Genomic DNA, 72,089 nt, shown 5'->3' with positions numbered 1-72,089 from the left:
ACCATTAGGCTTGTACCCTGAATTGATGTGTCCGCTGCTGTAAACGCGCGTCGCAGTCTGTCTCCGCCGCTGTAGACGCGCGTCGCAGTCCGTCTCCGCCTTGGTAGAAATGTTGTGCTCTTGTCGAACGCAATTTGGAGGGAATGCTGCCCGTTTTATTAAAGTCAATTCGCTCGTTTACATGCAGATGACATGTAGTAATGTTAATCCTTAAGAGTTTATTGAGTTTAGTGCGTCAATCTCAGTAACACAATACAAAAATCACCATTAAAACGTGTCAGTTTATGATAGAGATGTGTTTTTGTTGTTGTTGCTCAATGCACCGCATCCTCCTGGCGGCATTCCGCATCCACGGTGGAAGGTGACGGAGCTACCGCAGTGTCTGACAGAACATGAGACGTCCCGACAATCAGAGAACCGTTTGGGCTTCTCCGTTTAGCTCTACGACCCACAAGTGTCATAGGACTCCTATGAAGGTCACCCGGTGCCGGTAAACAAATTAATAAATGGAAGTATGGAGGTAGTTATGTTAAATATGTCCAAAAAAACGACAATATTTCCTGATCTTTCTAAAGTCTGGACACACACCTATTCATTCAATTATGTTTGTTTTACTATTTTCTACATTGTAGAATAATAGCGAAGACGTCAACTATGAAACAACACATGGAATCATGTAGTAACCAAGAAAGTGTTAAACAAATTAAAATATATTTTATATTTGAGATTCTTCAAAGTAGCCTTGATGACAGCTTTGCACACGCTTGGCATTCTCTCAACCAGCTTCACCTGGAATGCTTTTCCAACAGTCTTGAAGGAGTTCCCACATATGCTGACGACTTGTTGGCTGCTTTTCCGTCATTCTGCGATCCAACTCATCCCAAACCATCTGAATTGGGTTGAGGTCAGGGGATTGTGGAGCCCAGGTTATCTGATGCAGCACTCCATCACTCTCCTTCTTGGTCAAATAGCTCTTACACAGCCTGTAAGTGTGTTGGGTCATTGTCCTGTTGAAAAAGAAATGATAGTCCCACTAAAAGCAAACCAGATGGGATGGCGTATCGCTGCAGAATGCTGGTTAAGTGTGCCTTGAATTCTAAATAAATCACAGTGTCACCAGCATTTCAGTTGAATACATTCAGTTGTATCCCCCTTTCCCAAAGCACCCCCACACCTCCTCCTCCATGCTTCACGGTGGGAACCACACATGCAGAGATCATCCTTTCACCTACTCTGCGTCTCACAAAGACACGGAGGTTGGAACCAAAGATCTCAAATCTGGACTCATCAGACCAAAGGACAGATCTCCACCGGTCTAATGTCCATTACTCTTCTTTCTTGGCCCAAGCAAGTCAATTCTTCTTATCGGTGTCCTTTAGTAGTGGTTTCTTTGCAGGCAATTCAACCATGAAGGCCTGATTCACTCAGTCTCCTCTGAACAGTTGATGTTGAGATGTGTCTGTTACTTGAACTCTGTGAAGCATTTATTTGGGCTGCAATCTGAGGTGCAGTTAACTCTAGTGAACTTATCCTCTGCAGCAGAGGTAACTCTGGGTCTTCCTTTCCTGTGGCGGTCCTCATGAGAGCCAGTTTCATCATGATGGTTTTCGCGACTGCACTTGAAACTTTCTTGAAAATTCTTGCCATTTTCCTGATTGACTGACCTTCATGTCTTAAAGTAATGATGGACTGTCGTTTCTCTTTGCTTATTTGAGCTATTCTTGCCATAATATGGACTTGGTATTTTGCCAAACAGGGCTATCTTCTGTATACCACCCCTACCTTGTCACAACACTACTGATTGGCTCAAACATATTAAGAAGGAAAGAAATTCCACAAATGAATTTTTAACAAGACACACCTGTTAATTGAAATGCATTCCAGGTGACTACCTCATGAAGATGGTTGAGAGAATGCCAAGAGTGTGCAAAACTACCATCAAGGCAAAGGGTGGCTACTTTGAAGAATCTGAAATATAAAATATATTCTGATTTGTTTAACACATTTTTGGTTACTACTTGATTCCATATGTGTTATTTCATAGTGTTGATGTCTTCACTATTATTCTACAATGTAGAAAATAGTAAAAAATAAAGAAAAATCTTTGAATGAGTAGGTGTGTCCAAACTTTTGACTGGTACTGTAGGACAGACACTTCAAAAACCTTGTTTCTCATCATTTATTTTTTTAGTCTTGTTTTTCCATTGATGAATGTGTTATTCAATGTTTCTATGGGCGGTAGTTGTAAAGGCCAAATTCAATATGGCTCCATACGGAACACAGTTACTTACTCTACACATCACAGCAGTGTGTCTGTTCTATTTCATATAATTCTATGTTGATGTTCTCAGTACTCCAGTCTGAGTGATGGAGGGGTCTGGAGACGGGGAGGAGGGGTCAGGAGACGGGGAGGAGGGGTCAGGAGACGGGGAGGAGGGGTCAGGAGACGGGGAGGAGGGGTCAGGAGACGGGGAGGAGGGGTCAGGAGACGGGGAGGAGGGGTCAGGAGACGGGGAGGAGGGGTCAGGAGACGGGGAGGAGGGGTCAGGAGACGGGGAGGAGGGGTCTGGAGACAGGGAGGAGGGGTCTGGAGACAGGGAGGAGGGGTCTGGAGACAGGGAGGAGGGGTCTGGAGACAGGGAGGAGGGGTCAGGAGACGGGGAGGAGGGGTCTGGAGACAGGGAGGAGGGGTCAGGAGACGGGGAGGAGGGGCCAGGAGACGGGGAGGAGGGGTCTGGAGACAGGGAGGAGGGGTCTGGAGACAGGGAGGAGGGGTCAGGAGACGGGGAGGAGGGGCCAGGAGACAGGGAGGAGGGGTCAGGAGACGGGGAGGAGGGGTCTGGAGACAGGGCGGAGGGGTCTGGAGACAGGGAGGAGGGGTCAGGAGACAGGGAGGAGGGGTCTGGTCAGTAGAATAAGGAATCATTTCAGATCAACTCATTACTGTCCTGTTCATCCTCCTAAACACACTCTGTGTGTGTGTGTCCAGTCCAGTGCTGTTGGTTGTATCTCAGTGTGTATTATAGAAGTGGTCGTAATGTCGTCTGTAGTGTATTATAGTAACTCTGTTGGAATTGGACCAATCACATGTGATCCTGGTTGTTGTTTTAACGGCTCCTCGATGTGCCCGTTACGTACAGAGGTCCTTCCAGTGATCCGTTGTTCTCTGAACGTCTGACTGCTGTCAGATCACCTGAAATAAAGAACATTTTTGATGACTGGTCTCTGTTGTGTTACGTCTATAAAAGGTCCCCCTTCTGTTGTGTTACGTCCATAAAAGGTCCCCCTTCTGTTGTGTTACGTCCATAAAAGGTCCCCCTTCTGTTGTTACGTCCAATCACACACTACACAGTAATCTACCTTGCAGACACACGCCAGATATACAGTGTATCTCGTTAAGTATTCAGACCCCTTGACTTTTCCCCCCAACAAAATTACATTACAGCCTTATTCTAAAATAGATTAAATACATTTTTTCCCCCTCAATCGACACACAATAACCCACAAAGAGAACACAGGTTTTAAGAACACATAAAATGTATTAAAAATGTACTTAAATATCCAGACCCTTCTGCTATGAAAATCAACATTGAGCTCAGGTGCTTCCTGTTTCCATTGGTCATCCTTGAGATGTTTCTACAACTTAATTGGAGTCCACCTGTGGTAAGTTCAATTGATTGGACATGATTTAGAAAGGCACACACCTGTCGATATAAGGTCCCACAGCTGACAGTTCATGTCAGAGCAAAAAACCAAGCCATGAGGTCGAAGGAATTGTCCGTAGAGCTCCGAGACAGGATTGTGTCGAGGCACAGATCTGGGGAAGGGTACCAAAAAATGTCTGCAGCATTGAAGGTCCCCAAGAACACAGTGGTCTCCATCATTCTTAAATGGAAGAAGTTTGGAACCTCCAAGACTCTTCCTAGAGCTGGCCACCCGGCCAAACTGAGCAATCGGGGGAGAAGGGCCTTGGTCAGGGAGGTGACCAAGAACCCGATGGTCACTCTGACAGAGCTCCAAAGTTCCTCTGTGGAGATGGGAGAACCTTCCAGAAGGACATCTCTGCAGCACTCCACCAATCAGGCCTTTATGGTGGAGTGTCCAGACGGAAGCCACTCCTCAGTAAAAAGGCACAACAGCCCACTTGGAGTTTGCCAAAAGGCACCTAAAGGACCCTGAGACCATGAGAAACAAGATTCTCTAGTCCAAGATTGAACTCTTTGGCCTGAATGCCAAGCGTCACGTCTGGAGGAAACCTGGCACCATCCCTACGGTGAAGCATGGTGGTGGCAGCATCATGTTGTGGGGATGTTTTTCAGCGGCAGGGACTGGGAGACTAGTCATGATCGAGGGAATGATGAGCAGAGCAAAGTACAGAGAGATCCTTGATGAAAACCTGCTTCAGAGCGCTCAGGACCTCAGACTGGGGTGAAGGTTCACCTTCCAACAGGCTAACGACCGTAAGCACACAGCCAAGAGAACGCAGGAGTGGCTTCGGGACAAGTCTCTGAATGTCCTTGAGTGGCCCAGCCAGAGCCCGGACTTGAACCCGATCGAACACCTCTGGAGAGACCTGAAAATAGCTGTGCAGCGACACTCCCCATCCAACCTGACAGAGCTTGAGAGGATCTCCAGAGAAGAATGGGAGAAACTCCCCAAATACAGGTGTGCCAAGCTGGTAGCATCGTACCCAAGAAGACTCGAGGCTGTAATCGCTGCCAAAGGTGCTTCAACAAAGTACTGAGTAAAGGGTCTGAATAATTATGTAAATGTGATATCCTTTTATTATTTTTAATGAATTTGCAAAAATGTCTTAACCTGTTTTTGCTAGTTCATTACGGGGTATTGTGTGTAGATTGAGGGGGGAAAACGATTTAATCAATTTTAGAATAAGTCTGTAACGTAACAAAATGTGGGAAAAGGGGTCTGAATACTTTCTGAATGCCCTGTATGTGATGGGATGTAGAGACATTATGGACATGGGGAAGTCGGGACCCTTTGGTGTCACCAATACCCTCCTCTGGGGCGTTCCGGCTCCTTGATATCCCTGCTGTGGCCCTGGGGACGGAGACTCCAGGACAGCCCACACCTTCACCAGAGAGGTAGGTCCCGGCCTTCATCCCTTGTTTCCTTATCCTTTACCCCCATGTCCCAGCCTTCATCTCCTGTTCCCTTATCCTTTCCCCCCCATGTCCCATCCTTCATCTCCTGTTCCCTTATCCTTTCCCCCCCATGTCCCATCCTTCATCCCTTGTTTCCTTATCCTTTCCCCCCCCATGTCCCAGCCTTCATCCCTGTTCCCTTATCCCCCCATGTCCCAGCCTTCATCCCCTGTTCCCTTATCCTTTCCCCCCCATGTCCCAGCCTTCATCCCCTGTTCCCTTATCCTCCCCCCTATGTCCCAGCCTTCATCCCCTGTTCGCTTATCCTCCCCCCATGTCCCAGCCTTCATCCCCTGTTCCCTTATCCTTTACCCCCCCATGTCCCAGCCTTCATCCCCTGTTCCCTTATCCTCCCCCCCATGTCCCAGCCTTCATCTCCTGTTCCCTTATCCTCCCCCCCATGTCCCAGCCTTCATCCCCTGTTCCCTTATCCTCCCCCCCATGTCCCAGCCTTCATCCCCTGTTCCCTTATCCTCCCCCCCATGTCCCAGCCTTCATCCCCTGTTCCCTTATCCTTTCCCCCCCATGTCCCAGCCTTCATCCCCTGTACCTTATCCTTCCCCCCATGTCCCAGCCTTCATTTACTGTTTCCTTATCCTCCCCCCCCATGTCCCAGCCTTCATCCCCTGTCCCTTATCCTCCCCCCCATGTTCATCTCCTGTTCCCTTATCCCCCCCATTATACCAATCATGACTAGGTCGCTTGGCAGAAAGAAAAGAACAGGCTTTTTCACCAGCAATACCTTTCAGATATAAAGTACGGGGGGGAGAGACAGCAGTACGGGGGGGGGAGAGCAGTACGGTGGAGACAGACTAGGACCTCCTCTCAGCTGCAACAATACTTGGACAAGGACAAATGGAATGGACCAAAGCAAGAAGGCTGTTTAATCAAATTGGGGCAAACAGAAATATTCTGGTTGTATATGTTGTGGGTTTACAGACTGGTTGTGGGTTTACAGACTGGTTGTGGGTTTACAGACTGGTTGTGGGTTTACAGACTGGTTGTGGGTTTACAGACTGGTTGTGGGTTAGAAGAGACAGAAGAGAAACATGAGAACCTGAAGAGCGCCCCTCCCCCACAGCTACATACCGTCCTAAACAGTCAGACTCCCTCCAGACTACCGTCCTAAACAGTCCGACTCCCTCCAGACTACCGTCCTAAACAGTCCGACTCCCTCCAGACTACCGTCCTAAACAGTCCGACTCCCTCCAGACTACCGTCCTAAACAGTCCGACTCCCTCCAGACTACCGTCCTAAACAGTCCGACTCCCTCCAGACTACCGTCCTAAACAGTCCGACTCCCTCCAGACTACCGTCCTAAACAGTCCGACTCCCTCCAGACTACCGTCCTAAACAGTCCGACTCCCTCCAGACTACCGTCCTAAACAGTCCGACTCCCTCCAGACTACCGTCCTAAACAGTCCGACTCCCTCCAGACTACCGTCCTAAACAGTCCGACTCCCTCCAGACTACCGTCCTAAACAGTCCGACTCCCTCCAGACTACCGTCCTAAACAGTCCGACTCCCTCCAGACTACCGTCCTAAACAGTCCGACTCCCTCCAGACTACCGTCCTAAACAGTCCGACTCCCTCCAGACTACCGTCCTAAACAGTCCGACTCCCTCCAGACTACCGTCCTAAACAGTCCGACTCCCTCCAGACTACCGTCCTAAACAGTCAGACTCCCTCCAGACTACCGTCCTAAACAGTCCGACTCCCTCCAGACTACCGTCCTAAACAGTCCGACTCCCTCCAGACTACCGTCCTAAACAGTCCGACTCCCTCCAGACTACCGTCCTAAACAGTCCGACTCCCTCCAGACTACCGTCCTAAACAGTCCGACTCCCTCCAGACTACCGTCCTAAACAGTCCGACTCCCTCCAGACTACCGTCCTAAACAGTCAGACTCCCTCCAGACTACCGTCCTAAACAGTCCGACTCCCTCCAGACTACCGTCCTAAACAGTCCGACTCCCTCCAGACTACCGTCCTAAACAGTCCGACTCCCTCCAGACTACCGTCCTAAACAGTCCGACTCCCTCCAGACTACCGTCCTAAACAGTCCGACTCCCTCCAGACTACCGTCCTAAACAGTCCGACTCCCTCCAGACTACCGTCCTAAACAGTCCGACTCCCTCCAGACTACCGTCCTAAACAGTCCGACTCCCTCCAGACTACCGTCCTAAACAGTCCGACTCCCTCCAGACTACCGTCCTAAACAGTCCGACTCCCTCCAGACTACCGTCCTAAACAGTCCGACTCCCTCCAGACTACCGTCCTAAACAGTCAGACTCCCTCCAGACTACCGTCCTAAACAGTCAGACTCCCTCCAGACTACCGTCCTAAACAGTCAGACTCCCTCCAGACTACCGTCCTAAACAGTCCGAATCCCTCCAGACTACCGTCCTAAACAGTCCGACTCCCTCCAGACTACCGTCCTAAACAGTCAGACTCCCTCCAGACTACCGTCCTAAACAGTCAGACTCCCTCCAGACTACCGTCCTAAACAGTCCGACTCCCTCCAGACTACCGTCCTAAACAGTCCGACTCCCTCCAGACTACCGTCCTAAACAGTCCGACTCCCTCCAGACTACCGTCCTAAACAGTCCGACTCCCTCCAGACTACCGTCCTAAACAGTCCGACTCCCTCCAGACTACCGTCCTAAACAGTCCGACTCCCTCCAGACTACCGTCCTAAACAGTCAGACTCCCTCCAGACTACCGTCCTAAACAGTCCGAATCCCTCCAGACTACCGTCCTAAACAGTCCGACTCCCTTCAGACTACCGTCCTAAACAGTCAGACTCCCTCCAGACTACCGTCCTAAACAGTCAGACTCCCTCCAGACTACCGTCCTAAACAGTCCGACTCCCTCCAGACTACCGTCCTAAACAGTCAGACTCCCTTCAGACAACAGTCCGACTCCCTCCAGACTACCGTCCTAAACAGTCAGACTCCCTTCAGACAACAGTCAGACTCCCTCCAGACTACCGTCCTAAACAGTCAGACTCCCTCCAGACTACCGTCCTAAACAGTCAGACTCCCTCCAGACTACCGTCCTAAACAGTCAGACTCCCTCCAGACTACCGTCCTAAACAGTCAGACTCCCTCCAGACTACCGTCCTAAACAGTCAGACTCCCTCCAGACTACCGTCCTAAACAGTCCGACTCCCTCCAGACTACCGTCCTAAACAGTCAGACTCCCTCCAGACTTCAACTATCTGATTACCTTCCACAGCCCTGAGAGAACCTCTACATTTTAACCAGGTTCATTTACCACCCTGAGAGAGCTGAGTAGTAGAGGGCCTGACTGTCTCCGAGGGAGTAGTAGAGGGCCTGACTGTCTCCGAGGGAGTAGTAGAGGGCCTGACTGTCTCCGAGGGAGTAGTAGAGGGCCTGACTGTCTCCGAGGGAGTAGTAGAGGGCCTGACTGTCTCCGAGGGAGTAGTAGAGGGCCTGACTGTCTCCGAGGGAGTAGTAGAGGGCCTGACTGTCTCCGAGGGAGTAGTAGAGGGCCTGACTGTCTCCGAGGGAGTAGTAGAGGGCCTGACTGTCTCCGAGGGAGTAGTAGAGGGCCTGACTGTCTCCGAGGGAGTAGTAGAGGGCCTGACTGTCTCCGCTCTGAGGGAGTAGTAGAGGGTCTGACTGTCTCCGCTCTGAGGGAGTAGTAGAGGGTCTGACTGTCTCCGCTCTGAGGGAGTAGTAGAGGGTCTGACTGTCTCCGAAGGAGTAGTAGAGGGTCTGACTGTCTCCGAGGGAGTAGTAGAGGGCCTGACTGTCTCCGCTCTGAGGGAGTAGTAGAGGGTCTGACTGTCTCCGCTCTGAGGGAGTAGTAGAGGGTCTGACTGTCTCCGAAGGAGTAGTAGAGGGTCTGACTGTCTCCGAGGGAGTAGTAGAGGGCCTGACTGTCTCCGCTCTGAGGGAGTAGTAGAGGGTCTGACTGTCTCCGCTCTGAGGGAGTAGTAGAGGGCCTGACTGTCTCCGCTCTGAGGGAGTAGTAGAGGGTCTGACTGTCTCCGAAGGAGTAGTAGAGGGTCTGACTGTCTCCGAAGGAGTAGTAGAGGGCCTGACTGTCTCCGCTCTGAGGGAGTAGTAGAGGGTCTGACTGTCTCCGCTCTGAGGGAGTAGTAGAGGGCCTGACGGTCTCTAAGGGAGTAGTAGAGGGCCTGACGGTCTCTGAGGGAGTAGTAGAGGGCCTGACTGTCTCCGCTCTGAGGGAGTAGTAGAGGGCCTGACTGTCTCCGCTCTGAGGGAGTAGTAGAGGGCCTGACTGTCTCCGAAGGAGTAGTAGAGGGCCTGACTGTCTCCGAGGGAGTAGTAGAGGGCCTGACTGTCTCCGAGGGAGTAGTAGAGGGCCTGACTGTCTCCGAGGGAGTAGTAGAGGGCCTGACTGTCTCCGAGGGAGTAGTAGAGGGCCTGACTGTCTCCGCTCTGAGGGAGTAGTAGAGGGCCTGACTGTCTCCGCTCTGAGGGAGTAGTAGAGGGCCTGACTGTCTCCGAGGGAGTAGTAGAGGGCCTGACTGTCTCCGAGGGAGTAGTAGAGGGTCTGACTGTCTCCGAGGGAGTAGTAGAGGGCCTGACTGTCTCCGAGGGAGTAGTAGAGGGCCTGACTGTCTCCGAGGGAGTAGTAGAGGGCCTGACTGTCTCCGAGGGAGTAGTAGAGGGCCTGACTGTCTCCGAGGGAGTAGTAGAGGGCCTGACTGTCTCCGAGGGAGTAGTAGAGGGCCTGACTGTCTCCGAGGGAGTAGTAGAGGGCCTGACTGTCTCCGCTCTGAGGGAGTAGTAGAGGGCCTGACTGTCTCCGCTCTGAGGGAGTAGTAGAGGGTCTGACTGTCTCCGAGGGAGTAGTAGAGGGCCTGACTGTCTCCGAGGGAGTAGTAGAGGGCCTGACTGTCTCTGAGGGAGTAGTAGAGGGTCTGACTGTCTCCGCTCTGAGGGAGTAGTAGAGGGTCTGACTGTCTCCGAAGGAGTAGTAGAGGGTCTGACTGTCTCCGAAGGAGTAGTAGAGGGTCTGATTGCCTCCGAGGGAGTAGTAGAGGGCCTGACTGTCTCCGAGGGAGTAGTAGAGGGCCTGACTGTCTCCGCTCTGAGGGAGTAGTAGAGGGCCTGACTGTCTCCGAAGGAGTAGTAGAGGGTCTGACTGTCTCCGCTCTGAGGGAGTAGTAGAGGGTCTGACTGTCTCCGAAGGAGTAGTAGAGGGTCTGACTGTCTCCGAAGGAGTAGTAGAGGGTCTGATTGCCTCCGAGGGAGTAGTAGAGGGCCTGACTGTCTCCGAGGGAGTAGTAGAGGGCCTGACTGTCTCCGCTCTGAGGGAGTAGTAGAGGGCCTGACTGTCTCCGAAGGAGTAGTAGAGGGTCTGACTGTCTCCGAAGGAGTAGTAGAGGGTCTGACTGTCTCCGAAGGAGTAGTAGAGGGTCTGATTGCCTCCGAGGGAGTAGTAGAGGGCCTGACTGCCTCCGAGGGAGTAGTAGAGGGCCTGACTGTCTCCGCTCTGAGGGAGTAGTAGAGGGCCTGACTGTCTCCGAGGGAGTAGTAGAGGGCCTGACTGTCTCCGAGGGAGTAGTAGAGGGTCTGACTGTCTCCGAGGGAGTAGTAGAGGGTCTGACTGTCTCCGAGGGAGTAGTAGAGGGCCTGACTGTCTCCGAGGGAGTAGTAGAGGGCCTGACTGTCTCCGAGGGAGTAGTAGAGGGCCTGACTGTCTCCGAGGGAGTAGTAGAGGGCCTGACTGTCTCCGAGGGAGTAGTAGAGGGCCTGACTGTCTCCGAGGGAGTAGTAGAGGGCCTGACTGTCTCCGAGGGAGTAGTAGAGGGCCTGACTGTCTCCGAGGGAGTAGTAGAGGGCCTGACTGTCTCCGAGGGAGTAGTAGAGGGCCTGACTGTCTCCGAGGGAGTAGTAGAGGGCCTGACTGTCTCCGAGGGAGTAGTAGAGGGCCTGACTGTCTCCGAGGGAGTAGTAGAGGGCCTGACTGTCTCCGAGGGAGTAGTAGAGGGCCTGACTGTCTCCGAGGGAGTAGTAGAGGGCCTGACTGTCTCCGAGGGAGTAGTAGAGGGCCTGACTGTCTCCGAGGGAGTAGTAGAGGGCCTGACTGTCTCCGAGGGAGTAGTAGAGGGCCTGACTGTCTCCGAGGGAGTAGTAGAGGGCCTGACTGTCTCCGAGGGAGTAGTAGAGGGCCTGACTGTCTCCGAGGGAGTAGTAGAGGGCCTGACTGTCTCCGAGGGAGTAGTAGAGGGCCTGACTGTCTCCGAGGGAGTAGTAGAGGGCCTGACTGTCTCCGAGGGAGTAGTAGAGGGTCTGATTGCCTCCGAGGGAGTAGTAGAGGGCCTGACTGTCTCCGAGGGAGTAGTAGAGGGCCTGACTGTCTCCGCTCTGAGGGAGTAGTAGAGGGCCTGACTGTCTCCGAAGGAGTAGTAGAGGGTCTGACTGTCTCCGAGGGAGTAGTAGAGGGCCTGACTGTCTCCGAGGGAGTAGTAGAGGGTCTGACTGTCTCCGAGGGAGTAGTAGAGGGTCTGACTGTCTCCGAGGGAGTAGTAGAGGGCCTGACTGTCTCCGAGGGAGTAGTAGAGGGCCTGACTGTCTCCGAGGGAGTAGTAGAGGGCCTGACTGTCTCCGAGGGAGTAGTAGAGGGCCTGACTGTCTCCGAGGGAGTAGTAGAGGGCCTGACTGTCTCCGAGGGAGTAGTAGAGGGCCTGACTGTCTCCGAGGGAGTAGTAGAGGGCCTGACTGTCTCCGAGGGAGTAGTAGAGGGCCTGACTGTCTCCGAGGGAGTAGTAGAGGGCCTGACTGTCTCCGAGGGAGTAGTAGAGGGCCTGACTGTCTCCGAGGGAGTAGTAGAGGGTCTGACTGTCTCCGCTCTGAGGGAGTAGTAGAGGGTCTGACTGTCTCCGCTCTGAGGGAGTAGTAGAGGGTCTGACTGTCTCCGCTCTGAGGGAGTAGTAGAGGGCCTGACTGTCTCCGAGGGAGTAGTAGAGGGCCTGACTGTCTCCGAGGGAGTAGTAGAGGGCCTGACTGTCTCCGAGGGAGTAGTAGAGGGCCTGACTGTCTCCGAGGGAGTAGTAGAGGGTCTTGATAAACACTTTCCTCAGTCATCAAACCTGATAAAAGAACCAACACGTCACTCCTTCAACACTTTATCAACCTCGTGGAAATGTGATCAGAAGAGAGGGGGGGGGGGGAAATAAAATATATAGAATCATTCTTCTTATTAATTCACAACATGTGGTACTTGTAGGGCCCTCCAGGGTCGGGTCACCAGGCTGGGTCCAGGTTCCAGCCGGAATCACACCGGGAGTCAGGGGTCAATATCTGGCAACCAGAATTCAGTTCAACCTCCTGCTGGCCCCAGCCTCGCCATCAAATACACTACCCAACGTCCTCTCTGGCCTTGGTCACCGCGGCAACAGGCTCCCCCCCTGAATGGCAACAGGCATGGCTGTGATTGGGCAGTGCGCACGTCTGTCCCAGGCCAGGGCTAGCTGATGATGCGGCTGACGGCCTGCAGGGAGGGGAAGTCCTCGTTGTCCCCCAGGTGCAAGGTCTTATGGGAGTTGAAGTCTTTCGGGTCCAGCACCTGGCAGCAGGTGGGGCATACCTGGCAGTCCAGCGCAGCTGCATTAGAGATAGCGCTGGAGGGGGTCTGCCAGACCTTCTTGTTCTTCCTGCCGCCGCCGCCCCCTCCCCGTCTTTCCACGGCCTGGTCGTCTGCGTGGGCCGTCAGCAGCTCCTGCTGTTTCCCCGTGTCAGGAAGTAGCACCAGCAGCTCGTTGAAGATGCCACCGAAGTTGACCCCTAACAGGGTCTTACAGCTCCGATGGTAGAGCACGGCTGACATCAGACCCTGAGAGAGAGAGATGTTACTGTCCCCATGGCGACATGTTGCTGCTGTGTCATCTACACGTTTAAATAAAAACCAAATACAACTTTTATAAAGAGTTTCATACCAATAAAAAGAGATGCTGGTCTTACTGGGTGGATTAGGAACATTAGCCCCCTTGGGGAGGGTCCTATACCTGCACCCAGAGGAGAGTAGGTCAAAGTCCAGGGACAGGAGGTGGCTTGGGGAGGGCCCTGACCTTAATAAACTACCAGAGGAGAGTAGGTCAAAGTCCAGGGACAGGAGGTGGCTTGGGGAGGGCCCTGACCTTAATAAACTACCAGAGGAGAGTAGGTCAAAGTCCAGGGACAGGGGGTGGCTTGGGGAGGGCCCTGACCTTAATAAACTACCAGAGGAGAGTAGGTCAAAGTCCAGGGACAGGAGGTGGCTTGGGGAGGGCCCTGACCTTAATAAACTACCAGAGGAGAGTAGGTCAAAGTCCAGGGACAGGAGGTGGCTTGGGGAGGGCCCTGACCTTAATAAACTACCAGAGGAGAGCAGGTCAAAGTCCAGGGACAGGAGGTGGCTTGGGGAGGGCCCTGACCTTAATAAACTACCAGAGGAGAGTAGGTCAAAGTCCAGGGACAGGAGGTGGCTTGGGGAGGGCCCTGACCTTAATAAACTACCAGAGGAGAGTAGGTCAAAGTCCAGGGACAGGAGGTGGCTTGGGGAGGGCCCTGACCTTAATAAACTACCAGAGGAGAGTAGGTCAAAGTCCAGGGACAGGAGGTGGCTTGGGGAGGGTCCTGACCTTAATAAACTACCAGAGGAGAGTAGGTCAAAGTCCAGGGACAGGAGGTGGCTTGGGGAGGGCCCTGACCTTAATAAACTACCAGAGGAGAGTAGGTCAAAGTCCAGGGACAGGAGGTGGCTTGGGGAGGGCCCTGACCTTAATAAACTACCAGAGGAGAGCAGGTCAAAGTCCAGGGACAGGAGGTGGCTTGGGGAGGGCCCTGACCTTAATAAACTACCAGAGGAGAGTAGGTCAAAGTCCAGGGACAGGAGGTGGCTTGGGGAGGGCCCTGACCTTAATAAACTACCAGAGGAGAGTAGGTCAAAGTCCAGGGACAGGGGGTGGCTTGGGGAGGGCCCTGACCTTAATAAACTACCAGAGGAGAGTAGGTCAAAGTCCAGGGACAGGAGGTGGCTTGGGGAGGGTCCTGACCTTAATAAACTACCAGAGGAGAGTAGGTCAAAGTCCAGGGACAGGAGGTGGCTTGGGGAGGGTCCTGACCTTAATAAACTACCAGAGGAGAGTAGGTCAAAGTCCAGGGACAGGGGGTGGCTTGGGGAGGGCCCTGACCTTAATAAACTACCAGAGGAGAGTAGGTCAAAGTCCAGGGACAGGGGGTGGCTTGGGGAGGGCCCTGACCTTAATAAACTACCAGAGGAGAGCAGGTCAAAGTCCAGGGACAGGAGGTGGCTTGGGGAGGGCCCTGACCTTAATAAACTACCAGAGGAGAGTAGGTCAAAGTCCAGGGACAGGAGGTGGCTTGGGGAGGGCCCTGACCTTAATAAACTACCAGAGGAGAGTAGGTCAAAGTCCAGGGACAGGAGGTGGCTTGGGGAGGGCCCTGACCTTAATAAACTACCAGAGGAGAGTAGGTCAAAGTCCAGGGACAGGAGGTGGCTTGGGGAGGGCCCTGACCTTAATAAACTACCAGAGGAGAGTAGGTCAAAGTCCAGGGACAGGAGGTGGCTTGGGGAGGGCCCTGACCTTAATAAACTACCAGAGGAGAGTAGGTCAAAGTCCAGGGACAGGAGGTGGCTTGGGGAGGGTCCTGACCTTAATAAACTACCAGAGGAGAGTAGGTCAAAGTCCAGGGACAGGAGGTGGCTTGGGGAGGGCCCTGACCTTAATAAACTACCAGAGGAGAGTAGGTCAAAGTCCAGGGACAGGAGGTGGCTTGGGGAGGGCCCTGACCTTAATAAACTACCAGAGGAGAGTAGGTCAAAGTCCAGGGACAGGAGGTGGCTTGGGGAGGGCCCTGACCTTAATAAACTACCAGAGGAGAGTAGGTCAAAGTCCAGGGACAGGAGGTGGCTTGGGGAGGGTCCTGACCTTAATAAACTACCAGAGGAGAGTAGGTCAAAGTCCAGGGACAGGAGGTGGCTTGGGGAGGGTCCTGACCTTAATAAACTACCAGAGGAGAGTAGGTCAAAGTCCAGGGACAGGGGGTGGCTTGGGGAGGGCCCTGACCTTAATAAACTACCAGAGGAGAGTAGGTCAAAGTCCAGGGACAGGGGGTGGCTTGGGGAGGGCCCTGACCTTAATAAACTACCAGAGGAGAGTAGGTCAAAGTCCAGGGACAGGGGGTGGCTTGGGGAGGGCCCTGACCTTAATAAACTACCAGAGGAGAGTAGGTCAAAGTCCAGGGACAGGGGGTGGCTTGGGGAGGGCCCTATACCTGCGCCCAGAGGGAAGTAGGTCCAAGTCCAGGGACAGGAGGTGGCTTGGGGAGAGCCCTGACCTTAATAAACTACCAGAGGAGAGTAGGTCAAAGTCCAGGGACAGGAGGTGGCTTGGGGAGGGCCCTGACCTTAATAAACTACCAGAGGAAAGTAGGTCAAAGTCCAGGGACAGGAGGTGGCTTGCTGAGGAACCTGACCTTAAATGTCTCATCCAGGCCTGTCTGTTTGACTCCAAGTACCTTAGGAGTCAGGGCTTACCTGTCTGAACTGTCCAGAGTAGTCCTTGAACTGGTTGAATCGTGACTGGTCGTTCTGCAGGAGGTTCTTAATGGACTGTATCAGTTCCATGTTCCTCTGCTGGAAGTTCTCTGGAGCCAGGTACACCCCCGGGGACTGGGGAGAGCTACACACACGCCCATATGGAGTCAGATGGCACACTGAGTTTGAATCAAATATGGTCTGTAAAGGTGGAGGTCGGTCTGGTCTGTAAAGGTGGAGGTCGGTCTGGTCTGTAAAGGTGGTGGTCTGTCTGGTCTGTAAAGGTGGTGGTCTGTCTGGTCTGTAAAGGTGGTGGTCTGTCTGGTCTGTAAAGGTGGTGGTCTGTCTGGTCTGTAAAGGTGATGTGATGTCTAGTCTGTAAAGGTGATGTGATGTCTAGTCTGTAAAGGTGATGTGATGTCTAGTCTGTAAAGGTGATGTGATGGTTGGTCTGTAAAGGTGATGTGATGGTTGGTCTGTAAAGGTGATGTGATGGTTGGTCTGTAAAGGTGATGTGATGGTTGGTCTGTAAAGGTGATGTGATGGTTGGTCTGTAAAGGTGATGTGATGGTTGGTCTGTAAAGGTGATGTGATGGTTGGTCTGTAAAGGTGATGTGATGGTTGGTCTGTAAAGGTGATGTGGTGGTTGGTCTGTAAAGGTGATGTGATGGTTGGTCTGTAAAGGTGATGTGATGGTTGGTCTGTAAAGGTGATGTGATGGTTGGTCTGTAAAGGTGATGTAGTGGTCTGTAAAGGTGATGTGATGTGATGTAGTGGTCTGTAAAGGTGATGTGATGGTTGGTCTGTAAAGGTGATGTGGTGGTTGGTCTGTAAAGGTGATGTGGTGGTTGGTCTGTAAAGGTGATGTGATGGTTGGTCTGTAAAGGTGATGTGATGGTTGGTCTGTAAAGGTGATGTGATGGTTGGTCTGTAAAGGTGATGTGATGGTTGGTCTGTAAAGGTGATGTGATGGTTGGTCTGTAAAGGTGATGTGATGGTTGGTCTGTAAAGGTGATGGTTGATCTGTAAAGGTGATGGTTGATCTGTAAAGGTGATGGTTGATCTGTAAAGGTGATGGTTGATCTGTAAAGGTGATGGTTGGTCTGTAAAGGTGATGTGGTGGTTGGTCTGTAAAGGTGATGTGATGGTTGGTCTGTAAAGGTGATGTGATGGTTGGTCTGTAAAGGTGATGTGATGGTTGGTCTGTAAAGGTGATGTGATGGTTGGTCTGTAAAGGTGATGGTTGGTCTGTAAAGGTGATGGTTGATCTGTAAAGGTGATGGTTGATCTGTAAAGGTGATGGTTGATCTGTAAAGGTGATGGTTGATCTGTAAAGGTGATGGTTGATCTGTAAAGGTGATGTAGTGGTCTGTAAAGGTGATGTGATGTGATGTAGTGGTCTGTAAAGGTGATGTGATGGTTGGTCTGTAAAGGTGATGTGGTGGTTGGTCTGTAAAGGTGATGTGATGGTTGGTCTGTAAAGGTGATGTGATGGTTGGTCTGTAAAGGTGATGTGATGGTTGGTCTGTAAAGGTGATGTGATGGTTGGTCTGTAAAGGTGATGTGATGGTTGGTCTGTAAAGGTGATGGTTGATCTGTAAAGGTGATGGTTGATCTGTAAAGGTGATGGTTGATCTGTAAAGGTGATGGTTGATCTGTAAAGGTGATGGTTGATCTGTAAAGGTGATGGTTGGTCTGTATAGGTGATGTAATGGTTGGTCTGTAAAGGTGATGTAATGGTTGGTCTGTAAAGGTGATGTCTAGTCTGTAAAGGTGATGTGATGGTCTGTCTGTCTCACCGGGGGCTGGATGCAGGGGGGGCTGGCTCCACCACGTTGCTGTTGAGGGGGATGCCGGTAAACCCTGGGGGGGGCTTACTGGGCGGGGGGGCGTTGCCCTGGCCGGGGGGAGGGGGGGGCAGGATGCTGGGGGGGGCAGAACTCTTCAGGACGAAGGAACTCTTAAAGCCTGGAGGAGACAGCATGGTCAACATCACTACATTATCACTGCTACTATCATCCATAACCCCAACTTAAAGCCTGGAGGAGACAGCATGGTCAACATCACTACATTATCACTGCTACTATCATCCATAACCCCAACTTAAAGCCTAGAGACAGCATGGTCAACATCAATACATTATCACTGTTACTATCATCCATAACCCCAACTTAAAGCCTGGAGGAGACAGCATGGTCAATATCACTACATTATCACTGTTACTATCATCCATAACCCCAACTTAAAGCCTAGAGGAGACAGCATGGTCAACATCACTATATTATCACTGTTACTATCATCCATAACCCCAACTTAGCCTGGAGGAGACAGCATGGTCAACATCACTACATTATCACTGTTACTATCATCCATAACCCCAACTTAAAGCCTGGAGGAGACAGCACGGTCAATATCACTACATTATCACTGTTACTATCATCCATAACCCCAACTTAAAGCCTGGAGGAGACAGCATGGTCAACATCACTACATTATCACTGTTACTATCATCCATAACCCCAACTTAAAGCCCAGGGGAGACAGCATGGTCAACATCACTACATTATCACTGTTACTATCATCCATAACCCCAACTTAAAGCCTAGAGGAGACAGCATGGTCAACATCACTAGACCAATGTACCTCAACGACTAATGTACCTCAACGACTAATGTACCTCAACGACTAATGTACCTCAACGACTAATGTACCTCAACGACTAATGTACCTCAACGACTAATGTACCTCAACGACTAATGTACCTCAACGACTAATGTACCTCAACGACTAATGTACCTCAGACCAATACATCCTCAAGCTGATGGGACGTTACGCCCTCATAGACCAACACATCCTCAAGCTGATGGGACGTTACGCCCTCATAGACCAACACATCCTCAAGCTGATGGGACGTTACGCCCTCATAGACCACTACATCCTCAAGCTGATGGGACGTTACGCCCTCATAGACCAATACATCCTCAAGCTGATGGGACGTTACGCCCTCATAGACCAATACATCCTCAAGCTGATGGGACGTTACGCCCTCATAGACCAATACATCCTCAAGCTGATGGGACGTTACGCCCTCATAGACCAATACATCCTCAAGCTGATGGGACGTTACGCCCTCATAGACCAACACATCCTCAAGCTGATGGGACGTTACGCCCTCATAGACCAACACATCCTCAAGCTGATGGGACGTTACGCCCTCATAGACCAACACATCCTCAAGCTGATGGGACGTTACGCCCTCATAGACCACTACATCCTCAAGCTGATGGGACGTTACGCCCTCATAGACCACTACATCCTCAAGCTGATGGGACGTTACGCCCTCATAGACCAATACATCCTCAAGCTGATGGGACGTTACGCCCTCATAGACCAATACATCCTCAAGCTGCCGGGACGTTACGCCCTCATAGACCAATACATCCTCAAGCTGATGGGACGTTACGCCCTCATAGACCAATACATCCTCAAGCTGATGGGACGTTACGCCCTCATAGACCAATACATCCTCAAGCTGATGGGACGTTACGCCCTCATAGACCAATACATCCTCAAGCTGATGGGACGTTACGCCCTCATAGACCAATACATCCTCAAGCTGATGGGACGTTACGCCCTCATAGACCACTACATCGTCAAGCTGATGGGACGTTACGCCCTCATAGACCAATACATCCTCAAGCTGATGGGACGTTACGCCCTCATAGACCAATACATCCTCAAGCTGATGGGACGTTACGCCCTCATAGACCAATACATCCTCAAGCTGATGGGACGTTACGCCCTCATAGACCAATACATCCTCAAGCTGATGGGACGTTACGCCCTCATAGACCAATACATCCTCAAGCTGATGGGACGTTACGCCCTCATAGACCAATGCATCCTCAAGCTGATGGGACGTTACGCCCTCATAGACCAATGCATCCTCAAGCTGCCGGGACGTTACGCCCTCATAGACCAATACATCCTCAAGCTGATGGGACGTTACGCCCTCATAGACCAATACATCCTCAAGCTGATGGGACGTTACGCCCTCATAGACCAATACATCCTCAAGCTGATGGGACGTTACGCCCTCATAGACCAACACATCCTCAAGCTGATGGGACGTTACGCCCTCATAGACCAATACATCCTCAAGCTGATGGGACGTTACGCCCTCATAGACCACTACATCCTCAAGCTGATGGGACGTTACGCCCTCATAGACCAACACATCCTCAAGCTGATGGGACGTTACGCCCTCATAGACCAACACATCCTCAAGCTGATGGGACGTTACGCCCTCATAGACCAATACATCCTCAAGCTGCCGGGACGTTACGCCCTCATAGACCAATACATCCTCAAGCTGATGGGACGTTACGCCCTCATAGACCAATACATCCTCAAGCTGCCGGGACGTTACGCCCTCATAGACCAATACATCCTCAAGCTGATGGGACGTTACGCCCTCATAGACCAATACATCCTCAAGCTGCCGGGCCGTTACGCCCTCATAGCCCAACACATCCTCAAGCTGCCGGGACGTTACGCCCTCATAGACCAATACATCCTCAAGCTGATGGGACGTTACGCCCTCATAGACCAATACATCCTCAAGCTGATGGGACGTTACGCCCTCATAGACCAATACATCCTCAAGCTGATGGGACGTTACGCCCTCATAGACCAATACATCCTCAAGCTGATGGGACGTTACGCCCTCATAGACCAACACATCCTCAAGCTGATGGGACGTTACGCCCTCATAGACCAACACATCCTCAAGCTGATGGGACGTTACGCCCTCATAGACCAACACATCCTCAAGCTGATGGGACGTTACGCCCTCATAGACCAACACATCCTCAAGCTGATGGGACGTTACGCCTTCATAGACCAATACATCCTCAAGCTGATGGGACGTTACGCCCTCATAGACCAACACATCCTCAAGCTGATGGGACGTTACGCCCTCATAGACCAATACGTCCTCAAGCTGATGGGACGTTACGCCCTCATAGACCAATACATCCTCAAGCTGATGGGACGTTACGCCCTCATAGACCAATACGTCCTCAAGCTGCCGGGGGACGTTACGCCCTCATAGACCAATACATCCTCAAGCTGATGGGACGTTACGCCCTCATAGACCAATACATCCTCAAGCTGATGGGACGTTACGCCCTCATAGACCAATACATCCTCAAGCTGATGGGACGTTACGCCCTCATAGACCAATACATCCTCAAGCTGATGGGACGTTACGCCCTCATAGACCAATACATCCTCAAGCTGATGGGACGTTACGCCCTCATAGACCAATACATCCTCAAGCTGATGGGACGTTACGCCCTCATAGACCAATACATCCTCAAGCTGATGGGACGTTACGCCCTCATAGACCAATACATCCTCAAGCTGATGGGACGTTACGCCCTCATAGACCAATACATCCTCAAGCTGATGGGACGTTACGCCCTCATAGACCACTACATCGTCAAGCTGCCGGGACGTTACGCCCTCATAGACCAACACATCCTCAAGCTGCCGGGACGTTACGCCCTCATAGACCAACACATCCTCAAGCTGATGGGACGTTACGCCCTCATAGACCACTACATCGTCAAGCTGCCGGGACGTTACGCCCTCATAGACCACTACATCCTCAAGCTGATGGGACGTTACGCCCTCATAGACCAATACATCCTCAAGCTGATGGGACGTTACGCCCTCATAGACCAATACATCCTCAAGCTGCCGGGACGTTACGCCCTCAAAGACCAATACATCCTCAAGCTGATGGGACGTTACGCCCTCATAGACTAATACATCCTCAAGCTGATGGGACGTTACGCCCTCATAGACCAATACATCCTCAAGCTGATGGGACGTTACGCCCTCATAGACCAATACATCCTCAAGCTGCCGGGACGTTACGCCCTCATTGCCCAACACATCCTCAAGCTGCCGGGACGTTACGCCCTCATAGACCAATACATCCTCAAGCTGATGGGACGTTACGCCCTCATAGACCAACACGTCCTCAAGCTGATGGGACGTTACGCCCTCATAGACCAATACGTCCTCAAGCTGATGGGACGTTACGCCCTCATAGACCAATACGTCCTCAAGCTGATGGGACGTTACGCCCTCATAGACCAATACGTCCTCAAGCTGCCGGGGGACGTTACGCCCTCATAGACCAACACGTCCTCAAGCTGATGGGACGTTACGCCCTCATAGACCAATACATCCTCAAGCTGATGGGACGTTACGCCCTCATAGACCAATACATCCTCAAGCTGATGGGACGTTACGCCCTCATAGACCAATACATCCTCAAGCTGATGGGACGTTACGCCCTCATAGACCAATACATCCTCAAGCTGATGGGACGTTACGCCCTCATAGACCAATACATCCTCAAGCTGATGGGACGTTACGCCCTCATAGACCAATACATCCTCAAGCTGATGGGACGTTACGCCCTCATAGACCAATACATCCTCAAGCTGATGGGACGTTACGCCCTCATAGACCAATACATCCTCAAGCTGATGGGACGTTACGCCCTCATAGACCAATACATCCTCAAGCTGATGGGACGTTACGCCCTCATAGACCAATACATCCTCAAGCTGATGGGACGTTACGCCCTCATAGACCAACACATCCTCAAGCTGCCGGGACGTTACGCCCTCATAGACCAACACATCGTCAAGCTGATGGGACGTTACGCCCTCATAGACCACTACATCGTCAAGCTGCCGGGACGTTACGCCCTCATAGACCAACACATCCTCAAGCTGCCGGGACGTTACGCCCTCATAGACCACTACATCCTCAAGCTGATGGGACGTTACGCCCTCATAGACCAATACATCCTCAAGCTGATGGGACGTTACGCCCTCATAGACCAATACATCCTCAAGCTGATGGGACGTTACGCCCTCATAGACCAATACATCCTCAAGCTGATGGGACGTTACGCCCTCATAGACCAACACATCCTCAAGCTGATGGGACGTTACGCCCTCATAGACCAACACATCCTCAAGCTGATGGGACGTTACGCCCTCATAGACCAATACATCCTCAAGCTGCCGGGACGTTACGCCCTCATAGACCACTACATCCTCAAGCTGCCGGGACGTTACGCCCTCATAGACCAATACATCCTCAAGCTGAAGGGACGTTACGCCCTCATAGACCAATACATCCTCAAGCTGATGGGACGTTACGCCCTCATAGACCAACACATCCTCAAGCTGATGGGACGTTACGCCCTCATAGACCAATACATCCTCAAGCTGATGGGACGTTACGCCCTCATAGACCACTACATCCTCAAGCTGATGGGACGTTACGCCCTCATAGACCAATACATCCTCAAGCTGATGGGACGTTACGCCCTCATAGACCACTACATCCTCAAGCTGATGGGACGTTACGCCCTCATAGACCAATACATCCTCAAGCTGATGGGACGTTACGCCCTCATAGACCACTACATCCTCAAGCTGATGGGACGTTACGCCCTCATAGACCAACACATCCTCAAGCTGATGGGACGTTACGCCCTCATAGACCAATACATCCTCAAGCTGATGGGACGTTACGCCCTCATAGACCAATACGTCCTCAAGCTGCCGGGGGACGTTACGCCCTCATAGACCAATACATCCTCAAGCTGATGGGACGTTACGCCCTCATAGACCAATACATCCTCAAGCTGATGGGACGTTACGCCCTCATAGACCAATACATCCTCAAGCTGATGGGACGTTACGCCCTCATAGACCAATACATCCTCAAGCTGATGGGACGTTACGCCCTCATAGACCAACACATCCTCAAGCTGATGGGACGTTACGCCCTCATAGACCAATACGTCCTCAAGCTGATGGGACGTTACGCCCTCATAGACCAATACATCCTCAAGCTGATGGGACGTTACGCCCTCATAGACCAATACGTCCTCAAGCTGCCGGGGGACGTTACGCCCTCATAGACCAACACATCCTCAAGCTGATGGGACGTTACGCCCTCATAGACCAATACATCCTCAAGCTGATGGGACGTTACGCCCTCATAGACCAATACATCCTCAAGCTGATGGGACGTTACGCCCTCATAGACCAATACATCCTCAAGCTGATGGGACGTTACGCCCTCATAGACCAATACATCCTCAAGCTGATGGGACGTTACGCCCTCATAGACCAATACATCCTCAAGCTGATGGGACGTTACGCCCTCATAGACCAATACATCCTCAAGCTGATGGGACGTTACGCCCTCATAGACCACTACATCGTCAAGCTGCCGGGACGTTACTCCCTCATAGACCAACACATCCTCAAGCTGCCGGGACGTTACGCCCTCATAGACCAACACATCCTCAAGCTGATGGGACGTTACGCCCTCATAGACCACTACATCGTCAAGCTGCCGGGACGTTACGCCCTCATAGACCAACACATCCTCAAGCTGCCGGGACGTTACGCCCTCATAGACCAATACATCCTCAAGCTGATGGGACGTTACGCCCTCATAGACCAATACATCCTCAAGCTGATGGGACGTTACGCCCTCATAGACCAATACATCCTCAAGCTGATGGGACGTTACGCCCTCATAGACCACTACATCGTCAAGCTGATGGGACGTTACGCCCTCATAGACCACTACATCGTCAAGCTGCCGGGACGTTACGCCCTCATAGACCAACACATCCTCAAGCTGATGGGACGTTACGCCCTCATAGACCAATACGTCCTCAAGCTGATGGGACGTTACGCCCTCATAGACCAATACATCCTCAAGCTGATGGGACGTTACGCCCTCATAGACCAATACGTCCTCAAGCTGCCGGGGGACGTTACGCCCTCATAGACCAACACATCCTCAAGCTGATGGGACGTTACGCCCTCATAGACCAATACATCCTCAAGCTGATGGGACGTTACGCCCTCATAGACCACTACATCCTCAAGCTGATGGGACGTTACGCCCTCATAGACCAATACATCCTCAAGCTGATGGGACGTTACGCCCTCATAGACCACTACATCCTCAAGCTGATGGGACGTTACGCCCTCATAGACCAACACATCCTCAAGCTGATGGGACGTTACGCCCTCATAGACCAATACATCCTCAAGCTGATGGGACGTTACGCCCTCATAGACCAATACATCCTCAAGCTGCCGGGACGTTACGCCCTCATAGACCAATACATCCTCAAGCTGATGGGACGTTACGCCCTCATAGACCAATACATCCTCAAGCTGATGGGACGTTACGCCCTCATAGCCCAACACATCCTCAAGCTGCCGGGACGTTACGCCCTCATAGACCAATACATCCTCAAGCTGATGGGACGTTACGCCCTCATAGACCAACACATCCTCAAGCTGATGGGACGTTACGCCCTCATAGACCAATACGTCCTCAAGCTGATGGGACGTTACGCCCTCATAGACCAATACATCCTCAAGCTGATGGGACGTTACGCCCTCATAGACCAATACGTCCTCAAGCTGCCGGGGGACGTTACGCCCTCATAGACCAACACATCCTCAAGCTGATGGGACGTTACGCCCTCATAGACCAATACATCCTCAAGCTGATGGGACGTTACGCCCTCATAGACCAATACATCCTCAAGCTGATGGGACGTTACGCCCTCATAGACCAATACATCCTCAAGCTGATGGGACGTTACGCCCTCATAGACCAATACATCCTCAAGCTGATGGGACGTTACGCCCTCATAGACCAATACATCCTCAAGCTGATGGGACGTTACGCCCTCATAGACCAATACATCCTCAAGCTGATGGGACGTTACGCCCTCATAGACCACTACATCGTCAAGCTGCCGGGACGCTACTCCCTCATAGACCAACACATCCTCAAGCTGCCGGGACGTTACGCCCTCATAGACCAACACATCCTCAAGCTGATGGGACGTTACGCCCTCATAGACCACTACATCGTCAAGCTGCCGGGACGTTACGCCCTCATAGTCCAACACATCCTCAAGCTGCCGGGACGTTACGCCCTCATAGACCACTACATCCTCAAGCTGATGGGACGTTACGCCCTCATAGACCAATACATCCTCAAGCTGATGGGACGTTACGCCCTCATAGACCAATACATCCTCAAGCTGCCGGGACGTTACGCCCTCAAAGACCAATACATCCTCAAGCTGATGGGACGTTACGCCCTCATAGACTAATACATCCTCAAGCTGATGGGACGTTACGCCCTCATAGACCAATACATCCTCAAGCTGATGGGACGTTACGCCCTCATAGACCAACACATCCTCAAGCTGATGGGACGTTACGCCCTCATAGACCAACACATCCTCAAGCTGATGGGACGTTACGCCCTCATAGACCAATACATCCTCAAGCTGCCGGGACGTTACGCCCTCATAGACCACTACATCCTCAAGCTGCCGGGAAGTTACGCCCTCATAGACCAATACATCCTCAAGCTGATGGGACGTTAAGCCCTCATAGACCAATACATCCTCAAGCTGATGGGGCGTTACGCCCTCATAGACCAATACATCCTCAAGCTGATGGGACGTTACGCCCTCATAGACCAATACATCCTCAAGCTGCCGGGACGTTACGCCCTCATAGACCAACACATCCTCAAGCTGATGGGACGTTACGCCCTCATAGACCAATACATCCTCAAGCTGATGGGACGTTACGCCCTCATAGACCAATACATCCTCAAGCTGATGGGACGTTACGCCCTCATAGACCAATACATCCTCAAGCTGATGGGACGTTACGCCCTCATAGACCACTACATCGTCAAGCTGCCGGGACGTTACGCCCTCATAGACCAACACATCCTCAAGCTGCCGGGACGTTACGCCCTCATAGACCAATACATCCTCAAGCTGATGGGACGTTACGCCCTCATAGACCACTACATCGTCAAGCTGCCGGGACGTTACGCCCTCATAGACCAACACATCCTCAAGCTGCCGGGACGTTACGCCCTCATAGACCACTACATCCTCAAGCTGATGGGACGTTACGCCCTCATAGACCAATACATCTTCAAGCTGATGGGACGTTACGCCCTCATAGACCAATACATCCTCAAGCTGATGGGACGTTACGCCCTCATAGACCAATACATCCTCAAGCTGATGGGACGTTACGCCCTCATAGACCAACACATCCTCAAGCTGCCGGGACGTTACGCCCTCATAGACCAATACATCCTCAAGCTGATGGGACGTTACGCCCTCATAGACCAATACATCCTCAAGCTGATGGGACGTTACGCCCTCATAGACCAATACATCCTCAAGCTGATGGGACGTTACGCCCTCATAGACCAATACATCCTCAAGCTGATGGGACGTTACGCCCTCATAGACCAATACATCCTCAAGCTGATGGGACGTTACGCCCTCATAGACCACTACATCCTCAAGCTGATGGGACGTTACGCCCTCATAGACCACTACATCGTCAAGCTGCCGGGACGTTACGCCCTCATAGACCAACACATCCTCAAGCTGCCGGGACGTTACGCCCTCATAGACCAACACATCCTCAAGCTGATGGGACGTTACGCCCTCATAGACCACTACATCGTCAAGCTGCCGGGACGTTACGCCCTCATAGACCAACACATCCTCAAGCTGATGGGACGTTACGCCCTCATAGACCAATACATCCTCAAGCTGATGGGACGTTACGCCCTCATAGACCAATACATCCTCAAGCTGCCGGGACGTTACGCCCTCAAAGACCAATACATCCTCAAGCTGATGGGACGTTACGCCCTCATAGACTAATACATCCTCAAGCTGATGGGACGTTACGCCCTCATAGACCAATACATCCTCAAGCTGATGGGACGTTACGCCCTCATAGACCAACACATCCTCAAGCTGATGGGACGTTACACCCTCATAGACCAACACATCCTCAAGCTGATGGGACGTTACGCCCTCATAGACCAATACATCCTCAAGCTGATGGGACGTTACGCCCTCATAGACCAATACATCCTCAAGCTGATGGGACGTTACGCCCTCATAGACCACTACATCCTCAAGCTGATGGGACGTTACGCCCTCATAGACCAACACATCCTCAAGCTGATGGGACGTTACGCCCTCATAGACCACTACATCCTCAAGCTGATGGGACGTTACGCCCTCATAGACCACTACATCCTCAAGCTGATGGGACGTTACGCCCTCATAGACCAATACATCCTCAAGCTGATGGGGCGTTACGCCCTCATAGACCACTACATCCTCAAGCTGATGGGACGTTACGCCCTCATAGACCAACACATCCTCAAGCTGATGGGACGTTACGCCCTCATAGACCAATACATCCTCAAGCTGATGGGGCGTTACGCCCTCATAGACCAATACATCCTCAAGCTGATGGGACGTTACTGTCAAGTGTGTTGTTACTCACTGCTGGGACGTGACCCTCCCAGGGGTAATACTGCACAAAACCCCCCCCCAGGGGTAATACTGCACAAAACCCCCCCCAGGGGTAATACTGCACAAAACCCCCCCCAGGGGTAAACTGCACAAAACCCCCCCCTAACCCTCCCAGGGGTAATACTGCACAAAACCCCTCCTAACCCTCCCAGGGGTAATACTGCACAAAACCCCTCCCAGGGGTAACACTGCACAAACCCCCCCCAGGGGTAATACTGCACAACCCCCCCCCCCTAACCCTCCCAGGGGTAATACTGCACAAAACCCCTCCTACCCCCCCCAGGGGTAATACTGCACAAAACCCCTCCTACCCCTCCCAGGGGTAATACTGCACAAAACCCCTCCTAACCCTCCCAGGGGTAATACTGTACAAAACCCCTCCTAACCCTCCCAGGGGTAATACTGCACAAAACCCCTACTAACCCTCCCAGGGGTAATACTGTACAAAACCCCTCCCAGGGGTAATACTGCACAAAACCCCTCCTACCCCCCCCAGGGGTAATACTGCACAAAACCCCTCCTACCCCTCCCAGGGGTAATACTGCACAAAACCCCTCCTAACCCTCCCAGGGGTAATACTGTACAAAACCCCTCCTAACCCTCCCAGGGGTAATACTGCACAAAACCCCTCCTAACCCTCCCAGGGGTAATACTGCACAAAACCCCTACTAACCCTCCCAGGGGTAATACTGTACAAAACCCCTCCCAGGGGTAATACTGCACAAAACCCCTCCTAACCCTCCCAGGGGTAATACTGCACAAAACCCCTCCTAACCCTCCCAGGGGTAATACTGTACAAAACCCCTCCTAACCCTCCCAGGGGTAATACTGCACAAAACCCCTCCTAACCCTCCCAGGGGTAATACTGTACAAAACCACTCCTAACCCTCCCAGGGGTAATACTGCACAAAACCCCTCCTAACCCTCCCAGGGGTAATACTGCACAAAACCCCTACTAACCCTCCCAGGGGTAATACTGTACAAAACCCCTCCCAGGGGTAATACTGCACAAAACCCCTCCTAACCCTCCCAGGGGTAATACTGCACAAAACCCCTCCTAACCCTCCCAGGGGTAATACTACACAAAACCCCTCCTAACCCTCCCAGGGGTAATACTACACAAAACCCCTACTAACCCTCCCAGGGGTAATACTGTACAAAACCCCTCCCAGGGGTAATACTGCACAAAACCCCTCCTAACCCTCCCAGGGGTAATACTGCACAAAACCCCTCCTAACCCTCCCAGGGGTAATACTGCACAAAACCCCTCCTAACCCTCCCAGGGGTAATACTGTACAAAACCACTCCTAACCCTCCCAGGGGTAATACTGCACAAAACCACTCCTAACCCTCCCAGGGGTAATACTGCACAAAACCACTCCTAACCCTCCCAGGTGTAATACTGCACAAAACCCCTCCTAACCCTCCCAGGGGTAATACTGCACAAAACCCCTACTAACCCTCCCAGGGGTAATACTGTACAAAACCCCTCCCAGGGGTAATACTGCACAAAACCCATCCTAACCCTCCCAGGGGTAATACTGCACAAAACCCCTCCTAACCCTCCCAGGGGTAATACTGCACAAAACCCCTCCCAGGGGTAATACTGCACAAAACCCATCCTAACCCTCCCAGGGGTAATACTGCACAAAACCCCTCCTAACCCTCCCAGGGGTAATACTGCACAAAACCCCTCCCAGGGGTAATACTGCACAAAACCCCTCCTAACCCTCCCAGGGGTAATACTGCACAAAACCCCTACTAACCCTCCCAGGGGTAATACTGTACAAAACCCCTCCCAGGGGTAATACTGCACAAAACCCCTCCTAACCCTCCCAGGGGTAATACTGCACAAAACCCCTCCTAACCCTCCCAGGGGTAATACTGCACAAAACCCCTCCTAACCCTCCCAGGGGTAATACTGTACAAAACCACTCCTAACCCTCCCAGGGGTAATACTGCACAAAACCACTCCTAACCCTCCCAGGGGTAATACTGCACAAAACCACTCCTAACCCTCCCAGGTGTAATACTGCACAAAACCCCTCCTAACCCTCCCAGGGGTAATACTGCACAAAACCCCTACTAACCCTCCCAGGGGTAATACTGTACAAAACCCCTCCCAGGGGTAATACTGCACAAAACCCCTCCTAACCCTCCCAGGGGTAATACTGCACAAAACCCCTTCTAACCCTCCCAGGGGTAATACTGCACAAAACCCCTCCCAGGGGTAATACTGCACAAAACCACTCCTAACCCTCCCAGGGGTAATACTGCACAAAACCCCTCCTAACCCTCCCAGGGGTAATACTGCACAAAACCCCTACTAACCCTCCCAGGGGTAATACTGTACAAAACCCCTCCCAGGGGTAATACTGTACAAAACCCCTCCCAGGGGTAATACTGTACAAAACCCCTCCCAGGGGTAATACTGTACAATACCACTCCTAACCCTCCCAGGGGTAATACTGCACAAAACCACTCCTAACCCTCCCAGGGGTAAAACTGCACAAAACCCCTCCTAACCCTCCCAGGGGTAATACTGCACAAAACCCCTACTAACCCTCCCAGGGGTAATACTGTACAAAACCCCTCCCAGGGGTAATACTGCACAAAACCCCTCCTAACCCTCCCAGGGGTAATACTGCACAAAACCCCTCCTAACCCTCCCAGGGGTAATACTGCACAAAACCCCTCCCAGGGGTAATACTGCACAAAACCCCTCCTAACCCTCCCAGGGGTAATACTGCACAAAACCCCTCCCAGGGGTAATACTGCACAAAACCCCTCCCAGGGGTAATACTGCACAAAACCCCTCCCAGGGGTAATACTGCACAAAACCCCTCCCAGGGGTAATACTGCACAAAACCCCTCCCAGGGGTAATACTGCACAAAACCCCTCCCAGGGGTAATACTGCACAAAACCCCTCCTAACCCTCCCAGGGGTAATACTGCACAAAACCCCTCCTAACCCTCCCAGGGGTAATACTACACAAAACCCCTCCTAACCCTCCCAGGGGTAATACTGCACAAAACCCCTCCTAACCCTCCCAGGGGTAATACTGCACAAAACCCCTCCTAACCCTCCCAGGGGTAATACTGCACAAAACCCCTCCTAACCCTCCCAGGGGTAATACTGCACAAAACCCCTCCTAACCCTCCCAGGGGTAATACTACACAAAACCCCTCCTAACCCTCCCAGGGGTAATACTGCACAAAACCCCTCCTAACCCTCCCAGGGGTAATACTGCACAAAACCCCTCCCAGGGGTAATACTGCACAAAACCCCTCCCAGGGGTAATACTGCACAAAACCCCTCCTAACCCTCCCAGGGGTAATACTGCACAAAACCCCTCCTAACCCTCCCAGGGGTAATACTACACAAAACCCCTCCTAACCCTCCCAGGGGTAATACTACACAAAACCCCTCCTAACCCTCCCAGGGGTAATACTGCACAAAACCCCTCCTAACCCTCCCAGGGGTAATACTACACAAAACCCCTCCTAACCCTCCCAGGGGTAATACTACACAAAACCCCTCCTAACCCTCCCAGGGGTAATACTACACAAAACCCCTCCTAACCCTCCCAGGGGTAATACTGCACAAAACCCCTCCTAACCCTCCCAGGGGTAATACTACACAAAACCCCTCCTAACCCTCCCAGGGGTAATACTACACAAAACCCCTCCTAACCCTCCCAGGGGTAATACTACACAAAACCCCTCCTAACCCTCCCAGGGGTAATACTGCACAAAACCCCTCCTAACCCTCCCAGGGGTAATACTACACAAAACCCCTACTAACCCTCCCAGGGGTAATACTGCACAAAACCCCTCCCAGGGGTAATACTGCACAAAACCCCTCCTAACCCTCCCAGGGGTAATACTACACAAAACCCCTCCTAACCCTCCCAGGGGTAATACTGCACAAAACCCCTCCTAACCCTCCCAGGGGTAATACTACACAAAACCCCTCCTAACCCTCCCAGGGGTAATACTACACAAAACCCCTCCTAACCCTCCCAGGGGTAATACTGCACAAAACCCCTCCTAACCCTCCCAGGGGTAATACTACACAAAACCCCTCCTAACCCTCCCAGGGGTAATACTACACAAAACCCCTCCTAACCCTCCCAGGGGTAATACTACACAAAACCCCTCCTAACCCTCCCAGGGGTAATACTGCACAAAACCCCTCCTAACCCTCCCAGGGGTAATACTGCACAAAACCCCTCCTAACCCTCCCAGGGGTAATACTACACAAAACCCCTCCTAACCCTCCCAGGGGTAATACTACACAAAACCCCTCCTAACCCTCCCAGGGGTAATACTACACAAAACCCCTCCTAACCCTCCCAGGGGTAATACTGCACAAAACCCCTACTAACCCTCCCAGGGGTAATACTGTACAAAACCCCTCCCAGGGGTAATACTGCACAAAACCCCTCCTAACCCTCCCAGGGGTAATACTGTACAAAACCCCTCCCAGGGGTAATACTGCACAAAACCCCTCCTAACCCTCCCAGGGGTAATACTGCACAAAACCCCTCCCAGGGGTAATACTGCACAAAACCACTCCTAACCCTCCCAGGGGTAATACTGCACAAAACCACTCCTAACCCTCCCAGGTGTAATACTGCACAAAACCCCTCCTAACCCTCCCAGGGGTAATACTGCACAAAACCCCTACTAACCCTCCCAGGGGTAATACTGTACAAAACCCCTCCCAGGGGTAATACTGCACAAAACCCATCCTAACCCTCCCAGGGGTAATACTGCACAAAACCCCTCCTAACCCTCCCAGGGGTAATACTGCACAAAACCCCTCCCAGGGGTAATACTGCACAAAACCCATCCTAACCCTCCCAGGGGTAATACTGCACAAAACCCCTCCTAACCCTCCCAGGGGTAATACTGCACAAAACCCCTCCCAGGGGTAATACTGCACAAAACCCCTCCTAACCCTCCCAGGGGTAATACTGCACAAAACCCCTACTAACCCTCCCAGGGGTAATACTGTACAAAACCCCTCCCAGGGGTAATACTGCACAAAACCCCTCCTAACCCTCCCAGGGGTAATACTGCACAAAACCCCTCCTAACCCTCCCAGGGGTAATACTGCACAAAACCCCTCCTAACCCTCCCAGGGGTAATACTGTACAAAACCACTCCTAACCCTCCCAGGGGTAATACTGCACAAAACCACTCCTAACCCTCCCAGGGGTAATACTGCACAAAACCACTCCTAACCCTCCCAGGTGTAATACTGCACAAAACCCCTCCTAACCCTCCCAGGGGTAATACTGCACAAAACCCCTACTAACCCTCCCAGGGGTAATACTGTACAAAACCCCTCCCAGGGGTAATACTGCACAAAACCCCTCCTAACCCTCCCAGGGGTAATACTGCACAAAACCCCTTCTAACCCTCCCAGGGGTAATACTGCACAAAACCCCTCCCAGGGGTAATACTGCACAAAACCACTCCTAACCCTCCCAGGGGTAATACTGCACAAAACCCCTCCTAACCCTCCCAGGGGTAATACTGCACAAAACCCCTACTAACCCTCCCAGGGGTAATACTGTACAAAACCCCTCCCAGGGGTAATACTGTACAAAACCCCTCCCAGGGGTAATACTGTACAAAACCCCTCCCAGGGGTAATACTGTACAATACCACTCCTAACCCTCCCAGGGGTAATACTGCACAAAACCACTCCTAACCCTCCCAGGGGTAAAACTGCACAAAACCCCTCCTAACCCTCCCAGGGGTAATACTGCACAAAACCCCTACTAACCCTCCCAGGGGTAATACTGTACAAAACCCCTCCCAGGGGTAATACTGCACAAAACCCCTCCTAACCCTCCCAGGGGTAATACTGCACAAAACCCCTCCTAACCCTCCCAGGGGTAATACTGCACAAAACCCCTCCCAGGGGTAATACTGCACAAAACCCCTCCCAGGGGTAATACTGCACAAAACCCCTCCCAGGGGTAATACTGCACAAAACCCCTCCCAGGGGTAATACTGCACAAAACCCCTCCCAGGGGTAATACTGCACAAAACCCCTCCCAGGGGTAATACTGCACAAAACCCCTCCTAACCCTCCCAGGGGTAATACTGCACAAAACCCCTCCTAACCCTCCCAGGGGTAATACTACACAAAACCCCTCCTAACCCTCCCAGGGGTAATACTGCACAAAACCCCTCCTAACCCTCCCAGGGGTAATACTGCACAAAACCCCTCCTAACCCTCCCAGGGGTAATACTGCACAAAACCCCTCCTAACCCTCCCAGGGGTAATACTGCACAAAACCCCTCCTAACCCTCCCAGGGGTAATACTACACAAAACCCCTCCTAACCCTCCCAGGGGTAATACTGCACAAAACCCCTCCTAACCCTCCCAGGGGTAATACTGCACAAAACCCCTCCCAGGGGTAATACTGCACAAAACCCCTCCCAGGGGTAATACTGCACAAAACCCCTCCTAACCCTCCCAGGGGTAATACTGCACAAAACCCCTCCTAACCCTCCCAGGGGTAATACTACACAAAACCCCTCCTAACCCTCCCAGGGGTAATACTACACAAAACCCCTCCTAACCCTCCCAGGGGTAATACTGCACAAAACCCCTCCTAACCCTCCCAGGGGTAATACTACACAAAACCCCTCCTAACCCTCCCAGGGGTAATACTACACAAAACCCCTCCTAACCCTCCCAGGGGTAATACTACACAAAACCCCTCCTAACCCTCCCAGGGGTAATACTGCACAAAACCCCTCCTAACCCTCCCAGGGGTAATACTACACAAAACCCCTCCTAACCCTCCCAGGGGTAATACTACACAAAACCCCTCCTAACCCTCCCAGGGGTAATACTACACAAAACCCCTCCTAACCCTCCCAGGGGTAATACTACACAAAACCCCTCCTAACCCTCCCAGGGGTAATACTGCACAAAACCCCTCCTAACCCTCCCAGGGGTAATACTACACAAAACCCCTACTAACCCTCCCAGGGGTAATACTGCACAAAACCCCTCCCAGGGGTAATACTGCACAAAACCCCTCCTAACCCTCCCAGGGGTAATACTACACAAAACCCCTCCTAACCCTCCCAGGGGTAATACTGCACAAAACCCCTCCTAACCCTCCCAGGGGTAATACTACACAAAACCCCTCCTAACCCTCCCAGGGGTAATACTACACAAAACCCCTCCTAACCCTCCCAGGGGTAATACTGCACAAAACCCCTCCTAACCCTCCCAGGGGTAATACTACACAAAACCCCTCCTAACCCTCCCAGGGGTAATACTACACAAAACCCCTCCTAACCCTCCCAGGGGTAATACTACACAAAACCCCTCCTAACCCTCCCAGGGGTAATACTGCACAAAACCCCTCCTAACCCTCCCAGGGGTAATACTGCACAAAACCCCTCCTAACCCTCCCAGGGGTAATACTACACAAAACCCCTCCTAACCCTCCCAGGGGTAATACTACACAAAACCCCTCCTAACCCTCCCAGGGGTAATACTACACAAAACCCCTCCTAACCCTCCCAGGGGTAATACTGCACAAAACCCCTACTAACCCTCCCAGGGGTAATACTGTACAAAACCCCTCCCAGGGGTAATACTGCACAAAACCCCTCCTAACCCTCCCAGGGGTAATACTGCACAAAACCCCTCCCAGGGGTAATACTGCACAAAACCCCTCCTAACCCTCCCAGGGGTAATACTACACAAAACCCCCCATATAAATGTATTGTGTTGAGTAAATATGAATAGTTTTGTACCTGGGGGCGGTTTCCTGGAGATGAGGGCAGGGAACTCCTCTTCTACCTCCAGGGGGGGTTCAGGCTGGGCTTTGGGGAGGGGGGCCACTGTGACTGGTTTATCCAGGTGGCCGTTAGCCAATCCACTTGCTTTGACCGTTGCTTTTACAGCGGTTTTAACTGCTGCCGTCGTCATAGCAACCGGTGGTTTGGAGGCGTGGCTCTCCGGAACGTTCTCCTTCTGTACCTTGGAGACCGTTTCCATGAGGACGGGAACTTGGTTCCCAAATGATGATGATGGAGGGGGCGTGGCCTGTTTCTTCTTCTTGGCTGTCTTGGATGTGGGGCTTGGGGCGGGAATAGGAGTGGGGTTAGAGGTCACGGGGGAGGGCTTAGAGGTTGGTGGGAGGGGCTTAGCTGTCAGTGGGGGAGGCTTGGAGGTTGGTGGGAGGAGCTTAGCTGTTAGTGGGAGGGGCTTAGAGGCAGTAGGGGCAGACTTAGAGGGTCCTTTGACGATGAGAAGAGAGGAGATATCCAACATGGTTGGAACTGCTCGGTGCTCCTGCATCGTCTTGGCAACGCAATTGTCATCATCAGATGGGGGGGAGGCGCGTCGGACGGGGAGCTTCTTCCTCCGAGAGGAAGAGGAGGAGGAGAGGAGCTGGGGGCCGGCGGGGAGAGGGAGAGGAGGGTTGTTAGAGGGAGGTCTAGAGGAAGAGGAGGGAAGGATGACCGTCTTGGAGGAGCTGCTGCTACTGGCTTGGCTCCAGGCTGAGGTGGCTCCGCCCGCTGGTCTGGGAGGGCGGATCTTACAGACCAGGGCGGGGAAGTCTTCTTCTTGGAAGGAGGAGTGCTTCCTGGGTTGGGCGGAGTAGGCGGGGGTCATGGGGGTCGTAACCTTGGCAGCAGATAGACTGGGGAAGTCATCCTCCTTCAGAGGGACCTGGGCCGGAGTCTTCAGGGCTGGTGGGGGCTTTACACTGTAACACACACAATATATATACATCACTACAGAGAGACCTGGGGGGGGACAGGAGGGCTGGGGGGGGGGGCTTTACAGTGTAATATACACATTAATATATATACCTATAATATACATCACTACAGAGAGACCTGGGGGGGGGACAGGAGGGCTGGGGGGGGGGGCTTTACAGTGTAATATACACATTAATATATATACCTATAATATACATCACTACAGAGAGACCTGGGGGGGGACAGGAGGGCTGGGGGGGGGGGGCTTTACAGTGTAATATACACATTAATATATATACCTATAACATACATCACTACAGAGAGACCTGGGGGGGGGGACAGGAGGGCTGGGGGGGGCTTTACAGTGTAATATACACATTAATATATATACCTATAATATACATCACTACAGAGAGACCTGGGGGGGGACAGGAGGGCTGGGGGGGGGGGCTTTACAGTGTAATATACACATTAATATATATACCTATAACATACATCACTACAGAGAGACCTGGGGGGGGGGGGGCAGGAGGGCTGGGGGGGGCTTTACAGTGTAATATACACATTAATATATATACCTATAACATACATCACTACAGAGAGACCTGGGGGGGGGACAGGAGGGCTGGGGGGGGCTTTACAGTGTAATATACACATTAATATATATACCTATAATATACATCACTACAGAGAGACCTGGGGGGGGCAGGAGGGCTGGGGGGGTGGGCTTTACAGTGTAATATACACATTAATATATATACCTATAACATACATCACTACAGAGAGACCTGGGGGGGGGACAGAAGGGCTGGTGGGGGGGCATTACAGTGTAATATACACATTAATATATATACCTATAATATACATCACTACAGAGAGACCTGGGGGGGGACAGGAAGGCTGGGGGGGGGCTTTACAGTGTAATATACACATTAATATATACACCTATAATATACATCACTACAGAGAGACCTTGGGGGGGGGGGGCATTACAGTGTAATATACACATTAATATATATACCTATAATATACATCACTACAGAGAGACCTGGGGGGGGACAGGAAGGCTGGGGGGGGGCTTTACAGTGTAATATACACATTAATATATACACCTATAATATACATCACTACAGAGAGACCTTGGGGGGGGGGGGGGCATTACAGTGTAATATACACATTAATATATACACCTATAATATACATCACTACAGAGAGACCTGGGGGGGGGGGGGGGGGGGGGGGGGGGGAGGGCTGGGGGGGGGGCCTTTACAGTGTAATATACACATTAATATATATACCTATAATATACATCACTACAGAGAGACCTGGGGGGGGGGGGGGGACAGGAGGACTGGGGGGGGGGGGGGGACAGGAGGACTGGGGGGGGGGCTTTACAGTGTAATATACACATTAATATATACACCTATAATATACATCACTACAGAGAGACCTGGGGGGGGGGGGGACAGGAGGGCTGGGGGGGGGCTTTACAGTGTAATATACACATTAATATATATACCTATAACATACATCACTACAGAGAGACCTGGGGGGGGGGGGCTGGGGGGGGGGGCTTTACAGTGTAATATACACATTAATATATATACCTATAACATACATCACTACAGAGAGACCCGGGGGGGGGGGGGCCTTTACAGTGTAATATACACATTAATATATATACCTATAATATACATCACTACAGAGAGACCTGGGGGGGGACAGGAGGGCTGGGGGGGGGGGCTTTACAGTGTAATATACACATTAATATATATACCTATAACATACATCACTACAGAGAGACCTGGGGGGGGACAGGAGGGCTGGGGCTTTACAGTGTAATATACACATTAATATATATACCTATAACACACATCACTACAGAGAGACCTGGGGGGGGACAGGAGGGCTGGGGGGGGGCCTTTACAGTGTAATATACACATTAATATATATACCTATAACATACATCACTACAGAGAGACCCGGGGGGGGGGGGGGGGGCCTTTACAGTGTAATATACACATTAATATATATACCTATAACATACATCACTACAGAGAGACCCGGGGGGGGGGGGGGGGCCTTTACAGTGTAATATACACATTAATATATATACCTATAATATACATCACTACAGAGAGACCTGGGGGGGGTAGGAGGGCTGGGGGGGGGGCTTTACAGTGTAATATACACATTAATATATATACCTATAACATACATCACTACAGAGAGACCTGGGGGGGACGCTTAACACTGTAACACACACAATATATATACCTATAACATACATCACTACAGAGAGACCTGGGGGGGGGGGGGGGGCCTTTACAGTGTAATATACACATTAATATATATACCTATAACATACATCACTACAGAGAGACCCGGGGGGGGGGGGGGGGCTTTACAGTGTAATATACACATTAATATATATACCTATAACATACATCACTACAGAGAGACCTGGGGGGGGACAGGAGGGCTGGGGGGGGGGGGGCTTTACAGTGTAATATACACATTAATATATATACCTATAATATACATCACTACAGAGAGACCTGGGGGGGGGGGACAGGAGGGCTGGGGGGGGCTTTACAGTATAATATACACATTAATATATATACCTATAATATACATCACTACAGAGAGACCTGGGGGGGACAGGAGGGCTGGGGGGGGGGGGGCTTTACAGTGTAATATACACATTAATATATATACCTATAATATACATCACTACAGAGAGACCTGGGGGGGGGGACAGGAGGGCTGGGGGGGGGGGGGGGGGGCTTTACAGTGTAATATACACATTAATATACCTATAACATACATCACTACAGAGAGACCTGGGGGGGGGGGGGGGGGCTGGGGGGGGGGGCTTTACAGTGTAATATACACATTAATATATATACATCACTACAGAGAGACCTGGGGGGGGGGACAGGAGGGCTGGGGGGGGGGGGCCTTTACAGTGTAATATACACATTAATGATAACACGGCTGGTATACACATTCACCTCGGGGTGTGTGTGTGTGTGTGTGTGTGTGTGTGTGTGTGTGTGTGTGTGTGTGTACCTCAGTGTGGGTGCTGCCGCCCCCAGGAGAGCTGGGAAGTCGTCTCCTGTCAGAGGGTTACTCTTCATGGTCCTCAGTGGGGGAGCTTCTGCTGGAGGTTTAATAGGAACGCTCCTGTGTCTCTCCTCAGTCTCCATCCGCTCCGGCCTCTCCATCCTCTCCGGCCTCTCCATCCGCTCCGGCCTCTCCATCCGCTCCGGCCTCTCCATCCGCTCCGGCCTCTCCATCCGCTCCGGCCTCTCCATCCGCTCCGGCCTCTCCATCCGCTCCGGCCTCTCCATCCTCTCCGGCCTCTCCATCCGCTCCGGCCTCTCCATCCGCTCCGGCCTCTCCATCCGCTCCGGCCTCTCCATCCGCTCCGGCCTCTCCATCCGCTCCGGCCTCTCCATCCGCTCCGGCCTCTCCATCCGCTCCGGCCTCTCCATCCGCTCCGGCCTCTCCATCCGCTCCGGCCTCTCCATCCGCTCCTCTTTGCGGTGTTTGGGCGCTCCACTCCTCTCCTGGGTGTCTCCTCCTCTGTCCTCCTGTCTCCTCTGCTGCATCATAGAGGCTCTGACTGCTACTGCCAACTCCCTGTCCTCCTCCTCACTACCAAAAACACAGCATCAGTCATTATAGTCGATCACAGAGTCATAATACCCAGAAAACACTGGTGAAACACGCAAACGGTTCCAATCGTTTATCCACAATTCATTTTATCCACGGTGGATATTAGAATCACTTCAAATAAGGTTGTGTGTAGGCTTAACCTGGCGAGACGTTTTGATAACCGTGTAAATCTCTCTAAGACAAGGTGACTTTTATCAATATAGTAGTCGCCTGTATTTACAACCCAAAGAAATGAAATGCTAGTTAGCTGCTAATGTGGCTATCGTACAGAAACTAGAAAACGCCCGTCTCTAGCTTCACGTCACTCACCAGGGCCGTGATGAAATGGACGACACTGCCGAGGCAAAGGTAAGAATCTCTGGACTAACTAATGTTAGCTAAATGTAGTCATTATTAAATTGGCTAAAGTTGTTTAAATTCTGTAAACTGTCTTGAGCAAGTTTTTAATTTAAAATGCCTGTTACCGAGCTAGCTAGCTAGCTTGCTCATGGTTAGCTAGCTAGCTTGCTCATGGTTAGCTAGCTAGCTTGCTCATGGTTAGCTAGCTAGCTTGCTCATGGTTAGCTAGTTAGCAACATTAGCCTGGCTAGATGGCTACATTAGCAGTCTATTTAAATGCATGATAAATTCATAACTTTCTTAGGTTTTTATAAACCAACAGTCTAGCTTGCTAGTTAACTAGCTAGCTAACTGAGATGGTGAAGCTAAGGCTACGTGTTCATTGTGGGTGAGAGGTGGGTAGCCTACTTCAAGTACTTGGAGGTATGATATAAAAGGCTAACCTCCCCTGTTATTGTAATGGTGAGAGGTTAGCATGTCTTGGGGGTATGATATAAAATGCTAACCTCCCCTGTTATTGTAATGGTGAGAGGTTAGCATGTCTTGGGGGTATGATATAAAATGCTAACCTCCCCTGTTATTGTAATGGTGAGAGGTTAGCATGTCTTGGGAGTGATCAGCTAACATTAGCCACCGCTAGCTAGAAATCAATGAGAGTAATGGGGGCAACCCAGCAATGTTTTGGACAAATGAACTGAAATCAAGTGGTTTGACGTTACTTAAAACCTTTTCTCAATAGGGGGGCTCCATTTCGACTTGGTAAAAAAGTGTTCCCAAATTAAACTGCCTCGTACTCAATTCTTGCTCGTACAATATGCATATTATTATTACTATTGGATAGAAAACACTCTCTAGTTTCTAAAACCGTTTGAATTATATCTGTGAGTAAAACAGAACTCATTTTGCAGCAAACTTCCTGTCAGGAAGTGAGAAATCTGAAATCGGGCACTCTGTTCCAGGGTCAGTTTATTAATTTGCATGTAATCATTGGGTCGACATGCACTGCATACGCCTTCCCCTAGATGTCAGTAAGCAGTGAGAATTGGAATGGGGTGTCTAGGTAGATCTGAGGCCGTACAAAAGCTCTTGGAACCGGGTATGCAGTCTTTTCAACGTTCGTCATGACGCAAGACAGACCTCAGGATTGCATTCTGAAAAGCTCTCGTTATAGGCGTTAGATATATCCGGCTCTGATTTTATTCGATATAGGTGTTAAAAACATCATAATGTAGTTATTTTAAACCAAGTTATATCAGTTTATATCAGTATATTGCGATTTTCGGTATTTTATTTGTGCTGCGTTATGGTGAGTTGGACACGTCTTCGCCACATGGCTAATGTTTGCTGCTAATTCCAAAGTTGAAGACGACAATCTACAACCGAGCAACGATTATTCTGGACAAAGGACAACTTGCACAAGATTCTGATGGAAGCTCATCAAATAGTAAGAACTATTTATGATGTTAATTCGTATTTCTGTTGAAAAATGTTAAACTATTATTCCGCCATTAATTTCGGTGCGGTCTCGCTTTAACGCACGCTGTATGTCGTAGTAACGTTAATTTTAAAAACCTATCACAGCGGTTGCATTAAGAACTAATGTATCTTTCATTTGCTGTCCATCCTGTATTTTTTAGTCAAGTTTATGATTAGTTATTGATTAGACTAGGTGCCTCTCCCAAGATTTCTCCCGACATTTTGTTTGCAGTTTGGCTACTATTCTCATTGTATAACCACGATTTGTGCCGCTAAATATGCACATTTTCGAACAAACCATATATGTATTGTGTAATATGATGTTATAGGACTGTCATCTGATGAAGTTTTGAGAAGGTTAGTGAAAAATTTAATATCTTTTGCTGGTTTATTCGCTATCGCTAACGTGCATGAATCAATGCTGCTGTGTGGTTGGCTATTGTAGTAAGCTAATATAATGCTATATTGTGTTTTCGCTGTAAAACACTTAAAAAATCGGAAATATTGTCTGGATTCACAAGATGTTTGTCTTTCATTTGCTGTACGCTGTGTATTTTTCATAAATGTTTTATGATGAGTATTTAGGTAATTCACGTTGGTCTCTGTAGTTATTCTAGCTGCTTTGGTGAGATTTTGTGATGGTGGCTGCAATGTAAAACTATGATTTATACCTGAAATATGCACATTTTTCGAACAAAACATATGCCATACAATAAATATGTTATCAGACTGTCATCTGATGAAGTTGTTTCTTGGTTAGTGACTATTTATATCTTTATTTGGTCGAATTTGTGATAGCTACCTATGCAGTAAAAAAATGGTGGGAAAAAAAGTTGAGTCTTTTGCTATCGTGGTTAGCTAATAGAAATACATATTGTGTCTTCCCTGTAAAACATTTTAAAAATCAGAAATGATGGCTGGATTCACAAGATGTGTATCTTTCATCTGGTGTCTTGGACTTGTGATTTCATTTCATTTTACTGATGAGGGTGCTCCCGGATCCGGGATGAGTACCAAGTAAAAGTTGATTAGTGTGATGTGTCACGGATGTCACGGTGGTCTCATAGTGATGATGTCATACTGACCGGTTGTATCTCCAGCTGCCTCTGGTGTTCTGTTGGCTTCCTTGGCTCCTTCCTCTTCCCCCCCGACCCGACCTCGCCTCCTCATAGTCCTCTCCAGATACCATGCCTCCTTGAACGAACACACACAGTCTGTTGTTACCAAGCAGGCCTGAAATCCAGTTTGTTACGACAGAAAGCACAGTATCCAGTCTCACCATCGTTGCGTCGGGTCTGGCGCGGGGCAAAGCTGAACTGCAGGTCTATGTGTCGGTTCTGTCGTGCTTCGGCCCGGTTCTTGCTGTGTGCTGAGGCCTTGTGGGCCTTGTAGTCGATCTGGCTCCTGAAGGCGTGGGTGAACTGCTCTGTAGCACAGCGCCCCTCCTCACACAGGTAGTGGGCCTCCCGGAAGTGTTCGCTCAGGTACTGGTAGTCACTGTGGAGAGAAGGGGGGGTACAACATGCTTAGGACAGATACAGGGGTGTGTGTGTGTGTGTGTGTGTGTGTGTGTGTGTGTGTGTGTGTGTGTGTGTGTGTGTGGGTGTGTGTGTGTGTGTGTGTGTGTGTGTGTGTGTGTGTGTGTGTGTGTGTGTGTGTGTACCTGTAGTACTCCTGAGCTCCGTCAGCATCACAGAAGTGACAGAAGTAATGGTCTCTACGGAGATGTTTCAGCAGCTCGTCGTTGTCAAGGTAACGGTCGTCGCAGAACTTGCAGAGCGGGTGTCCGCGGTGAGACGTGTCATCGGGGTCACCGTTGGTACGGTGACGTGCCAGATCCTTCCTGTTATACCACTTCCTCTCATGGGAGAAGATCTGGTGGGAACAGGTTACATACATGTCAGACAGACAGGTAACCTACCTGCAGGTGTTTGGTACAGACAGGTATAACAGACAGGTAACCTACCTGCAGGTGTTTGGTACAGACAGGTAGAACAGACAGGTAACCTACCTGCAGGTGTTTGGTACAGACAGGTATAACAGACAGACAGGTAACCTACCTGCAGGTGTTTGGTACAGACAGGTATAACAGACAGACAGGTAACCTACCTGCAGGTGTTTGGTACAGACAGGTATAACAGACAGACAGGTAACCTACCTGCAGGTGTTTGGTACAGACAGGTAGAACAGACAGACAGGTAACCTACCTGCAGGTGTTTGGTACAGACAGGTATAACAGACAGGTAACCTACCTGCAGGTGTTTGGTACAGACAGGTAGAACAGACAGACAGGTAACCTACCTGCAGGTGTTTGGTACAGACAGGTAGAACAGACAGGTAACCTACCTGCAGGTGTTTGGTACAGACAGGTAGAACAGACAGACAGGTAACCTACCTGCAGGTGTTTGGTACAGACAGGTATAACAGACAGACAGGTAACCTACCTGCAGGTGTTTGGTACAGACAGGTAGAACAGACAGACAGGTAACCTACCTGCAGGTGTTTGGTACAGACAGGTATAACAGACAGGTAACCTACCTGCAGGTGTTTGGTACAGACAGGTATAACAGACAGACAGGTAACCTACCTGCAGGTGTTTGGTACAGACAGGTATAACAGACAGACAGGTAACCTACCTGCAGGTGTTTGGTACAGACAGGTATAACAGACAGACAGGTAACCTACCTGCAGGTGTTTGGTACAGACAGGTATAACAGACAGACAGGTAACCTACCTGCAGGTGTTTGGTACAGACAGGTATAACAGACAGACAGGTAACCTACCTGCAGGTGTTTGGTACAGACAGGTATAACAGACAGACAGGTAACCTACCTGCAGGTGTTTGGTACAGACAGGTATAACAGACAGACAGGTAACCTACCTGCAGGTGTTTGGTACAGACAGGTAGAACAGACAGACAGGTAACCTACCTGCAGGTGTTTGGTACAGACAGGTAGAACAGACAGGTAACCTACCTGCAGGTGTTTGGTACAGACAGATAGAACAGACAGGTAACCTACCTGCAGGTGTTTGGTACAGACAGGTATAACAGACAGACAGGTAACCTACCTGCAGGTGTTTGGTACAGACAGGTATAACAGACAGGTAACCTACCTGCAGGTGTTTGGTACAGACAGGTATAACAGACAGACAGGTAACCTACCTGCAGGTGTTTGGTACAGACAGGTATAACAGACAGACAGGTAACCTACCTGCAGGTGTTTGGTACAGACAGGTAGAACAGACAGACAGGTAACCTACCTGCAGGTGTTTGGTACAGACAGGTAGAACAGACAGACAGGTAACCTACCTGCAGGTGTTTGGTACAGACAAGTAGAACAGACAGACAGGTAACCTACCTGCAGGTGTTTGGTACAGACAGGTAGAACAGACAGACAGGTAACCTACCTGCAGGTGTTCGGTACAGACAGGTAGAACAGACAGACAGGTAACCTACCTGCAGGTGTTTGGTACAGACAGGTAGAACAGACAGACAGGTAACCTACCTGCAGGTGTTTGGTACAGACAGGTAGAACAGACAGGTAACCTACCTGCAGGTGTTTGGTACAGACAGGTAGAACAGACAGGTAACCTACCTGCAGGTGTTTGGTACAGACAGGTAGAACAGACAGACAGGTAACCTACCTGCAGGTGTTTGGTACAGACAGGTAGGTAACCTACCTGCAGGTGTTTGGTACAGAGTTTACAACAGAAGAGTTCATGTGATTTCCTCATGTGCTGCTCCAACTCCTCAAACTTTGAGAAGACTTTAGACTCTGGACACACAGGACACTCAGACAGCAGCAGTGTCCTACAGGCAGAGACAGAGAGAGACATGAGGAGGAGGACCGGAGAGAAGAGGGGTCCAGGAAGAGGACCGGAGAGAAGAGGGGTCCAGGAAGAGGACCGGAGAGAAGAGGGGTCCAGGAAGAGGACCGGAGAGAAGAGGGGTCCAGGAAGAGGACCGGAGAGAAGAGGGGTCCAGGAAGAGGACCGGAGAGAAGAGGGGTCCAGGAAGAGGACCGGAGAGAAGAGGGGTCCAGGAAGAGGACCGGAGAGAAGAGGGGTCCAGGAAGAGGACCGGAGAGAAGAGGGGTCCAGGAAGAGGACCGGAGAGAAGAGGGGTCCAGGAAGAGGACCGGAGAGAAGAGGGGTCCAGGAAGAGGACCGGAGAGAAGAGGGGTCCAGGAAGAGGACCGGAGAGAAGAGGGGTCCAGGAAGAGGACCGGAGAGAAGAGGGGTCCAGGAAGAGGACCGGAGAGAAGAGGGGTCCAGGAAGAGGACCGGAGAGAAGAGGGGTCCAGGAAGAGGACCGGAGAGAAGAGGGGTCCAGGAAGAGGACCGGAGAGAAGAGGGGTCCAGGAAGAGGACCGGAGAGAAGGGAGGTCCAGGAAGAGGACCGGAGAGAAGGGAGGTCCAGGAAGAGGACCGGAGAGAAGAGAGGTCCAGGAAGAGGACCGGAGAGAAGAGGGGTCCAGGAAGAGGACCGGAGAGAAGAGGGGTCCAGGAAGAGGACCGGAGAGAAGAGGGGTCCAGGAAGAGGACCGGAGAGAAGAGGGGTCCAGGAAGAGGACCGGAGAGAAGAGGGGTCCAGGAAGAGGACCGGAGAGAAGAGGGGTCCAGGAAGAGGACCGGAGAGAAGAGGGGTCCAGGAAGAGGACCGGAGAGAAGAGGGGTCCAGGAAGAGGACAGGAGAGAAGAGGGGTCCAGGAAGAGGACCGGAGAGAAGAGGGGTCCAGGAGGAGGACCGGAGAGAAGAGGGGTCCAGGAGGAGGACCGGAGAGAAGAGAGGTCCAGGAGGAGGACCGGAGAGAAGAGAGGTCCAGGAGGAGGACCGGAGAGAAGAGAGAGGAGGGGAGAGGTCCAGGAGGAAGAGGAGGGGAGAGGTCCAGGAGGAAGAGGAGAGAGAGGGCCAGGAGGAAGAGGAGAGAGAGGGCCAGGAGGAGGAGAGCAGGGTACCTGAACTGAGCGTATATCTTGGAGTCTGTAAAGTAGATGTCATGTTTCCTCTCCACCTGCAGCGTCTGGAGGGGCAGAGAGGAGAAGGCCACCAACTTCTGCACAAACAGCACCTAGACACACACACACTGTCAATGGGAATCATCCAGACTTTTATCTGACCCGTCCACTGGTAGCTGTGATCAAGCCCTTGGGGATTTCCCAAGTCAATGTTTTACTTGTTATACCAGCCTACATTACAGTGACAAAAGTACAGCTGTTAAATGAAGCTATCCCTAGCTAACATACTAACAGAGAGACAGGGATTAGCCAGCTAGTTAAAGTGAGTAGTGAACTATCCTGGTTATAGTTGAACACACCAGAGTAGTGTTTATAATGAGATGGAGAATCTGAGGAAGCTAGGCTAGGTTGAAGCTCCCACGGTAGCTATCTGAATGCTAAGCTAGGTTGAAGCTCCCACGGTAGCTATCTGAATGCTAAGCTAGGTTGAAGCTCCCACGGTAGCTATCTGAATGCTAAGCTAGGTTGAAGCTCCCACGGTAGCTATCTGAATGCTAAGCTAGGTTGAAGCTCCCACGGTAGCTATCTGAATGCTAAGCTAGGTTGAAGCTCCCACGGTAGCTATCTGAATGCTAAGCTAGGTTGAAGCTCCCACGGTAGCTATCTGAATGCTAAGCTAGGTTGAAGCTCCCACGGTAGCTATCTGAATGCTAAGCTAGGTTGAAGCTCCCACGGTAGCTATCTGAATGCTAAGCTAGGTTGAAGCTCCCACGGTAGCTATCTGAATGCTAAGCTAGGTTGAAGCTCCCACGGTAGCTATCTGAATGCTAAGCTAGGTTGAAGCTCCCACGGTAGCTATCTGAATGCTAAGCTAGGTTGAAGCTCCCACGGTAGCTATCTGAATGCTAAGCTAGGTTGAAGCTCCCACGGTAGCTATCTGAATGCTAAGCTAGGTTGAAGCTCCCACGGTAGCTATCTGAATGCTAAGCTAGGTTGAAGCTCCCACGGTAGCTATCTGAATGCTAAGCTAGGTTGAAGCTCCCACGGTAGCTATCTGAATGCTAAGCTAGGTTGAAGCTCCCACGGTAGCTATCTGAATGCTAAGCTAGGTTGAAGCTCCCACGGTAGCTATCTGAATGCTAAGCTAGGTTGAAGCTCCCACTGTAGCTATCTGAATGCTAAGCTAGGTTGAAGCTCCCACTGTAGCTATCTGAATGCTAAGCTAGGTTGAAGCTCCCACTGTAGCTATCTGAATGCTAAGCTAGGTTGAAGCTCCCACTGTAGCTATCTGAATGCTAAGCTAGGTTGAAGCTCCCACTGTAGCTATCTGAATGCTAAGCTAGGTTGAAGCTCCCACTGTAGCTATCTGAATGCTAAGCTAGGTTGAAGCTCCCACTGTAGCTATCTGAATGCTAAGCTAGGTTGAAGCTCCCACTGTAGCTATCTGAATGCTAAGCTAGGTTGAAGCTCCCACTGTAGCTATCTGAATGCTAAGCTAGGTTGAAGCTCCCACTGTAGCTATCTGAATGCTAAGCTAGGTTGAAGCTCCCACTGTAGCTATCTGAATGCTAAGCTAGGTAGAAGCTCCCACTGTAGCTATCTGAATGCTAAGCTAGGTAGAAGCTCCCACTGTAGCTATCTGAATGCTAAGCTAGGTTGAAGCTCCCACTGTAGCTATCTGAATGCTAAGCTAGGTTGAAGCTCCCACTGTAGCTATCTGAATGCTAAGCTAGGTTGAAGCTCCCACTGTAGCTATCTGAATGCTAAGCTAGGTTGAAGCTCCCACTGTAGCTATCTGAATGCTAAGCTAGGTTGAAGCTCCCACTGTAGCTATCTGAATGCTAAGCTAGGTTGAAGCTCCCACTGTAGCTATCTGAATGCTAAGCTAGGTTGAAGCTCCCACTGTAGCTATCTGAATGCTAAGCTAGGTTGAAGCTCCCACTGTAGCTATCTGAATGCTAAGCTAGGTTGAAGCTCCCACTGTAGCTATCTGAATGCTAAGCTAGGTTGAAGCTCCCACTGTAGCTATCTGAATGCTAAGCTAAGTTGAAGCTCCCACTGTAGCTATCTGAATGCTAAGCTAGGTTGAAGCTCCCACTGTAGCTAGCCGAATGCTAAGCTAGGTTAAAGATCCCACTGTAGCTAGCCGAATGCTAAGCTAGGTTAAAGATCCCACTGTAGCTAGCCGAATGCTAAGCTAGGTTGAAGATCCCAATGTAGCTATCTGAACGCTAAGCTAGATTGAAAATCCCACTGTAGCTAGCTGAATGCTAAGCTAGGTAACATACTAACAGGGATTAGCCAGCTAGTTAAAGTGAGTAGTGAAATGTCCTGGTTATAGTTGAACAGACCAGAGAAGTGTTTATAATGAGCTGGAGAATCTGAGGAAGCTAGGCTAGGCTAGGTTGAAAATCCCACTGTAGCTAGCTGAATAGGCTACTGGATGGCCAACAGCTGCAAATGTATCATTCTTCACATTCTCATAATGTCAGTTTCACGGTGGACTGTTTCCCCATTAACAGGGGCCCCTGGACTGTTCCCCATAACAGAGGCCCCTGGACTGTTTCCCCATAACAGAGGCCCCTGGACTGTTTCCCCATAACAGAGGCCCCTGGACTGTTTCCCCATAACAGAGGCCCCTGGACTGTTTCCCCATAACAGAGGCCCCTGGACTGTTTCCCCATAACAGAGGCCCCTGGACTGTTTCCCCATAACAGAGGCCCCTGGACTGTTTCCCCATAACAGAGGCCCCTGGACTGTTTCCCCATAACAGAGGCCCCTGGACTGTTTCCCCATAACAGAGGCCCCTGGACTGTTTCCCCATAACAGAGGCCCCTGGACTGTTTCCCCATAACAGAGGCCCCTGGACTGTTTCCCCATAACAGAGGCCCCTGGACTGTTTCCCCATAACAGAGGCCCCTGGACTGTTTCCCCATAACAGAGGCCCCTGGACTGTTTCCCCATAACAGAGGCCCCTGGACTGTTTCCCCATAACAGAGGCCCCTGGACTGTTTCCCCATAACAGAGGCCCCTGGACTGTTTCCCCATAACAGAGGCCCCTGGACTGTTTCCCCATAACAGAGGCCCCTGGACTGTTTCCCCATAACAGAGGCCCCTGGACTGTTTCCCCATAACAGAGGCCCCTGGACTGTTTCCCCATAACAGAGGCCCCTGGACTGTTTCCCCATAACAGAGGCCCCTGGACTGTTTCCCCATAACAGAGGCCCCTGGACTGTTTCCCCATAACAGAGGCCCCTGGACTGTTTCCCCATAACAGAGGCCCCTGGACTGTTTCCCCATAACAGAGGCCCCTGGACTGTTTCCCCATAACAGAGGCCCCTGGACTGTTTCCCCATAACAGAGGCCCCTGGACTGTTTCCCCATAACAGAGGCCCCTGGACTGTTTCCCCATAACAGAGGCCCCTGGACTGTTTCCCCATAACAGAGGCCCCTGGACTGTTTCCCCATAACAGGGGCCCCTGGACTGTTTCCCCATAACAGAGGCCCCTGGACTGTTTCCCCATAACAGGGGCCCCTGGACTGTTTCCCCATAACAGGGGCCCCTGGACTGTTTCCCCATAACAGAGGCCCCTGGACTGTTTCCCCATAACAGGGGCCCCTGGACTGTTTCCCCATAACAGGGGCCCCTGGACTGTTCCCCATAACAGGGGCCCCTGGACTGTTCCCCATAACAGGGGCCCCTGGACTGTTCCCAATAACAGGGGCCCCTGGACTGTTCCCAATAACAGGGGCCCCTGGACTGTTCCCAATAACAGGGGCCCCTGGACTGTTCCCAATAACAGGGGCCCCTGGACTGTTCCCAATAACAGGGGCCCCTGGACTGTTCCCAATAACAGGGGCCCCTGGACTGTTCCCAATAACAGGGGCCCCTGGACTGTTCCCAATAACAGGGGCCCCTGGACTGTTCCCAATAACAGAGGCCCCTGGACTGTTCCCAATAACAGGGGCCCCTGGACTGTTCCCCATAACAGAGGCCCCTGGACTGTTCAAGCGAATGTATCTAGTGCGCCTAGTGGTTTTCCAGTGCTTTGTCGTGTTATTTCTTAATGTGCATCAGTTCTAGCGCGTTAATTTGTTTAATGGAAAAAGATGTCTCCATAATGACAAACTAAAACAGCCTAACTAAAACCGGTAAAACGTTGTCAGGACGTGCATCTGCTGTTCACATGCTAGTCGGAATTGGAAACTCGGAAACGTCCGACTTGCTGATTGATTGAACGAGGCACGTGTATAACTACAACCAGTTAGCAAGTCGGACATTTCAGAGTTTCGTAGTTCCGACTAGCATGTGAAGGCAGCAAATGTCTCGCCTCACTCAGGTGACTCAGCTGCAGCGCTCTCTCAACACACACCCAAAGACAGTCTGAAGACGGGTAGGACGTCACCCAAAGACAGCCTGAAGATGGGCAGGAAATGCTTTTCCAATACAAATCCAAGCTCATGCTTGTAGGTGATGTCATTGCGACATTGGCTAGCTAAGCTCATACGCAGAAACACGTCATCAGGTTTAACGGTCGTTACGCGCCATGTGCAGGCCGTCAAATCAAAAGCCACTCCTTCCATATAAAAAGGGGTTTTTACCCCCTTTTGTCGCCCCAAATTCATGATATCCAATTAGTAGTTACGATCTTATCTCAACTCCCCAACGAGCTCGGGAGAGGTTGAAGGTCAAGTCATGCGTCCTCCGTAACATGACCCCGCCAAGCCACGCTACTTCTTAACACATTGCTCGTTTTACCCCGGAAGCCAGCCGCACCAATGTGTCGGAGGAAAACCCATTCAACTGACAAACGTAGTCAGCTTGCAGGCGCCCGGGCCCGCCACAAGGAGTCACTAGAGCTTAGTGAGCCAAGGAAATGCCACCGGTCAAACCCTCCCCTTACCCGGACGACGTGGCTGTAGTGCGATGCAGTGCCCTAAGACCGCTGCGCCACTCGGGAGGCCCATTAAGTCGTTTTTGGCCAAAAGTGAAAACGTCTCAGTTTGTCACTTTGAGGTTGGAAAAATAACATGTTCAACTACTTAAGACATAAACTCAAATCCAGGTTGCGTCTTTAGATTGAGAAAATTAACAACTAAAGGCAGAATTGTTCACTTATTTTTATTGACTTCTCAAACCCCAAACCTGTCTGGTCTGCTTGGGCTGTTTCAAAAGCGTTCCAGGAAGTCTTGCGATTTTGCACTTCTGGGTTTCGAAAATCTGACACACCCCTACGGCCCTCCACTTCCCCACCACTCACTCAGCAACAGCTGACCTCACTGCCTGATCACAGATGGAACAATGAGCCAGATATTTCACCGGATGTATAAATGTGAAGCATCCGGTCGGCATTTCCTCTCACTACCAAATATGGTGCTGAGAGGAAGCCCAGTGGGAGAAGATGGAGCGGGATGGATTTGTAGACGACATTCTGCAAATGTTCTCGTAGATGAAACGTTTGATCTCCATACAGTTTTCTGTTCCCCAAACTAGAATCAGTTTTGAACATAGGGGACTGAGTTTAGTTGACTTTACCATTTGCCAATGTTTCCAAAAAGTGCAAAGGCGAATTTCGTTTTTTGCACACCCGCACTTCAGAGTAGGCGTTTCCTAATGAAAATATGCAAATAAACGCTAAAATGAGCCAATAGGATCTTGTGAGCTCGTGCTTTTCCCTCCTTGCCAACTATGACTCATTTGTTCCCATTGCAAACCACACGTTGTGGTCTCTCTTGGATTAGTTATAAACATCTTTGGCCTGATTCTATGAGAGTCAGCAGGTCACAGTGAAATATATATTTTTGTTGTTGTTGTTGAGAAATGCCATGGCAACCGCGGTGCAATTTAGAAGTAGTCCGAAAAACCTGCAACCAATAAATTTTCACATCGATTTCAAAATAGCTACATTTCAGGGAAACCGCGGCAACCCCGCCGTCCCGCAGGGAAACCGCGGCAACCCCGCCGTCCCGCAGGGAAACCGCGGCAACCCCGCCGTCCCGCAGGGAAACCGCGGCAACCCCGCCGTCCAGTAGGGAAACCGCGGCAACCCCGCCGTCCAGTAGGGAAACCGCGGCAACCCCGCCGTCCAGTAGGGAAACCGCGGCAACCCCGCCGTCCAGTAGGGAAACCGCGGCAACCCCGCCGTCCAGTAGGGAAACCGCGGCAACCCCGCCGTCCAGTAGGGAAACCGCGGCAACCCCGCCGTCCCGCAGGGAAACCGCGGCAACCCCGCCGTCCCGCAGGGAAACCGCGGCAACCCCGCCGTCCAGTAGGGAAACCGCGGCAACCCCGCCGTCCCGCAGGGAAACCGCGGCAACCCCGCCGTCCAGTAGGGAAACCGCGGCAACCCCGCCGTCCAGTAGGGAAACCGCGGCAACCCCGCCATCCAGTAGGGAAACTGCGGCAACCCCGCCGTCCAGTAACGGAACGAGCTTTGCATGAAGATGTGCAGCGTAGTTAAATAGAGATACACTGTATATACAGCAGTATGTGGACACCCCTTCAAATTAGTCGATTCAGCTATTTCAGCCACACGCGGTTGCTGACGGTTGTATAAATATCGAGCACAGCCATGCAATCTCCATAGACAAACATTGGTAGTAGAATGGCCTTACTGAAGAGCTCAGTGACTTTCAATGTGGCACCGTCATACCCTGCTAGAGCTGCGCCGATTCAACTGTAAGTGCTGTTATTGTGAAGTGGAAACAGTCAGGGAGCAACAATGGCTCAGCTTCGAAGTGGTAGGCCACACAAGCTCACAGAACGGGACCATCGAGTGCTGAAGCACGTAAAAATCATCTGTCCTCGGTTGCAAAAGTTCCCTACCGAGTTCCAAACTGCCTCTGGAAGCAACATCGTTGGAAGCATCATGAAATGGGTTTCCATGGCCGAGCTGCCGCACACAAGCCTAAGATCACCATGCGCATTGCCAAGCGTCGGCCGGAGTGGTGTAAAGCTTGTCGCCATTGGACTTAGGAACAGTAGAAACTGTTATAGCAGCAAAGGGGGGGACCAACTCCATATTAATGCCCATGATTTTGGAATGAGATGTTCGATGAGCAGGTGTCCACATACTTTTGGTCATGTAGTGTTCTTCACGATGTAAACGAGGCATAACGCCTGCCTCAGAACTAGGAAACTTGGAAATGACCCGACTTGCTAACAGAGATAAACATTGAATCACATGGCTTATCAGTCTCTCTGTGAACTCCGATAACGTCAGAACAAAGTCGACTACGAATACAGTAGTTGTCAATGTCTTTGCAATTGATGTGAAGTTTGAAAAGATATTTAAAATGAAAAAATTTGATGAATGCATTAAAATGTAAACATTAGGCTATAGGCCCATTTCAAGCATATTGAAATACATTTCATGTTCAATCAATTTTGACTTCTATTTTACTACTTGTACTTTTCACAACTGTCTGTAATCTGTCAAAAAATATATAATGTGTAGCCTAACATGCGAGCAATGACGTGTCAAATCTGTGATTTAGTGCATTTTTATTGAGTAAGCATTAGAATAAACCGCCTCGATATGTGCAGCCGTAGCAGGTGGTAGGCCTAATGTCTCTCTGGGAGCTGATCCGTCGTCAGCATTGTGAAATAATTGTAATGTTAAGGTAATATTTGAATGGAGAAAAAGTATCCTAGAGCAGTGATCCCTTTCTTCCGATCTATCAGACCGCTGTTTCTGCGTGGTGTTTTGGGAAACGCATGTTACATCATCGGCCGTTGTAGGAAAGATGGATAGGATAGATAAAACACTCGAACCAAAATGCCATCGCTTCGGGAAACCGGGCCCTGGTCAATATAATGGATAATCTGTGGCTAGGTCCATGGTACGGGGGAGGTGACTGTCCCGTCGCCGGTAGTAAATGACAAACCATTACATAACCACCAGCCATCATGAAGCCTGACAGCTCTCTCTCATAAGACGTAACCTTACATGGCCTAATCGCAACGGTTACATACTTATTACTTACCTACATAAATACAAACTACTTACCTGGTGACAATAACACCAAAGATTTGTTTTAGAACTAAACTCATTGTTCTATTTGTCGTAACACTCAAGCTAACGTTAGTCATTACGTTAGCTAGCTAGGTAGTTTAACTGTGTGGGGGGTTAGCTAGTGCCTGCCTATTACCACTTACAAACTACATATATGTCTTGACTTTCACGAATAACTATCTAACTAAATAAAAACCGATGACTAACTTAACTAGTTAGATAAGATATCAGTGAGAGATAATAGAAACGTAGCCGGCTAGCAAGCTGACCAGATAACACGGCCTACACTGTCACAGCGCATCCCCGCTGTAGGAGTAGTCGGGGACGGCGTACCTTGTCGAGCTCCTCCCGGCAGACGGCGCAGTACTTCTGGTTGCACAGCACCCTCATTTTGGTCGAGCAGCGGTAGCACACCGGGTGGTCGCATTTTCCCAGGGCGAAGATGTCGAGCTCCTGACAACACAGAACACAGTTCCGCTCGTAGTTGTTAGATGTTGATTCCATGGTAGTTTAAAAAAAAACAAGGCACAAACGGAGTTATATTTGGTTTTCAGGCTGAATCGTAGACGTTAGGAAGTAGCTGGGTGGCTAAACAGCGGCTGTTGGTTAAAAGAAGCAGGTAGCGTCTGTTTGTGTAATGAGACGGAAGTCCTAAAGTCACTCGCCAATGCTGAGATTTACTGGTGTATACGCTATAAGGATAGACTGTTCACGGGGTTTGTCTGCATTCAACGCTAGTTGTGCTTCGCCTATCCCTCGACGAGGCATTTGGCGTTCATTGCACAGGCGGGTCCTCTGACATCTCCACATTGCCCGTCTCAGTGACTCAGAACATTTCAGATGATTTTTTTTTATGTCAATCCGAGACGCATTTACATTTAGTATGGTATGTATTAATTTGTGGGTGTCCATCATCCATTTCATATGTTACGAATTCCAATTTGTTGTGGCTAATATTAGTTAGCTTGATTAGGGGTTCATTTTTTTTTTTTTTACATTTACATTTAAGTCATTTAGCAGACGCTCTTATCCAGAGCGACTTACAAGCACATACATTCATACTTTTTTTTTTTTTTTGTACTGGCCCCCCGTGGGAATCGAACCCACAACCCTGGCGTTGCAAGCGCCATGCTCTACCAACTGAGCCACACGGGGTATATTTTATATTTTAATGTATTTAATGTTAGGGTTAAGGCGTCCACATGTTACCCAGCCGGTAGAGTTGGTGCATATATTATGAAGACATTTTGTGTCGTTTTGGACTTCGGTGAGTTTTCCGCCTGTTCGGGCACACATTACTCAGGCAAGCCAAAGTGCGGAGCCGAAGCCCCTTCGTCGGTGATTGGTCAACAGTGGGGATTCTTCAATAAAGTCTGTAATTCAACGAGACGACTTGTGTCCACGACTTGTTTTATTTAAAAAAAAACTTTACCAAATATCTTAGTTAGATGTAAAATTGCGCAACTAAGATCTCTAAGGCAACAATGTCAAAATTAACGACAGATTTCTTGAGTTATCATGACTATTTTGGCTACGGCCTCTCAAAACGGACAAACAGTACTATTGCCGCTTTATTCTCGTTTTTTAAATAAAATCAAATGGTATTTGTCACATACACGTGTTTAGCAGATGTTATTGCGGGTGTAGCTCGTGTTTCTAGCTCTAACAGTGCAGTAATATCTAACAATACACACAATTCTATAGTAAAGGAATGGAATTAAAAATATATAAATATTGGGCGAGCAACGTTAGAGGGTCATAGACTTAGATACAGTCGAATAGGATAGAATACAGTATATACATATGAGATGAGTAATACATAGACTAAGATACAGTAGAATAGTATAGAATACAGTATATACATATGAGATGAGTAATACAAAATATGTCCAGCAACGCTGTCTGTGTGGGTGGACCATTTCAGTTTGTCAGTGATGTGTACACAGAGGAACTTGAAGCTTCTCCACCTTCTCCACTGCGGCCCCGTCGCTGTGGATAGAGGGGACTGCTCCCTCTGCTGTGTTCCTGAAGTCCACGATCATCTCCTTTGTTTTGCTGACGTTGGCTGAGAGTTTATTTTTCCTGGCACCACTCTCCTAAGGCCCTCATCTCCTCCCTGTAGGCTGTCTCATCATTGTTGGTAATCAGGCCCACTACTGTTGTGTCGTCTGCAAACTTGGTGATTGAGTTGGAGGGGTGCTTGGCCACGCAGTCGTGGGTGAACAGGAAGTAACGGAGGGAGCTGAGTACGCATCCTCGTGGGACCCCTGTGTTGAGGATCAGCGGAGTGGAGGTGTTTTTTCATGCCTTCGCCACCTGGGGGGCGGCCCGTCAGGAAGTCCAGGACCCAGTTGCACAAGGGGTTCAGACCCAGGGCCTTGAGCTTGGAGGGGACTGTGGTGTTAAATGCTGAGCTACAGTCAATGAACAGCATTCTAACATAGGTATTCCTCTTGTCCAGATGGGATAGGGCAGTGTGATGGCTTCGTCTGTGGATCTATTGAGGCCGTAAGCTAATTGAAATGCAGAGGTATTTTAAGGAAGTATGTGAGCGGAGTATAGGAGCCGAACTGAAGCATGTTGATGCCTTTAGTTAACATGTACAGGAGATGCCTTTAGTTAACATGTAAAGGAGATGCCTTTAGTTAACATGTACAGGAGATGCCTTTAGCTAACATGTAAAGGAGATGCCTTTAGCTAACATGTAAAGGAGATGCCTTTAGTTAACATGTACAGGAGGTGCCTTTAGTTAACATGTAAAGGAGATGCCTTTAGCTAACATGTACAGGAGATGCCTTTAGCTAACATGTACAGGAGATGCCTTTAGCTAACATGTACAGGAGATGCCTTTAGCTAACATGTACAGGAGATGCCTTTAGCTAACATGTAAAGGAGATGCCTTTAGCTAACATGTAAAGGAGATGCCTTTAGTTAACATGTAAGGAGATGCCTTTAGCTAACATGTAAAGGAGATGCCTTTAGTTAACATGTACAGGAGATGCCTTTAGCTAACATGTACAGGAGATGCCTTTAGCTAACATGTACAGGAGATGCCTTTAGTTAACATGTAAAGGAGATGCCTTTAGTTAACATGTACAGGAGATGCCTTTAGCTAACATGTACAGGAGATGCCTTTAGTTAACATGTAAAGGAGATGCCTTTAGTTAACATTTAAAGGAGATGCCTTTAGTTAACATGTAAAGGAGATGCCTTTAGCTAACATGTACAGGAGATGCCTTTAGCTAACATGTAAAGGAGATGCCTTTAGTTAACATGTACAGGAGATGCCTTTAACTAACATGTAAAGGAGATGCCTTTAACATGTAAAGGAGATGCCTTTAGTTAACATGTGAAGGAGATGCCTTTAGTTAACATGTAAAGGAGATGCCTTTAGCTAACATGTAAAGGAGATGCCTTTAGTTAACATGTAAAGGAGATGCCTTTAGCTAACATGTAAAGGAGATGCCTTTAGTTAACATTTAAAGGAGATGCCTTTGACTAACATGTAAAGGAGATGCCTTTAGTTAACATGTAAAGGAGATGCCTTTAACTAACATGTAAAGAAGATGCCTTTAGCTAACATGTAAAGAAGATGCCTTTAGCTAACATGTAAAGGAGATGTCTGAGAGACCAGGCTGGTCTGTCTAGTCTGAGAGACCAGGCTGGTCTGTCTTGTCTGATAGACCGGGCTAGTCTGAGAGACCGGGCTGGTCTGTCTAGTCTGAGAGACCCGGCTGGTCTGTCTTGTCTGAGAGACCAGGCTGGTCTGTCTTGTCTGAGAGACCAGGCTGGTCTGTCTTGTCTGAGAGACCAGGCTGGTCTTTCTAGTCTGAGACCAGTCTGAGAGACCAGGCTGGTCTTTCTAGTCTGAGACCAGTCTGAGAACAGGCTGGTCTGTCTTGTCTGAGGGACCAGGCTGGTCTGTCTAGTCTGAGAGACAAGTCTGAGACCAGGCTGGTCTGTCTAGTCTGAGAGACCAGGCTGGTCTGTCTAGTATGTGAGACCAGGCTGGTCTGTCTTGTCTGAGTCTAGTCTGAGAGACCACGCTGGTCTGTCTAGTCTGAGACCAGGCTGGTCTGTCTTGTCTGAGACCAGGCTAGTCTGTCTAGTCTTAGAGACCAGGCTGGTCTGTCTAGTCTGGGACCAGGCTAGTCTGAGAGACCGGGCTGGTCTGTCTAGTCTGAGAGACCAGGCTGGTCTGTCTAGTCTGAGAGACCAGGCTGGTCTGTCTTGTCTGAGACCAGGCTGGTCTGTCTAGTCTGAGAGACCAGGCTGGTCTGTCTTGTCTGAGAGACCAGGCTGGTCTGTCTTGTCTGAGAGACCAGTCTGAGAGACCAGGCTGGTCTGCCTAGTCTGAGAGACCAGGCTGGTCTATCTAGTCTGAGAGACCAGCCTGGTCTGAGACCAGTCTGAGACCAGGCTGGTCTGTCTAGTCTGAGAGACCAGGCTGGTCTGTCTTGTCTGAGAGACCAGGCTGGTCTGTCTAGTCTGAGAGACCAGGCTGGTCTGTCTAGTCTGAGAGACCAGCCTTGTCTGTTTAGTCTGAGAGACCAGCCTGGTCTGTCTTGTCTGAGAGACCAGCCTGGTCTGTCTTGTCTGAGAGACCAGGCTGGTCTATCTAGTCTGAGAGACCAGCCTGGTCTGAGACCAGTCTGAGACCATGCTGGTCTGTCTAGTCTGAGAGACCAGCCTGGTCTGAGACCAGTCTGAGACCATGCTGGTCTGTCTAGTCTGAGAGACCAGCCTGGTCTGAGACCAGTCTGAGACCATGCTGGTCTGTCTTGTCTGAGAGACCAGCTTGGTCTGTCTAGTCTGAGAGACCAGCCTGGTCTGTCTAGTCTGAGAGACCAGCCTGGTCTGTCTAGTCTGAGAGACCAGCCTGGTCTGTCTTGTCTGAGAGACCAGCCTGGTCTGTCTAGTCTGAGAGACCAGCCTGGTCTGTTTAGACTGAGAGACCAGCCTGGTCTCTCAAAACTAGACAGACCCGCCTGGTCTCTCAGACAAGACAGACCAGCCTGGTCTCTCAGACAAGACAGACCAGCCTGGCCTTTCAGACAAGACAGACCAGACTGGTCTCTCAGACAAGACAGACCAGCCTGGTCTCTCAGACTAGAAAGACCAGCCTGGTCTCTCAGACTAGACAGTCCAGCCTAGTCTCTCAGACAAGACAGGCCAGCCTGGTCCCTCAGACTAGACAGACCAGCCTGGTCTCTCAAGACAAGACAGATCAGCCTGGTCTCTCAAGACTAGACAGACCAGCCTGGTCTCAGACTAGACAGACCAACCTGGTCTCTCAGACTAGAAAGACCAGCCTGGTCTCTCAAGACTAGAAAGAACAGCCTGGTCTCTCAAGACTAGACAGACCAGCCTGATCTCTCAGACAAGACAGACCAGCCTGGTCTCCCAAGACTAGACAGACCAGCCTGGTCTCTCAGACAAGACAGACCAGCCTGGTCTATAAAAGACTAGACAGACCTGCCTGGTCTCTCAAGACTAGACAGACCAGCCTGGCATCTCAAGAATAGAAAGACCAGCCTGGTCTCTCAGACAAGACAGACCAGCCTGGTCTATAAAAGACTATAAAGACCAGCCTGGTCTCTCAAGACTAGACAGACCAGCCAGGTCTCTCATACAAGACAGACCAGCCTGGTCTCTCAGACAAGACAGACCAGCCTGGTCTATAAAAGACTAGACAGACCAGCCTGGTCTCTCAGACTAGACAGACCAGCCTGGTCTCTCAAGACTAGACAGACCAGCCTGGTCTCTCAGACAAGACAGACCAGCCTGGTCTCTCAAGACTAGACAGACCAGCCTGGTATCTCAAGACTAGACAGACCAGCCTGGTCTCTCAGACAAGACAGACCAGCCTGGTCTATAAAAGACTAGACAGACCAGCCTGGTCTCTCAAGACTAGACAGACCAGCCTGGTCTCTCAAGACTAGACAGACCAGCCTGGTCTCTCAGACAAGACAGACCAGCCTGGTCTATAAAAGACTAGACAGACCAGCCTGGTCTCTCAAGACTAGACAGACCAGCCTGGTCTCTCAGACAAGACAGACCAGCCTGGTCTATAAAAGACTAGACAGACCAGCCTGGTCTCTCAGACAAGACAGACCATCCTGGTCTCTCAAGACTAGACAGACCAGCCTGGTCTCTCAAGACTAGACAGAACAGCCTGGTCTCTCAGGACAAGACAGACCAGCTTGGTCTCAGACGGGTCTCAGACTAGACAGACCAGCCTTGTCTCTCAGACAAGACAGACCAGCCTGGTCTCTCAGACAAGACAGACCATCCTGGACTCTCAAGACTAGACAGACCAGCCGGGTCTCTCAAGACTAGACAGACCAGCCTGGTCTCTCAAGACTAGACAGACCAGCCTGGTCTCTCATACAAGACAGACCAGCCTGGTCTCTCAGACAAGACAGACAAGCATGGTCTCTCAAGACTAGACAGACCTGCCTGGTCTCTCAAGACTAGACAGACCAGCCTGGTCTATCAGACAAGACAGACCAGCCTGGTCTCTCAAGACTAGACAGACCAGCCTGGTCTCTCAAGACTAGACAGACCAGCCTGGTCTCTCAAGACTAGACAGACCAGCCTGGTCTCTCAGACAAGACAGACCAGCCTGGTCTATAAAAGACTAGACAGACCAGCCTGGTCTCTCAGACAAGACAGACCATTCTGGTCTCTCAAGACTAGACAGACCAGCCTGGTCTCTCAAGACTAGACAGACCAGCCTGGTCTCTCAAGACTAGACAGACCAGCATGGTCTCTCAGACAAGACAGACCAGCCTGGTCTCTCAGACAAGACAGACCAGCCTGGTCTCTCAGACTAGAAAGACCAGCCTGGTCTCTCAGACAAGACAGACCAGCCTGGTCTCTCAGACAAGACAGACCAGCCTGGTCTCTCAGACTAGAAAGACCAGCCTGGTCTCTCAGACTGGTCTCAGACCAGGCTGGTCTCTCAAGACTAGACAGACATTTACATTTACATTTACATTACATTTAAGTCATTTAGCAGACGCTCTTATCCAGAGCGACTTACAAATTGGTGCATTCACCTTATGACATCCAGTGGAACAGCCACTTTACAATAGTGCATCTAAATCTTTTAAGGGGGGGGGGGGGGGTCAGAAGGATTACTTTATCCAAACTAGGTATTCCTTAAAGAGGTGGGCTTTCAGGTGTCTCCGGAAGGTGGTGATTGACTCCGCTGTCCTGGCGTCGTGAGGGAGTTTGTTCCACCATTGGGGTGCCAGAGCAGCGAACAGTTTTGACTGGGCTGAGCGGGAACTGTACTTCCTCAGTGGTAGGGAGGCGAGCAGGCCAGAGGTGGATGAACGCAGTGCCCTTGTTTGGGTGTAGGGCCTGATCAGAGCCTGAAGGTACTGAGGTGCCGTTCCCCTCACAGCTCCGTAGACAAGCACCATGGTCTTGTAGCGGATGCGAGCTTCAACTGGAAGCCAGTGGAGAGAGCGGAGGAGCGGGGTGACGTGAGAGAACTTGGGAAGGTTGAACACCAGACGGGCTGCGGCGTTCTGGATGAGTTGTAGGGGTTTAATGGCACAGGCAGGGAGCCCAGCCAACAGCGAGTTGCAGTAATCCAGACGGGAGATGACAAGTGCCTGGATTAGGACCTGCGCCGCTTCCTGTGTGAGGCAGGGTCGTACTCTGCGGATGTTGTAGAGCATGAACCTACAGGAACGGGCCACCGCCTTGATGTTAGTTGAGAACGACAGGGTGTTGTCCAGGATCACGCCAAGGTTCTTAGCGCCCTGGGAGGAGGACACAATGGAGTTGTCAACCGTGATGGCGAGATCATGGAACGGGCAGTCCTTCCCCGGGAGGAAGAGCAGCTCCGTCTTGCCGAGGTTCAGCTTGAGGTGGTGATCCGTCATCCACACTGATATGTCTGCCAGACATGCAGAGATGCAATTCGCAGACGGGTCTCAGACTAGACAGACCAGCCTGGTCTCTCAAGACTAGACAGACCAGCCTGGTCTCTCAAGACAAGACAGACCAGCCTGGTCTCTCAAGACTAGACAGACCAGCCTGGTCTCAGACCAGACAGACCAACCTGGTCTCTCAGACTAGACAGACCAGCCTGGTCTCTCAGACAAGACAGACCAGCCTGGTCTCTCAAGACTAGACAGACCAGCCTGGTCTCTCAAGACAAGACAGACCAGCCTGGTCTCTCAAGACTAGACAGACCAGCCTGGTCTCTCAGACAAGACAGACCAGCCTGGTCTCTCAAGACTAGACAGACGAGCCGGGTCTCTCAAGACAAGACAGACCAGCCTGGTCTCTCAGACAAGACAGACCAGCCTGGTCTCTCAAGACTAGACAGACCAGCCTGGTCTCTCAAGACAAGACAGACCAGCCTGGTCTCTCAAGACTAGACAGACCAGCCTGGTCTCAGACCAGACAGACCAACCTGGTCTCTCAGACTAGACAGACCAGCCTGGTCTCTCAAGACAAGAAAGACCAGCCTGGTCTCTCAAGACTAGACAGACCAGCCTGGTCTCTCAGACAAGACAGACCAGCCTGGTCTCTCAAGACTAGACTGACCAGCCTGGTCTCCCAAAACCAGACAGACCAGCCTGGTCTCTCAGACAAGACAGACCAGCCTGGTCTCAGACTGATCTCAGACTAGACAGACCAGCCTGGTCTCTCAGACAAGACAGACCAGCCTGGTCTCTCAGACAAGACAGACCAGCCTGGTCTCTCAAGACTAGACAGACCAGCCTGGTCTCTCAGACAAGACAGACCAGCCTTGTCTCTCAAGACTAGACAGACCAGCCTGGTCTACCAAGACTAGACAGACCAGCCTGGTCTCAGACGGGTCTCAGACTAGACAGACCTGCCTGGTCTCTCAGACAAGACAGACCTGCATGGTCTCTCAAGACTAGACAGACCAGCCTGGTCTCTCAAGACAAGACAGACCATCCTGGTCTCTCAAGACTAGACAGACCAGCCTGGTCTCTCAAAACTAGACAGACCCGCCTGGTTTCTCAGACAAGACAGACCAGCCTGGTCTCTCAGACAAGACAGACCAGCCTGGTCTTTCAGACAAAACAGACCAAACTGGTCTCTAAAGACAAGACAGACCAGCCTGGTCTCTCAGACTAGAAAGATCAGCCTGGTCTCTCAGACTAGAAAGACCAGCCTGGTCTCTCAGACAAGGCAGACCAGCCTGGTCTATAAAAGACTAGACAGACCAGCCTGGTCTCTCAAGACTAGACAGACCAGCCTGGTCTATAAAAGACTAGACAGACCAGCCTGGTCTCTCAAGACTAGACAGACCAGCCTGGTCTCTCAGACTAGACAGACCAGCCTGGTCTCTCAGACAAGACAGACCAGCCTGGTCTCTCAAGACTAGACAGACCAGCCTGGTCTCTCAAGACTAGACAGACCAGCCTGGTCTCTCAGACAAGACAGACCAGCCTGGTCTCTCAAGACAAGACAGACCAGCCTGGTCTCTCAAGACTAGACAGACCAGCCTGGTCTCTCAGACAAGACAGACCAGCCTGGTCTCTCAAGACTAGACAGACCAGCCGGGTCTCTCAAGACAAGACAGACAAACCTGGTCTCAGACGGGTCTCAGACTAGATAGACCAGCCTGGTCTCTCAAGACTAGACAGACCAGCCTGGTCTCCCAAGACTAGACAGACCAGCCTGGTCTCTCACACAAGACAGACCAGCCTGGTCTATAAAAGACTAGACAGACCAGCCTGGTCTCTCAGACTAGACAGACCATCCTGGTCTATAAAAGACTAGACAGACCTGCCTGGTCTCTCAAGACTAGACAGACCAGCCTGGTCTCTCAGACAAGACAGACCAGCCTGGTCTCTCAAGACTAGACAGATCAGCCTGGTCTCTCAAGACTAGACAGACCAGCCTGGTCTCTCAGACAAGAAACCCCAGCCTGTTCTATAAAAGACTAGACAGACCAGCCTGGTGTCTCAGTCAAGACAGAACAGCCTGGTCTCTCAAGAAAAGACAGACCAGCCTGGTCTCTCAGACCAGCCTGGTCTCAAACTAGACAGACCAGCCTGGTCTCTCAGACTAGACAGACCAGCCTGGTCTCTAAGACTATACAGAATAGCCTGGTCTCTCAAGAGAAGACAGACCAGCCTGGTCTCTCAAGACTAGACAGACCAGCCTGGTCTCAGACTAGACAGACCAGCCTGGTCTCTCAAGACAAGACAGACCAGCCTGGTCTCAGACTAGACAGACCAACCTGGTCTCTCAGACTAGACCCACCAGCCTGGTCTCTCAAGACTAGAAAGACCAGCCTGGTCTCTCAAGACTAGACAGACCAGCCTGGTCTCTCAGACAAGACAGACCAGCTTGGTCTCTCAAGACTAGACAGACCAGCCTGGTCTCTCAGACAAGACAGACCAGCCTGGTCTCTCAAGACTATACAGACCAGCCTGGTCTCTCAGACAAGACAGACCAGCTTGGTCTCTCACACAAGACAGACCAGCCTGGTCTATAAAAGACTAGAGAGACCAGCCTGGTTTCTCAAGACTAGACAGACCAGCCTGGTCTATAAAAGACTAGACAGACCTGCCTGGTCTCTCAAGACTAGACAGACCAGCCTGGTCTCTCAAGACTAGACAGACCAGCCAGGTCTCTCAGACAAGACAGACCAGCCTGGTCTCTCAAGACTTGACAGATCAGCCTGGTCTCTCAAGACTGGACAGACCAGCCTGGTCTCTCAGACAAGAAACCCTCGCCTGGTCTATAAAAGACTAGACAGACCAGCCTGGTCTCTCAGTCAAGACAGACCAGCCTGGTCTCTCAGACCAGCCTGGTCTCACACTAGACAGACCAGCCTGGTCTCTCAGACTAGACAGACCAGCCTGGTCTCTAAGACTGTACAGACCAGCCTGGTCTCTCAGACAAGACAGACCAGCCTGGTCTCTCAGACAAGACAGACCAGCCTGGTCTCTCAAGACTAGACAGACCAGCCTGGTCTCTCAGGACAAGACAGACCAGCTTGGTCTCAGACTGGTCTCAGACTAGACAGACCAGCCTGGTCTCTCAGACAAGACAGACCAGCCTGGTCTCTCAGACAAGACAGACCAGCCTGGTCTCTCAAGACTAGACAGACCAGCCTGGTCTCTCAGACAAGACAGACCAGCCTGGTCTCTCAAGACTAGACAGACCAGCCTGGTCTCTCAAGACTAGACAGACCATCCTGGTCTCTCAGACAAGACAGACCAGCCTGGTCTCTCAAGACTAGACAGACCAGCCTGGTCTCTCAAGACTAGACAGACCAGCCTGGTCTCTCAAGACTAGACAGACCAGCCTGGTCTCTCAGACAAGACAGACCAGCCTGGTCTCTCAAGACTAGACAGACGAGCCGGGTCTCTCAAGACAAGACAGACCAGCCTGGTCTCAGACGGGTCTCAGACTAGACAGACCAGCCTGGTCTCTCAGACAAGACAGACCAGCCTGGTCTCTCAAGACTAGACAGACCAGCCTGGTCTCTCAAGACAAGACAGACCAACCTGGTCTCTCAGACTAGACAGACCAGCCTGGTCTCTCTAGACAAGAAAGACCAGCCTGGTCTCTCAAGACTAGACAGACCAGCCTGGTCTCTCAGACAAGACAGACCAGCCTGGTCTCTCAAGACTAGACTGACCAGCCTGGTCTCCCAAAACCAGACAGACCAGCCTGGTCTCTCAGACAAGACAGACCTGCCTGGTCTCAGACTGATCTCAGACTAGACAGACCAGCCTGGTCTCTCAGACAAGACAGACCAGCCTGGTCTCTCAGACAAGAAAGACCAGCCTGGTCTCAGACTAGACAGACCAACCTGGTCTCTCAGACTAGACAGACCAGCCTGGTCTCTCAAGACTAGAAAGACCAGCCTGGTCTCTCAAGACTAGACAGACCAGCCTGGTCTCTCAGACAAGACAGACCAGCCTTGTCTCTCAAGACTAGACAGACCAGCCTGGTCTACCAAGACTAGACAGACCAGCCTGGTCTCAGACGGGTCTCAGACTAGACAGACCTGCCTGGTCTCTCAGACAAGACAGACCTGCATGGTCTCTCAAGACTAGACAGACCAGCCTGGTCTCTCAAGACAAGACAGACCATCCTGGTCTCTCAAGACTAGACAGACCAGCCTGGTCTCTCAAAACTAGACAGACCCGCCTGGTTTCTCAGACAAGACAGACCAGCCTGGTCTCTCAGACAAGACAGACCAGCCTGGTCTTTCAGACAAAACAGACCAAACTGGTCTCTAAAGACAAGACAGACCAGCCTGGTCTCTCAGACTAGAAAGATCAGCCTGGTCTCTCAGACTAGAAAGACCAGCCTGGTCTCTCAGACTAGACAGACCAGCCTAGTCTCTCAGACAAGACAGACCAGCCTGGTCTATAAAAGACTAGACAGACCAGCCTGGTCTCTCAAGACTAGACAGACCAGCCTGGTCTATAAAAGACTAGACAGACCAGCCTGGTCTCTCAAGACTAGACAGACCAGCCTGGTCTCTCAGACTAGACAGACCAGCCTGGTCTCTCAGACAAGACAGACCAGCCTGGTCTCTCAAGACTAGACAGACCAGCCTGGTCTCTCAAGACTAGACAGACCAGCCTGGTCTCTCAGACAAGACAGACCAGCCTGGTCTCTCAAGACAAGACAGACCAGCCTGGTCTCTCAAGACTAGACAGACCAGCCTGGTCTCTCAGACAAGACAGACCAGCCTGGTCTCTCAAGACTAGACAGACCAGCCGGGTCTCTCAAGACAAGACAGACAAACCTGGTCTCAGACGGGTCTCAGACTAGATAGACCAGCCTGGTCTCTCAAGACTAGACAGACCAGCCTGGTCTCCCAAGACTAGACAGACCAGCCTGGTCTCTCACACAAGACAGACCGGCCTGGTCTATAAAAGACTAGACAGACCAGCCTGGTCTCTCAGACTAGACAGACCATCCTGGTCTATAAAAGACTAGACAGACCTGCCTGGTCTCTCAAGACTAGACAGACCAGCCTGGTCTCTCAGACAAGACAGACCAGCCTGGTCTCTCAAGACTAGACAGATCAGCCTGGTCTCTCAAGACTAGACAGACCAGCCTGGTCTCTCAGACAAGAAACCCCATCCTGTTCTATAAAAGACTAGACAGACCAGCCTGGTGTCTCAGTCAAGACAGACCAGCCTGGTCTCTCAAGAAAAGACAGACCAGCCTGGTCTCTCAGACCAGCCTGGTCTCAAACTAGACAGACCAGCCTGGTCTCTCAGACTAGACAGACCAGCCTGGTCTCTAAGACTATACAGAATAGCCTGGTCTCTCAAGAGAAGACAGACCAGCCTGGTCTCTCAAGACTAGACAGACCAGCCTGGTCTCAGACTAGACAGACCAGCCTGGTCTCTCAAGACAAGACAGACCAGCCTGGTCTCAGACTAGACAGACCAACCTGGTCTCTCAGACTAGACCCACCAGCCTGGTCTCTCAAGACTAGAAAGACCAGCCTGGTCTCTCAAGACTAGACAGACCAGCCTGGTCTCTCAGACAAGACAGACCAGCTTGGTCTCTCAAGACTAGACAGAACAGCCTGGTCTCTCAGACAAGACAGACCAGCCTGGTCTCTCAAGACTATACAGACCAGCCTGGTCTCTCAGACAAGACAGACCAGCTTGGTCTCTCACACAAGACAGACCAGCCTGGTCTATAAAAGACTAGACAGACCAGCCTGGTTTCTCAAGACTAGACAGACCAGCCTGGTCTATAAAAGACTAGACAGACCTGCCTGGTCTCTCAAGACTAGACAGACCAGCCTGGTCTCTCAAGACTAGACAGACCAGCCAGGTCTCTCAGACAAGACAGACCAGCCTGGTCTCTCAAGACTTGACAGATCAGCCGGGTCTCTCAAGACTGGACAGACCAGCTTGGTCTCTCAGACAAGAAACCCCAGCCTGGTCTATAAAAGACTAGACAGACCAGCCTGGTCTCTCAGTCAAGACAGACCAGCCTGGTCTCTCAGACCAGCCTGGTCTCACACTAGACAGACCAGCCTGGTCTCTCAGACTAGACAGACCAGCCTGGTCTCTAAGACTGTACAGACCAGCCTGGTCTCTCAGACAAGACAGACCAGCCTGGTCTCTCAGACAAGACAGACCAGCCTGGTCTCTCAAGACTAGACAGACCAGCCTGGTCTCTCAGGACAAGACAGACCAGCTTGGTCTCAGACTGGTCTCAGACTAGACAGACCAGCCTGGTCTCTCAGACAAGACAGACCAGCCTGGTCTCTCAGACAAGACAGACCAGCCTGGTCTCTCAAGACTAGACAGACCAGCCTGGTCTCTCAGACAAGACAGACCAGCCTGGTCTCTCAAGACTAGACAGACCAGCCTGGTCTCTCAAGACTAGACAGACCATCCTGGTCTCTCAGACAAGACAGACCAGCCTGGTCTCTCAAGACTAGACAGACCAGCCTGGTCTCTCAAGACTAGACAGACCAGCCTGGTCTCTCAAGACTAGACAGACCAGCCTGGTCTCTCAGACAAGACAGACCAGCCTGGTCTCTCAAGACTAGACAGACCAGCCTGGTCTCTCAAGATAAGACAGACCAGCCTGGTCTCTCAAGACTAGACAGACCAGCCTGGTCTCAGACTAGACAGACCAACCTGGTTTCTCAGACTAGAGAGACCAACCTGGTCTCTCAAGACTAGACAGACAAGCCTGGTCTCCCAAGACTAGACAGACCAGCCTGGTCTCTCAGACAAGACAGACCAGCCTGGTCTATAAAAGACTAGACAGACTAGCCTGGTCTATAAAAGACTAGACAGACTAGCCTGGTCTCGCAAGACTAGACAGACCAGCCTGGTCTCTCAGACAAGACAGACCAGCCTGGTCTCTCAAGACTAGACAGACCAGCCTGGTCTCTCAGGACAAGACAGACCAGCTTGGTCTCAGACTGGTCTCAGACTAGACAGACCAGCATGGTCTCTCAGACAAGACAGACCAGCCTGGTCTCTCAGACAAGACAGACCAGCCTGGTCTCTCAAGACTAGACACACCAGCCTGGTCTCTCAGACAAGACAGACCAGCCTGGTCTCTCAAGACTAGACAGACCAGCCTGGTCTCTCAGGACAAGACAAACCAGCTTGGTCTCAGACTGGTCTCAGACTAGACAGACCAGCCTGGTCTCTCAGACAAGACAAACCAGCTTGGTCTCAGACTGGTCTCAGACTAGACAGACCAGCCTGGTCTCTCAGACAAGACAGACCAGCCTGGTCTCTCAGATAAGACAGACCTGCCTGGTCTCTCAAGACTAGACAGACCAGCCTGGTCTCTCAAGACTAGACAGACCAGCCTGGTCTATAAAAGACTAGACAGACTAGCCTGGTCTCTCAAGACTAGACAGACCAGCCTGGTCTCTCAGACAAGACAGACCAGCTTGGTCTCTCACACAAGACAGACCAGCCTGGTCTATAAAAGACTAGACAGACCAGCCTGGTTTCTCAAGACTAGACAGACCAGCCTGGTCTATAAAAGACTAGACAGACCTGCCTGGTCTCTCAAGAATAGACAGACCAGCCTGGTCTCTCAAGACTAGACAGACCAGCCAGGTCTCTCAGACAAGACAGACCAACCTGGTCTCTCAAGACTTGACAGATCAGCCTGGTCTCTCAAGACTGGACAGACCAGCCTGGTCTCTCAGACAAGAAACCCCAGCCTGGTCTATAAAAGACTAGACAGACCAGCCTGGTCTCTCAGTCAAGACAGACCAGCCTGGTCTCTCAGACCAGCCTGGTCTCACACTAGACAGACCAGCCTGGTCTCTCAGACTAGACAGACCAGCCTGGTCTCTAAGACTGTACAGACCAGCCTGGTCTCTCAGACAAGACAGACCAGCCTGGTCTCTCAGACAAGACAGACCAGCCTGGTCTCTCAAGACTAGACAGACCAGCCTGGTCTCTCAGGACAAGACAGACCAGCTTGGTCTCAGACTGGTCTCAGACTAGACAGACCAGCCTGGTCTCTCAGACAAGACAGACCAGCCTGGTCTCTCAGACAAGACAGACCAGCCTGGTCTCTCAAGACTAGACAGACCAGCCTGGTCTCTCAGACAAGACAGACCAGCCTGGTCTCTCAAGACTAGACAGACCAGCCTGGTCTCTCAAGACTAGACAGACCATCCTGGTCTCTCAGACAAGACAGACCAGCCTGGTCTCTCAAGACTAGACAGACCAGCCTGGTCTCTCAAGACTAGACAGACCAGCCTGGTCTCTCAAGACTAGACAGACCAGCCTGGTCTCTCAGACAAGACAGACCAGCCTGGTCTCTCAAGACTAGACAGACCAGCCTGGTCTCTCAAGATAAGACAGACCAGCCTGGTCTCTCAAGACTAGACAGACCAGCCTGGTCTCAGACTAGACAGACCAACCTGGTTTCTCAGACTAGAGAGACCAACCTGGTCTCTCAAGACTAGACAGACAAGCCTGGTCTCCCAAGACTAGACAGACCAGCCTGGTCTCTCAGACAAGACAGACCAGCCTGGTCTATAAAAGACTAGACAGACTAGCCTGGTCTATAAAAGACTAGACAGACTAGCCTGGTCTCGCAAGACTAGACAGACCAGCCTGGTCTCTCAGACAAGACAGACCAGCCTGGTCTCTCAAGACTAGACAGACCAGC

The 72,089-nt window shown here is 51.0% G+C and overlaps 1 protein-coding gene and 1 long non-coding RNA gene across 3 annotated transcripts; one reads left to right on the top strand and one right to left on the bottom strand.

Moving 5' to 3' along the window:
- Positions 1 to 12,268: 12,268 nt before the first annotated feature.
- On the bottom strand, positions 12,269 to 56,411 carry LOC129832425 (E3 ubiquitin-protein ligase ZNF598-like). Of its 2 annotated transcripts, none has more exons than XM_055896490.1 (11): positions 55,770 to 56,411; positions 47,422 to 47,534; positions 46,144 to 46,273; positions 44,126 to 44,337; positions 43,742 to 43,959; positions 43,548 to 43,653; positions 40,039 to 40,626; positions 36,013 to 36,971; positions 17,500 to 17,668; positions 15,701 to 15,845; positions 12,269 to 12,994 (listed from the first exon to the last, which is right to left on the bottom strand). In XM_055896490.1, the coding sequence occupies exons 1-11, from the start codon at positions 55,938 to 55,940 to the stop codon at positions 12,629 to 12,631; spliced, it is 3,177 nt and encodes a 1,058-aa protein (XP_055752465.1). In that variant the 5' UTR covers positions 55,941 to 56,411; the 3' UTR covers positions 12,269 to 12,628. The 2 variants fall into 2 exon arrangements, with proteins under 2 accessions (XP_055752465.1, XP_055752456.1); XM_055896481.1 differs by having other exon boundaries at positions 43,548 to 43,656; positions 55,770 to 56,408.
- Positions 45,931 to 46,203, top strand: LOC129832435 (uncharacterized). The gene is made up of 3 exons (XR_008755945.1): positions 45,931 to 46,004; positions 46,046 to 46,113; positions 46,150 to 46,203. It is a non-coding gene; the product is annotated as an uncharacterized LOC129832435 (long non-coding RNA).
- Positions 56,412 to 72,089: the final 15,678 nt, after the last annotated feature.

The sequence above is a fragment of the Salvelinus fontinalis genome, chromosome 2 (assembly GCF_029448725.1).
Source record: "Salvelinus fontinalis isolate EN_2023a chromosome 2, ASM2944872v1, whole genome shotgun sequence".
Lineage (NCBI taxonomy): Eukaryota > Metazoa > Chordata > Actinopteri > Salmoniformes > Salmonidae > Salvelinus > Salvelinus fontinalis.
The sequence above is the reverse complement of the archived record's forward strand: the minus strand, read 5'-3'. Positions and strand labels throughout refer to the sequence as shown.

Bases quoted from the DNA above. Each gene is read 5' to 3' on its own strand.
- LOC129832425 (XM_055896481.1), bottom strand. From the start codon at position 55,940: ATGGAATCAACATCTAACAACTACGAGCGGAACTGTGTTCTGTGTTGT. The intron at 43,657-43,741 runs GTGAGACTGGAT...TGTTCGTTCAAG, and splicing joins CCAGACCCGACGCAACGATG to GAGGCATGGTATCTGGAGAG. The intron at 36,972-40,038 runs GTACACACACAC...TGTGTGTTACAG, and splicing joins GCGGCAGCACCCACACTGAG to TGTAAAGCCCCCACCAGCCC.